This window comes from Zootoca vivipara, chromosome 14, assembly GCF_963506605.1.
Source record: "Zootoca vivipara chromosome 14, rZooViv1.1, whole genome shotgun sequence".
In the NCBI taxonomy this organism is placed as follows: domain Eukaryota; kingdom Metazoa; phylum Chordata; class Lepidosauria; order Squamata; family Lacertidae; genus Zootoca; species Zootoca vivipara.
This window is the reverse complement of record NC_083289.1, coordinates 21714901-21786989: the sequence shown is the minus strand read 5'-3', so window position 1 is coordinate 21786989 and position 72089 is coordinate 21714901. Positions and strand designations below refer to the sequence as shown.

General features: G+C 43.4%; 1 protein-coding gene across 3 annotated transcripts; it reads right to left on the bottom strand.

Annotated features, from left to right (window-relative positions):
* Window positions 1-19955: 19955 nt before the first annotated feature.
* Window positions 19956-71727, bottom strand: FAM169B (Protein). Of its 3 annotated transcripts, XM_035131788.2 has the most exons (9): window positions 71293-71726; window positions 54995-55128; window positions 50798-50897; window positions 45063-45148; window positions 42619-42793; window positions 37931-38113; window positions 34032-34160; window positions 30915-30991; window positions 19957-29079 (listed from the first exon to the last, which is right to left on the bottom strand). In XM_035131788.2, exons 1-9 carry the CDS (start codon window positions 71351-71353, stop codon window positions 28867-28869), a joined length of 1158 nt encoding a protein of 385 aa, XP_034987679.1. In that variant the 5' UTR covers window positions 71354-71726; the 3' UTR covers window positions 19957-28866. The 3 variants fall into 3 exon arrangements, with proteins under 3 accessions (XP_034987680.1, XP_034987683.1, XP_034987679.1); XM_035131789.2 differs by lacking the exon at window positions 37931-38113 and having other exon boundaries at window positions 19956-29079; window positions 71293-71727; XM_035131792.2 differs by lacking the exon at window positions 54995-55128 and having other exon boundaries at window positions 19956-29079; window positions 71293-71362.
* Window positions 71728-72089: the final 362 nt, after the last annotated feature.

Sequence of the window (72089 nt, the reverse complement as noted above, 5' to 3'; positions counted from 1 at the left end):
TGAGAGCTTCCTACAAAAACACATTATTCTAGGGGAAATTGCTTTGCAAAATATAATCAGGATCACACACAAAAATGTGCATTACTGAGAGCAATGTTTTTATTCCAGACAAAAAGGTGCAGGTACTCACCATGAAGTTGTTACAGTAAGTGCCACGTTTTTAACATATCCATTTAAAAGGTGCCGGCTCTGCATACCCCCGGGGGGGGGGACAACACCGACTGGAAGGAATTAGCACTAAAATTCTGGTGGATTTTTTTAAAAAAAAATTAAATCACAAACTGATATTGAAATGCAGAGAAATGAATTTAAGACTGGAGAAATGAGAAAGTGAGGGAAACTGAAGTTGGCAGATTTTCCCATTCACTATCCTTTTCTTTCTGTGACATTAGAAAAAAATATCACAAAGCAGAATTTTGGGAAGCAAATTCATTTCAGCTCATATTTCCAGCACTTACTTTATTTATATTTTTACAGAGTACTTGGAACAATAGCTGCCCAAATGTACAGAAATCTAACTGAGGAAAGCAGCCCTCAAACTAAGGAGAAGGTCACACACCCACATATCCAGGATTAGAATGCCCAGGCAACATCTCAGATTTTGAAAACCAAGCATATTTACATTTGTCCCATTTTCGCTATCCCAAATCTTCTGGTTGTGATGGTGTCATGTAAAAAAAAATGACTGTAAAGCTCTCTTTCCCCAATGTGCCGCAATCATTTGCTTTGCTTACCTCTAGAAGTCTGTTTAAAAGTTTAGTGTGACATTTAGGTTACCATCTTCACAAAAAGTCCAAGGCACATTATATTAGAGTCCTATTACAGCAATAAAACAAAAGACATATTTTAATTTTATCCCTCATGTTCTCCTGAATTCAGCTCTAGAACACAACACAGTCTCCCCAGTGCTCCTCTAATGCATGCCCTTCTGAAAACCTGTGGAAGTACACCAAGTTAGAGAAAAACAAATACATTTCTCTCTCTTGAGTTTGTACTTAATGCATATGTTACTTTAAACAACACAAGGGCATTGTTTGTCTAGTAATCTGGCCAGAACTTGCTTGTAGCCTCTTTGTCTAAGTTAACTCCTTCCCTAAAAGCTGAGATATCTTGTTTGTTGTTCTCTCCAGACAAGCTGTCTGTCTGTCTGTCCATCGCTCCCTCCCTCCCTCTCAGCTTCACTCATCCTGTAAACAGTTCATGCATGAATAAAGCCTTTGAACTCCAGAAACCATAAATGATTATTGCAATCTAATTCACCCAAGCTGCAAGGTCTGCTAACAGGAAAAAAACACAGTTGATTGGTCACTTCAACTAGGAGGGCTGATGTTGTCAACCAGCATCCTTGGGCAGTTCCCCCAGCACCTTGGCAGGGCACACAGTTTCTGACTCTCATGATCTGAGATAATACTCCTCATCTTTTGGGGATGAGGCCGTGGATTCAACATGGGAGGTAGAATTGCATTCAGGATCAGCCTGAATAACATCTACCCTACTGGATGTTCAGGCAGGGGTACTGTGTTTCTATATATGCTGGAAGCCTTCCAGAAGGGCTAGGGCAACCCAGTCAGATGGGTGGGGTACAAATATATTATTATTATTATTATTAAGCCCGACCTGGAAATAACAGGGGTTAAACATGAGACCTTCTGCATCCAAATAATGTGTTCTACCACTGATCTACAAGTTTATCCATTGCTGTTTAGTTGAGAAAGAGGGGATTGGAAAGTTCTTCACCTTGAATTGCATGGTGAAAAGTGCTTTAGTGCATCATAAGGGAGGTGGGTACATAACATCTTTGTTTGTGCTGGTGGCCAGGTGCAAAAATTAATCCCTCGGGCAGCCAGCTACCTATTCCTACCCTAACACAAATATATTAGCGTAGGGGACTGGAAGCCCACCCCCACCCTGATGTTGTTGGACTCCAACTACCACCAGCCCCAGCCAGTATGGCCTATGGTCAGGGATGATGTGAAGTGTAAGAGTCCAGCAGCATCTGAAAAGCCAGAGGTTCCCCACCCTTAAACGAACAGATGGTGTGCATCTTCTTCACACCTTGGAGAGGAGACGAGCTTTCCTCCTCAAAAGAAGCACGATCCTCTGTTAGTAAATGAATCAGATTTATAGATACCTGACAGTTTCCCCATTGCTTTCTTAATCAGATGACACCCAAAGGCGCCAATGTAATTAGGGATGAGATATGGGGTAGAGGAGAGAAAAAGGGAAATGTCACAACCCCTCACTCATCATCATAATGCTTTGCTCCACAGTCACCAGTTAAGCACACTTCTTCCAGTGGCATGACATTTCCCCAAAACAAAACCTTCTCAATAACTCTCTGCAGTTCTATATAGAGTGCCGCCATGATAGCTCAACAAAAGGCCATATTTATCCCCGGGGATGCTGAGCTCTATTAATATGACATTTTGTCACAAATTAATCTCAGGCAGGGGGAACATCTTTGACTCGGGAGAAGAAGCAGGTCCCGAAAGGCGGCTCAGGTGGCTGAGATGCCAATATGGCCAATGCGCATGGCTGCTCGCTCCCCGCCACCTTGTGATAGGTGGCCACTGTTTTTATGCACCAAGGGGAATTTGCCACTTGAAAGCTCCTTCCCTACTGGTCTTGTCACTCAGCTTCTCCAGGGGGTCACTCAAAGTGGGGTAAAGAGGGGAAGGAATGTGTAAAAGGGTGACTATGTGTCTTTTTACAGAGGACAGTCCTCTCTCTGAAGGGTTATTATTATTAGAATTAGTATAGTTAGTTAGTTATTTTTCTCTGCATTTTTCTCTGCTGGGAACTGTAATTTGTTAAGGGTGCTGAGAGTTGTTAGGACACCTTTGGAAATCTCACAAAGCTACAATTCCCAGAGCGGTTTAACAATCAATTCCTCTTCCTAGGGAGCTCTGGAAATTGGAGGTCTGCGAGATGAGCAGGAACCTCCTAACAAATCTCAGCACCTTTAACAAACTACAGTTCCCAGAATTCTTAGTGGGAAGGCATGGCTGCTAAAGTGCTATCATAGTACTTTAAATGCGAAGTGCAGGTGTGGCCCAAGATTCAACCACCATTCCAATCAATTTCTGTCCCCAGGACAGGACGTGGCTGCATCTTGGAGATTGTTAAGATGATTTATGCCATTGTGCTTAATTTGGTTAGATGCTTCTTTCTCACTCTGTGGTTCCAAATAGCAGAATTTAAGGAGACTAAAGTAGTACCAGTATGATGTGCTCTGAGTTATCTTGCTACTTTTGGAAAAGATATTGAACACAGACCCTGGCTGCCGTTAAATTTCTCACAGCATTACTTCTTTTTGCTAGAGGAGTGGGTATTATGAAGTTTGGGATACTGGCTCCATTCCAGGTGGGGTAATTGCTTTCTGCCTCACTAAAAATCCCCCCTGGGAGAACTTGCTTTCTTCACTTCCTCTCCTAACAACCAAAGTGTGTTCTTGAAGTCAAACTGTGAACAAGTTCCACCTGAGAGGGCCACTGTGTTTCAGGGGCAAGTCAACTGACCCCCAAAATGCACATTTATTCCTTAATCTGTGCTTTGAGATCCATTAAACAAGGGTGGGCAACATGTCATAAAACCACTGAGGCTCTGAGAACACATAGCACACCGCAAAATTACTGGCATGCTCTTGTGCATTAAGGGTGCAATTTGAAATAAATGTCTGCTAATCTGTGAAAATGGAATAATTGCGATCTGAGAGTACATTGTACCACCTGTGAATCTGAATGCCACTGAGCACAGCTGAATGCAAACTGAAAAATCGCTCCTTAGCATTTCCAGATGAGATGGATGGTTTCAAGTTACTAGTCCATGTGGAGTGTGCACCAGACTCTTACAGCTGCAAGAGGGCCCAGCCCACTGCTATCCTCTGGTTGGCATCCAGTGCCTTTCTGAGCACCAGAAGATATGCCTAGCTATAATTTATGGTCTGTTATCTCCTATTCATCTGATTAGGTCACTACCAAAGAAGCAAGGAGGCATGATGTGTCAGTGACTTCTGGCAAGTTCTCACTGGAAACTGCCACAGTCCGCTTCCCCTCACTTTTCCTGTGGCAGGAGCACCCACACCCACACACCATGCTCCCATTGCTGCTGGGGAAGCGAGCAGGAGCAGCTGTGGTGGCAGCTTCTGGGTTCTGAGTTCTCTTGAGGCCAGTGGCGTAGAGTGGCATGTGTGTGCATTCGCCCTGGGGTGCTGCATGCGCCCATGCCTACAGCCCTTGGTGGGTGTAACAGGCATGCACCCGAAGGGCGCACTCATGCTGCCCAGCAGCAGGGCTGCGTGAGGAGGAAACAACGGGAAAGCACCCTGGACAGGAAGGGCACATGACTGTTGCGTCCTTCTCGCACAGCCCTGCAGCATCGCAAAGCAGGGCATGGCTGGCAGGCCAGCATGAGTTGTTTCACCCACCAAGGGCTGTGGGCAGGAATTAGTAGTGTAGCTCAGCCACTAAGTGCAGGCCTGTTGTTTTCATAAGCAGCCAGTCAGAGCGGGGATGCATAATCCAGATTAGGTTGCTCATGGGGGGTAGTGGCTTTTACTCAATGTATACATTTATCAAGTTGGATTCTATCTACAGATACTAACTAAATCTACATCTCTAAGCGGATTGTGTTATCACCTATCACTGCTATCGTGACGGGTATTTATTTTTCAGCATGCAAGCTCTAATTGAACTGTCACTATCCTTTTTGAGTCCAATTTCCCCTTGACCTCACAGTTTTCAATCCCCATCCCACACACATACACACACACACACACACACACACACACACACACACACACACACACTTGGAGGAAGGGATGTAGCTCAGGGATAGAGTTTCTGCTTTGCATGCAGAAGTTACCAGGTTCAAGCCCTGGCAACTCCAATAGTTACGGCTGGGAATGCTCCCTGTCTGGAACCCTGGAGATCTGCTGCTAGTCAATGTAGACAATACTGAGCTAGATGGACCAACTGGTCTGACTCAAGATAAAGCAGCTTCATGTATGCAATGAAGCAGACTCTAGCCCGAAAAAACTTGTGCCATAATACATTTCCTTGTTGTTCCTAGTAGGATGTGGCCAAGAACTTAGGAACGTAAGAAACTGCCTTATACTGAGCCAGACCTTGGTACATCTACCCTGGTATTGTCGACACTGACTGGCAGCACCTCCTGTAAGATTTCAGACAGCGTGTCTTCCCATTCCTACGCAGATATGGCAGGGATTGAGCCTGGGGGCTTCTCCATGCAAATCAGCTGCTTCAACTTCTTTGAGCTGCTTCAACTTCTTTGATTGAAGCAGCACAAGTACCAGCCCAACATGATGGTCACAAATTTAGTTCCATTTCTTGTGCCTCGGGCCATTGATTCAAATGCTGACACTGAGTAGCAGAGGACATGCAATATGTGGAGCCCTCAAGATGCTCTATAAGTACCTCTGTTCCCAGTGCTATTTTTCTAGGAAAAAAGAAGTGCTGGACTCACCATGAACACCTCCCTCATTCTCTTGGAATGGCAATGGTGCCCACCTGAGAGGTACCGCAACTGAGTTCTGGAAAGTTCTGGCTGAAAAAACAAGCCCTGACTGCCTCAAAATGTCTATGCTTAACGATTTTAAAACTGAATTCCCTTGTGTGACCTACAATCACCTCATCCTATCTGTGGTATCACATCCTGCAAATACCGCAACCTGTCTGTGGTATCTGTTATGGCTCGGCGATGTCTGGTTTTCAGCATTGCGATATATCCAGCAGATAACATCATGATTTACTGAAATAAGGATGGAGCTATGTAGAGGCACTGGCTGGCTTCGCGGTCCGTCCGTCCCCATCATGATTTTTGCTTAGCTCTCTCTCACACACACCCACACAGACATATCTTGGTTTGTGATATATCGCCAAGCCTAAAATTATGAAACCAGTATCACAATATAGAGTTCAAACCAGTTTTGGCAATATATTGATATACCGTGTTTCCCCCTTTTTAAGCCGTAGTCATGAAGTAAGCCATGGCAGGATTTTTAAGATTTTTAAAATATAAGACATACCCCGAAAATAAGACATAGGTCTACCTGCAGGGTCGGTGCCCAGCAGTGAAGGTGTGAACGGGGCCCGAGGACGCCTCTGGCCAAAGTTTAAGGGGGGGTGTCGGGAAGTTCCATTTGGGTGAGGGAGGGAGACGCCGCTGACCGGGCTTGTTGCCTCTTTTTTCTTTTCACGTTTGTTCCTGTAAAATGGCAACCCCCGGGCCAAAGCAATTGATCCTCGCCTCCGTCGCTTTCCAGGGTGGTGGGAGGGGGGAAAGAAAGAGGGAAAAGGTGTCGGCAGGGAGAGAAAACGGCTGTTCTGTCATTAGAGACGTCGGCTCGATTGCTTCAGCTTGCCTGCAAGCCGGCTAAGCAGGAAAGAAAGGGGAGAGGACTCGCACATTTTCTCTCCCCGCCGACACCTTTTCCCTCTTTCTCCCCCCCCCCAACCCTGGGAAGCTTCCTCGATCTGGTGCTGGGCACCGACCCAGCAGGCTGCTTCCTTGATCTGGCGGCCTGTCGGGTCGGCGCTGATCAGCGCTGCGCGGAGGACCAGATCGAGGAGCCGGTCTGCAGAGTCAGCGCCCAGCAGCGCCATGCTGGATTGAGGAGGCGGTGCTCCGTGCAGCGCTGCTGGACGCTAACTCTGCGGACCGGCTCCTTGATCCGGTGCTCTGTGCGGCGCAGCAGCCGAGCGCAGCGCGCCGAGCCGGCCAGCGCCCTCGCCATGGGCACAGGCACGGGGGCATGTCCCCCGCCGGCGCCAGCCTCAGCAGTAGCAGCAGCAACAACAGCAGCGACGCCCACATGCTGCAGCTCAGCCCCACGGCAGCCCCTGCGCTCCCGCTACAGCCACCTGTGCGAGCCATGCTCTACGGCCTCGGGCCCCCGCTCAGCACCACCAGCAGGTCTACCGCAGCGTCAGGGGAGGAGGGGAGGAGGGACTTTTCTGCCTGTGCCATCCGTTCTCGGCTTGGTTTGCTTAGGGTCACCTTTGTCATATGCCAACATTGACTATGATGTCCTCCGGTTTCACAGAATTGTGGAATTGGAAGGGACCACGAAGGCCCTGCAATGGAGGAAAATTGTGCCTCCAACTCCCCCCCCCCCGCCAAATGAAACTTCCCGACACACACACACCCTTAAACCTTTGGCCAGAGGCGTCCTCCTTGCTGTGCGGCCTGAGCCAGCGGGACCCAACAGCAGCAGTGCTGGCCGCGGTAAGGAGGGGTACTTACAGTAATAATATTTTTTTAAAAAGACACCCCCTGAAAATAAGCCATAGGCTTATTTTTTTGAGTAAAATTAATATAAGACGGTGTCTTAAAATGTGGGAAACACGGTATTGCCCAGCCCTAGTAACTTGAAAGGACATGCAAGGTGTATAAATAGGTTAAAGACACACACACATTTCCCCCATGTCTGCTTAAAAGATTTTTAAGGCTTTTAGGTTATCATTTGTTTTGATTATTTTTGAGTGTTTTAAATAATTATTTTCAACTGCTTTAATTGGTAATTTCATTGTTTCTTTCTTTTTGTACACTTTTAAAAATATAACCAAACGGTATATAAATGTTATTAAAAAAAGTTCTATCCCATTTCAACACCACTTTACTATTCACATGTCTAAGCAGCGTGCATAAAAACAATCCTTAGAAAATGGGGCAATGAAACAATATAGATGTATCATGAAACAGAGCACTACATTAACATGCCTGCTGTAACAAGAAAGTCTTACTCCAGCTGTGCCTGAAGTTCATCAAGGAGGGTGCCTGTCTAATCTCATTTGGGAAGGAGTTTGAGCAAACTGAATGCATAAGCTTCTGGTAGTTAAGAGCTATGCACCTGAGCCACAGGGGACCACAAACAGAGACTCCCCCCCAAAAAAAAGATCTCAGTAATCAGGCCAGGGTATGGGGGATCAGACAGCCCTCAAGATATCCTGGACCCATGTTTTATATGCACACAGAGAGAGAAAGAAACCACAAAGTATCATCACAATGAGAAATTAATTGCCAAGGATGGTTAATATGACAGGAGAGTACATAAAATCCTATTATATTTCTTCCCGATTCTATTCTGTAGTGTATACTACTGCTATACTCAAAGGCCAGGACGATCTCCCAGGGTAAATTGCTACATTAGTTTGACATTTCTAGCTCCAATTAACCTTACATTTGAGCTATTTTCTGAGCTTCCCCCCCACCCCCTCCTGCCTGAATTTGTGAGAAGGTTATGTTCTCCCACCCCTTACGCAGTTTCGATTGCTGATATATACAAGTGCTCATTTGGGCTCTATAGGTATCCCTCCAGGTAGAAGGGTTGCATCTTGTATAAATGGAGGCTGGATCTATAATAACGATAAATTGGCAGCTGTTGCTGACATGGAGGGCCGTCTGTTTTGTCTCACCAACTTCTCTCAGAAACGTCACAAGCAATTTAGTGCTGCAGAACCTATGCTTTGGGACCCCTCTCAGACAAGCATTGGGTGGGTGGGTGGGTGGAATTTGAGTCTCTTTGCTTTTCAAGGCAAGCCCACCTAATTCACTTTCCAAAACAATATGCAAACTCAAACAGCCATCCTTTGAAATTTGCATTTCTGCGAATATTGCAATGCAGCTCTGCAGCCAAGTAATATGTATGTACAAAATGCATACACTAGGTTAAAGTGCACATATTAGTGAAAATGATATTCAAAATTGCATTACATTGCAGGAAACTACTTTGCAAAAATGTATTTATTTGGAGACAATGGCACTAGAATGTTGATGAATTTCCATGAGGGCTTTCAAAAAGGAAAATCTAAAATTGACGTGAAAATGTGGATGACTGAACATAAGATTGGAACAATTAGAAACAGAGAAAAAACCAAAACTGACAGATTCTCTGTAGTTTGTCAAGGCTGCTGGGAATTGTCGCTCTGTGAGAGTCTCCTAATAACTCTCAGCACCCTTAGCAAACTACAGTTCCCAATATTCTTTGGGGGAAGCTGTGACTGTTAAAACAGCATATGCGTGCTTTAATTATACAGTGTAGAATTGTGTTTATTGAGTATTTTAATGGTATGTCGCTCTCTTGAACGCTTTGGAAGGTGCTCTGTGATTCTGACGTGATAAAGAACAGTCCAATACGGAAGTGGTCAGAATGTAAATTGGGATCTACTGGTAGATCTCTGGGTGAGTGTTGGTGCAGTGCGGCTGGAGTGTTGGACTAAAACTTGGGAGACCAGGGTTCAAATCTGCACTCAACCATGGGTGACTTTGAGCCAATGGGTTCACTTCATAGGGCTGTTGTGAGGATAAAATGCAGACCCTCCAAGTGTCCCTATTTTCCAGGAACAGGCCCAGATTTACAGAAGCCATCCCAGTTTCTGATTTGATCCCAGAGCGACCTATTTTTCCTTAGGACGTCCCTATTTTCATCGGAGAAATGTTGGAGGGTATGGAGTTATGCGACACCCCCCCCCCAAGCCATCTGAAGGCAGCTCTAGATAGGGAAGTTTTTTAATGTTTAATAATGTATTATATTTTTATACATGTTGGAAGCTGCCCAGAGTGGCTGGGGCAACCTAGTCAGATGGGTTGGGTATAATTATAATTATTAGTATTATTATTGAATAGGACGTTCCTATATTTATCAGAGAAATGTTGGAGGGTATGAAAATGGGAACGATGTACACTACCTTGAACCCCTTGGAGGAAAGGAGGGGTATAAATGTAAAAAATAACCACCTGTTACACCAGCTGCAGCCAGGACCCTCACCCCCTTATGATCGCATCTGATCATAAGCCAAATCTTCCTTGCACTAACTATTCAGCCAGGACCCCCTTTGTGACACCACCTGGGTCATTTCATTTGTGGCGTTTCAGTTTGGAGAAAAGGCGAGTGAGATTTGAAACGATAGAAATTCGTAAGACTATGCTTGTCATGTTGAAAGTGGATAGATAAAAGTTCTTCTCCCTCTCTCATATCACTAGAACTCATAGGCATTCAATAATGCTGAATGTTGGAAGTTTCAGGGCAAATTAAAGAAAGGACGTCCTCACACAGCACATAGTTAAACTATGGAACTCATCCCCATAGGAGACAGTGGTGGCCTCCAATCCAGATGACTTTAAAAGAGGATTGGACAAATTCATGGAGGGTAATGCTATCAAGGGTTACCAGCCATGGTGGCTATGCCCTGCCTACACAGTGAGAGGCAATAACACTTATGAATACCAGTTGCTAGGAAATGCAGGAGGGGAGGGCGCTCTTGTGACTGAATCCTCCTGCTTGTGGGTTTCTCACATGTATTTGGTTGGCCCCAGTGAGAACAGGGAGCTGGACAAGATGGGCCTTTGGCCTGATCCAGCAGGCTCTTCTTACATTCTTAAAAATATCTTAAATCACCTTTGCACACTAACTCACCAATTAGCACACAGTATCACACCCACTAGGACCCAGGTGGCGCTGTGGTTAAACCACTGAGCCTAGGGCTTGTCGATAAGAAGGTCGGTGGTTCGAATCCCTGCGACGGGGTAAGCTCCCATTGCTCAGTACCAGCTCCTGCCAACCTAGCAGTTCGAAAGCACGTCAAAGTGCAAGTAGATAAATAGGTACCGCTACAGCGGGAAGGTAAACGGCGTTTCCATGTGCTGCTCTGGTTTGCCAGAAGCGGCTTTGTCATGCTGGCCACATGACCTGGAAGCTATACACCGGCTCCCTCGGCCAATAATGCGAGATGAGCGCCGCAACCCCAGAGTCGGTCACGACTGGACCTAATGGTCAGGGGTCCCTTTACCTTTACCTTTATCACACCCACTGAGATATGGATGCGTTTGAAAAGATTAAGGCCCCAGAGTAAATCCATCCTCAATGTTTTTCTTCACCAATCCAAAGCACCCACAAGCAGGCGCTTCCAATCTTTTATGTAATCTTGCAGCACCATATAGTTTCCATAAGTCTCTTTTTCCTCTAGAACGGAGGTTACCACCCGGTGATTTATTTATTGCGCTTTCTAAAAATTACCTTTAAACTACAAATGCTAATCTGACTGTATTTTGAAAAGAAAGAAAGATGCAAAGGTTTGCGGGAACAATCTTGGGGAAAGAGAATTCTATATTCATTAATACGAAATAATGTCTTCTATTTTGCTGCAGTGAAAGATCAAGGATGGCCTTTTACACCATTAAATCTCTGAAATTTTAATCACATCTCTGTGCAAGACTGTTGGAAGCTAAAGCAACAACAACGAGAAAGAGGAGAAAACAGACATCCACAAACATTAATTGCCTGCAAAGATGTGGTGCTTGGTACCTACAAGCTATCAAAACTTTGAGGTGTAAAACTGATTGCCATGATGTTCTTCAGAGATGTTTTGCAGAACTGATATTTATTCCTTGCCTCTCCTTTTCTGCTTAGGTTCATTCAAAGGGCAAAATATCTAAGCATTCAAGCTCTTGACCCCACTAGCAAATATTTAATGTACGAATTAAACTGGACAGGACTTTGCCAGAAGCTCTCTTCATGTTTTATTTCTGAAGCTATTTTTACCAACGTTTAATCGCTTAAATGTAAGGGGATAAAGACATCTCTGACAAACTATGTTTATGGAGCTAAATGCCAGGAAGGGGGAAGCCCTTATTTATGTATGTATGTGCTTAAGAATGGGTTCAGGTCACTTTTAAGTCTCTGGCTTTATGTTGAAGAGAGACTATTTTAAAGCGGAAAGAGTCGAGAGGATGGTGAGGGGCCTAAATGTTAGCACCAAGTAGCAACATACAGTAATAGACACAGAAGGCAAATTGACCTAAGGGAAAGTAAATTAATGTACAAATGTGAAACAGCTAGTTCTTGTACAGGGATGGAAAACCTCAGATTTATAGGGCAAATGCAGCTCTCCAAGCATCTCTGTTTGGAATTCTCCCAAGGCCACACCCCTCACTAGCCTTGCTTTGCAGCCTCCTTGGGTGTTTTTGCATTGTGTCAGGAGAGAGCCAGCAGTAAATCACACTGTGCAAGGTGGAGTTAACTCTTTATTAGCAAGAGCACAACCTGCGCAGATGTGGTGGAGTGTCAGGCCTAATGAGCACTACAGCTCATCCCTGGTAGGCCTTGCCCCATGAATCAGCTGCTGAGACGGAAAGTACCTGCCTCCCCACAGCCATTTAAGTCCCCTCTTCTCCAGGGTTTTTCTCCAAGGAATCGGAGACTGCGCCTGCATTAAGCCAATCTCACTTCAGCCCTTTTCATGCCTCCTCTGGTTCTGGGAGACAAGCAGGGAGGGGAGTTAGTCGCAGCAGGAGGCGGGGACACCCATGACTCTTCACCAGCCTGCCTCTTGGCTTCTCTCTTCCCACTCTCCTGTTTCAGCTTCTGTCTCTGATTCTGGATTGCTCTCTGCCACAGACTCTACCTGCTCACTAAACCCTGTTACATCTTCAGCTTCCGACAGCTTCTCCCAGTCTCCCTCCCTCTTCTCCCTCTGACCTCTCACTGTTGACCCACCACCACTCCAAGGGCTCTGAACCTTCTTCCCTTTGTAGTTCCCCAGCTGGTTCCTCCCACCATTCCTCTGCATCCAACCCGTCCATGACACATGACTGGAATGTGTCCCTGAACTCTGATAATGCTTCTTGCTTGTCTGGGCAGAGGATAGAGGACGGTTTGCAAGTGTGTAGAAATGAACTTACTGAGCAAGGTACAAAACTGACATCCAATGCTCCACCACTTTTCCTTCTAGTCTCAACAGCAACTGCCATGTGGCCCCTGGAAGGCTGCCCAAAAGGGAATGTGGCTCTTGGACTTTAAAAGGTTACCCATCCCTGTACTCATAGGAACATTAGAACAGGATGATATTGGTGTGGCTTCTGAGTCATTTCCGTTTGGCTAGATACAGAAAACTACCACTGCACAAAAAGCCTCTCCTGCATTCCTTCCCATACCCAACCAATTCTCCATCAATTAACAAGAAAATAACTTGCATTCAAAAGTGCAAAAATTGAGAGAAAATTTCAATGAAATTCTCATAGGCGGGGAGGAGAATTTTTCGTATACTTACTTTTGAGGTGCCCAAGGGTTATTTGTTACTGTCCATTCTTACATTCTAGAAATCATCTCACTCTGGAGCCTTTCTGGCTGCCCAAGGAAAGATTTCCCCCTCCCACTTTCATTTCAGGAAGTGTGGACAGTCAGGGAGGCTATATCAAGTGCTGGTGAAATGCTTTTTGGAAAGGAACTTATACTGCCATGAAAACTGAACTGTCACTGACTACACTGTTGGCATTGAAAAGATGTCTGTAAACATGACATGAAGGCTGGCGTTATTAACCCCGCCCTATGGGAATCCCTTGCAGATGATAGCAGGGCCTGGTCAGATCGTGCATTTGTAGCAGTGACCAGAGGAGGAATGACTGCTGGGAGGAGCACAGAGAGAAGAAATGCCATGGTGTACCCGAAGCAGCAAAACCAGATCCCTTCATCTTCCCCACCTAAAATAACCCCCCCCCCCAAAAAAATGCCCCCACTTGCGTTTTCTCTCGAGACAGAGATACTTTTTGTATTTGTCTCTGATCTCAGTGCTTACCATCCGCAATGCTTTGAGGAAGAGGTATAGCTTGGTGGCAGAGCCTCTGCTATGCACGCAGAAGGCCTCGGGTTCAATCTCCGGCATCTCCAGGTAAAGCTGGAGATGTCCTATCTGAAACCCCGGAAAGCTGCCACCAGTATGGATAATACTGAGCTAGATAGAGCAATGGTCTGATTCAATATAAAGCAGCTTCCTCTGTTCCTAAGGCAAGCAATATTATTAAATCAGTTAAAGAAGGGCCAAAGGCTGGCATTAAGGGGAAAAAATTCAAGGGTTAGTTGGAGTTAATTGAGTTTAATTGTATGATGGCTCTACAAATTAGTCATTTTGAAGACTGGGAGTCCAAGATGGAATCATGCTTTTGAAAGGGGGGAGTGCATTTATCATGCTGTTCAGATTGAGCAAGAGCAGGTTGCATTTGCAGGCTAGGGGAGAAAGAGGGGAAGGAAGGAGGAGGAGAGTCAGGAAAGCATGTGTGCAGCACTGAATAAATGCACTAACTGTTTTAGTGCAGTGACCTCTCTCTGCTTGCAGGAGTGTAATGAGCAAGGAGAGCTCTATCTGGGGAACTTTGCCCAGAGAGTCAAGGCATCAGTAAGTTCTTTAACTTGCCGTCCTATGGATGCAGTAGCATTTCTCGTGGCCATGCGATGGATGGATGGGTGGTACCCTGAAGGAAAAGAAAACCGCTGAGCTTCTTCCACATCAGCAAAGCCAGGCTGGTTCTGAAATGGACAAAGATCAAGCTAAATATCTGTGGAGTGGGGAGGAGGGAAAGAGGGGAAACTGCCTTGCAGCAATGTATTTGTGCAAGACAAGGGGCAATCTGTCTACCTGATAAGGCATTAGGCACATTTTCCCCAAGGGGCAGAGAACACAGGATTTGCTTCCATTTTAGCTTCACAAGAACCTTGTGAGGCAGGTTAGGTTGAAGAGACCATGACCTGGCCCAAGGCCACGCAGCAAGCTTAAAGGCCAAGCAAGGTGTTTCAACCCAGATAGCTCAGTCCATATCATGGCCCTGGGCCAAGACTTCTGAGAGACAACCGTGACTCTGAAGAGGAGATTGGTTCTACTCCCCAGTCAATCCCATGGGGGTCTGTGGATAATGGAACTTCTCTTGAGCCCCAGACTGCTGCTAGACTGGCTAGTCTAGAGACGCCTTGGCAAATAATAATAATAATAATAATAATAATAATAATAATAATAATAATAATAATTTTATTAATAAATAAATAAATAAATTATTAAATTAAATATTAAATTTTGAATCCCCGCAATGGGGTGAGCTCCCGTTGCTTGGTCCCAGCTCCTGCCAACCTAGCAGTTCGAAAGCACATCAAAGTGCAAGTAGATACCGTGTTTCTCCTAAAATAAGACGGTCCTCAAAAATAAGCCATGTCAGGCTTTTCATTAGCAGAATAAATATAAGACATCCCCAAAAAGTAAGCCGGGGGTGGGAGCCGCTTCGGGGAGCGCAGCGCGAAGAGCCTGGTGAGAGGCAGCTGCGGCTGCAGGTGAAGCCCGGGATCTGCGTGGGCGACTGGGGGCGAACGCCCTGAGCGCTGCGGCGGTGGCAAAGAGGCGCCCGATCAGCTGAGAAGCGGGCTGATCGGACGCCTCTTCACTACCGCCGCAGCGCTCAGGGCGCTCGTCCCCAGTCGCCCACGCAGATCCCGGGCTTCACCTGCAGCCACAGCTGCCTCTCACCAGGCTCTTCGCGCTGCGCTGTGCTCCCCGAAGTGGCTCCCGTGAAGCCACCTCTTGCCGCGGTGACCGGCTCCCGCTCGAGCCCCGACCCAGTGGCGGCCCGGTGGGGAGGGAGGGAGGCGGCGGCGGCAGAAGAGGACAATGAGCGGTGGTCGGCGGAAGGAGGAGCCGAAGTCGCATCCGCAGCAGCACCTGGTGGCCAGCAGCGGCGGCGCCTTGAAGGGCTCGCTGTGGGGCAAAGCACTGCAGAGGGCAAGGTGAGGCCTAGGCCGGGCCGTGCTACCTTGTTGGCGGGAGCATAGGCCCCGCAGGAGCCCCTTGGCATGGAGGAGCTGCGTTGGCCGGAGCCTCGGCTGCAGCGATTCCAGGGGAACCTGCGACGTCGGCTGCGGCAGCGGCGGGCCGAGCCTCCCAGGGTAGTAGCAGGACCTGCTCTGCTTCCTTCCCGACAGGACTCCCGAGGTCCGCCCATCGGAGCTGGAAATCCTTTCCTGTCAATTTCAGATTGCTTTTACGTTATTCTATAGGACTGAGCGGGACCCGGGAAGAGCGGCAGTGCGCGCCGCGCCGAGCCCCGACCCAGCAAAACTCTCTGAAAGCTTAATACCGGTAAAAAGTAAAGAAGCTTAAAAAAAAAAGACATCCCCGAAAATAAGCCGTTGTGTGTTTTTTTGGCGGAAAAATAAATATAAGACGTGTCTTATTTTAGGAGAAACACGGTGAATAGGAACCGCTACAGCGGGAAGGTAAACTGTGTTTCCATGTGCTGCTCTGGTTTGCCAGAAGCGGCTTTGTCATGTTGGCCACATGACCTGGAAGCTATACGCCGGCTCCCTCAGCCAATAATGCGAGATGAGCGCGCAACCCCAGAGTCGGTCACGACTGGACCTAATGGTCAGGGGTCCCTTTACCTTTACCTTTATTAATTAATTAAGATCAAGAGAGTCCCGAGGAGAGATCCTCAGAGCTGGGAATCCTATTATTCCAGAACGAACCAATGACAGCAGAAGGCAGCACCAACCTTTTAACCAACCAGGAGGTAGCACTTAGTTGGCAGGACCTCTAGTTAGCATCTACCTAGTCCTGCCATAAAACTCAGCCAGTTGCTCCAGGCAGGGCCGTCTTCAGCCTATCCAGCGCCGTGGTTCAAAGATCCCTCTGGCACACACACACACACGGTTTCTCAGAGTTGCTGGCCTTTGTGCTGCGTGAAGAAGCGCCTTTTCCACTTATCTCTGTCTTGAATCTCCCAATATTCAGCTTCGCGGGATGTCCGCGAGTTTGAGTGTTAGGTAAGAGAGGGAGGAAAACACTTTCCTCTACCCACTTTCTCCATGATTGCCATGATCGTATATGGTCCCTATTTCACTTTACTCCTGATGTTTTCTAGGTGTTTTTTTTTCTTCTGAGATCAAATAAATGAGAGTTAAACAAGTGGTATCTGCCCCTTTGTTTTCCAGAATAAACTGCCAAGTGAATGCAGCCACTGAGTCAGACCACTGGATGTAAGATTTCCACTGGCTCCAGCATGCAAGGAGATTTCCACATGGACAATGCGGCGCAAACCTCACAGGCTCAGAAGCTGCACCAAAGCCTCGTGCATGAGAATAATGATGCTGTTTTTAAGGTAGGCATTTATTTCCTCAGCATTAAAACTCAGCGGCCATTTATAGCATTATTTGTCCCATCTGCACACTTGGGAGGAGAAGAAGAAGAAAACCAACTCGTTAGTTAATGGTATGATTTATTTATTCTTTATTCAATGGTATATGTAGAGCCTATAGCTTTAACAACTCTAATGACAACTCTTCCAAAAGCAAAAACAACATGAAAAGGATGCACATGAATAATTAAAATCTCGCCTCGCTCCCTGAAAAGAGAGCTAAAAGTCATGGGCTCCTCTCTCTTTTGCTTTCGTTCCCCTACCAAGAAGAAAGGATAAACTGCCACCAGCTAAATGCTAGCCTAGTGAGAACAGGCATATAAATCACCATCATCATCACCAGAGATGCAGCAACTTTAGCATAAATTTCAGAGAGCATTGCAGCAGCAAGGCAGGGAGGGGGGATGAACCACTCGTAGTTTTACAAAAGGGAGGCAAACTCAGAAGCAACCATGAATGGATTAGGACAGTGATGGGCAACCTTTTGAGCTTGGTGTGTCAAAATTTGCCAAAAAACTGAGCATAACTTGGGTGGTGTGTCACTTCGAGAGAAAAACCCATAATTTCGCGATATTTATAGTTTAAATAACAAAAATGTATAATTGTAATATATAACTATATTTAATAAACCAAAAACTAATTATTTAACCAAACCAAACCAAAAAACCCTTATTTATCACAAAGTGCCCAGAGTTGTTCAGCTTTTTGGGGGGAGCTGCTGACCAAAGTTTTGGAGGTTTTTTTGGGGGGTGCAAAAGTTGCTTTGCTTTGGGGGGGGGTGTCCCAAAGCTCCTGCACTTTTTTTGGGGGGGAAGAGAACAGAAATAAATGACGAATAATACCTTCGCTGGAACTAACACGCAGCACCAACATAGTCTGCCAAAGCACCAGAAAAAAACAGCACAGAAAGGGTTAAAAAACCAATCTCTGGCTACCAGCAACAACAACAAAAGGATCCGGGTTTTAACAGCAGAGACAAGCTGTAGCAGAGACAAGCTCTAGCGGAGGCAAGCTGTAGGAGGAGCGGGAGAACAAGTGGGGGGGGAACCAACAACAACAGCGTGAATGGGCCGATGGGATGCGTGCCAGCAGCGAGGGCTCTGCGTGTCACATCTGACACGCGTGTCATAGGTTCGCCATCACTGGATTAGGATCCCAGGCTATTGGATTTCTCAGATCACATGCAACCAACAGCAGCTGGTGCAACTGAGGAATGGTAGGGTGGAAGGGAGGGAGACCAACAGTAGGTGGAGCCAGGGCCAATGGCAGGCAGAGAGCCAAGTAATTCTAGTTTCGTCTCCATTCTCCTCCCTACTGAGTAAGGGCAACACTGAGAATAAGGAGGAGGAAGCAGACAGGCAGTGCTGCCACCCCCTAGCCTGGTTGCAAGAGGGTAGCTGGCTGAGGTTGGTGGGGCACTGCCCCATTTGCCCCAAGAGACCAACTTCCACTGCAAATTCAAACGTCCAGGTGACACAAAGCCATCAAGGAACTGCGAGCACTTTGAAGGACTGGATTTAGAGAAGAATTCAAAGCTATCTTTGACAATTTGGAAAAGAAGTAAAAAAAACAAGGAATACGGTGGTCAGTGTAACTGAAATCCAATAATACGTATTCCATGTGTTGTTTTTGTTTTTATCTTATGTTCATGGTGTTAACAGTTGAAAACCAATAAAATACATATTTAGTAGGGGGGGGTGAGGAATACCTGATTTAAGTATTAGCTTGCTTGAGTGTAAAGTGGGAGTTGCACTGATCCAAATCTTCACTGGATTCCAAAGTCCTAAATAAGAATATGTCTCCCATCCTTTACTTTTTAAATTTGGATTTCCTTCCTCCAGGTTCCCATCTATTTTAACTGCTGTGTTGTGTTTTGAAGGTGCTAATCAAACAGCCCAGGGCTATAAATGACAGATTTCCTTTAAAAATTAAAAGAAATCTTGGGTCATGCATGCGTTCATTGTGCTTTGCTTCACAGTGCTCGAGAGGAGAGAGAGAGAGAAGCAAATTCCAAAAGCAGACAGTGAAAGATGTTGTTCTTAAGGTGTTTTAGCAAATCCTGCCCATTTTTCTACAGGTTAGTGTTATTGATCACTGACACTGAAGGGTCTGACACATAATCAATAGGCCTTGTGACCCACACCATTTGTGCCATGGTCTGTAGGAGCTCTAGAAACAAGGAATGGGGGGGGAAGGGGGGGAGATAGAGCTCCTCTTATAGCTTTCCATTTCCTCCAGGAAACTACTTCTACTCAAAAAATAGTTTTAAAGGCAGGTTTATGATGACATTAGCCAGAGGCAGGGGACCCTTTTCAGCCCAAGACCATGGCCCAGAAGTGGGCGGGGCCAGAACCCAAAGTGGGTGGAGCAAAGAATGTAAATTTTACCTTTACACCGTAAGCTTGTTTCTACACACTGGCATGCCCTTCTCTATCCTCCATGCAGGGAAGTATCAGAGTTCAAATATATATATACATTTTGGCCAGGCAAAAACACCCAAGGAGGGTGCAAAGCAGGTCGAGAGAGGGGTATGGCTTGGGGGGGGGGAGTCCCAAGGGCCAGATGCAGAAGCTTGGACAGCCAGATTCAGGTCTAAGGTTATCCCCATCCCTGTCCTACTTCCTCAGATGCATCTGCTAAAGCAGGCATCCCCAAACTTCGGCCCTCCAGATGTTTTGGACTACAATTCCCATCTTCCCCAACCACTGGTTCTGATAGCTAGGGATCATGGGAGTTGTAGGCCAAAACATCTGGAGGGCCGCAGTTTGGGGGTGCCTGTGCTAAAGTGAGCTTGAATCCACAAAAGCTTATGCCAGCATAAATCCGTTAGGCCTTAAGTTGCCACACAAAACTCTTGGATTGTGTTTGCTACAAGGCTACATTCACACCATGCATTTCAAGCACTATGACACCATTTTAAACAGTCACGGCTTCCCCCAAAGGATTATGGGAGCTGTGGTGTGTTAAGGGTGTTGGGAGATGTTTGGGCGGTCGCCTACCCCCCTCATAGAGTGACAGTTTCCAAAGTGGTTTAACACTCAATCCAACTTTCACAGGGACCTCTGGGAACTGTAGCTCGGGGGGGGGGGATGGGTCACTTAACAACTCTCAGCCCCCTTTACAAACCACAGCTCCCGGAATTTGCGAGGGGGAAATGGATCTCCTAACAACTCTCTGTCCGCTTAAGAAACTACAACTCCAGGTTTGCATGGGCCCTGTGCAAGGTGACCCCTGTCCCCCACCCCAAAACGAGTTTGCCAGGGGATGGGGGAGCAAATGGGAATGGCTGACAGTATTGAGTGTTGTGAAGAGAAGCAGCTCTGGCCAGCCAACATCTCCATCACTCCAATATGTCTCTCAGAGGCATTCTAGGAAACTGAAGGTGGGGATTATGGTTGCAGCTGCTTTTCCCAAGCTGTTTCTTCACAGTGCCTGGCTGAGCACTGCCATTCTTATTCTTATTCTTATTCTTATTTAGGGGCACAAGCAACCAGAGTCGGCCAGAATGTGCCCTTGGCCATCACATCAGGTAGCAAAAGATCTTGGGCGACTGAAAACTGGCAAGATCTCTGTGACTTCACTTCCGTACACATTCTGCAATGCAGCTGCGGTAGTTCCCAGCACCCAAACAGCACCCTCACATCTCCAGCACCTTGAATACAGAACTCTGCATCTTCTGGGTTGTGATGCTCCCATTTGAACACCAGGCGCATTGTGGCAGTTGTGAAAAAAGCAGCTTTGGGTGGAGACCACAATTTCTATTTATTACACCAAAGAAATTTTGAGCATGCAGCATGCGAGTGAAAAAAACACTCTGGGAAGCGAAGGGGAAAAGTTCATGGCCTCTGTTTAAGGTGAATTTTTGAGGGGGGCCGAATGGTGGATTGAATGTCCAAGGGAAGAGCAACACTGCCACCTTGTGTTCAAACTAAGAATGGCTTCCTTCTTGTCCAACACGTTTAGGGCCATCCGAGATCAATGTTTCAGGACAAGGAATCTTTTTGAGATAATGAATGTGTGATCTTGGCTGATCCAAGGTCACATTAAATTAATGCAGTCTTCAAAGCTTTTTGCAGTGATACAATTAATGATTTGCCGCCATACCGTTCAAAGAACTAATGACCAAAAAACCTTAAGGGCTTTGACCTACTTAGTTATGGTTTTCAAAAATAACCTCAAAGCAAAACTATCCTTTTTCCTCCCTGACCCAACCCTCTTGCTTTTTTGCCACCCCAGCTCAGGATTCTTAGATAGCTTTGTCCACCTCTGGCTTCTTCTGTTTTAATCAATATTGGGATGTACATATTGAGTATATTGCTCATTTGCTGATTAGCAGGCGCTGGTAAGACAGGGCAAGCCCAACCTGTACTTCAGTATAGAGAAAATAACATCATTAATTAGGAAGAGGCCCACTACATTGAACTACAGACATACTTGCATTCATTTTATTTATTTTTTTCAGATTCACAAAAGGTTATGGGAGTGTAAAACTTACTAATCCACTACCCCAATTCCCCCATATCCAAGGCGTTTATCCTTCCCTTCGCCTACAAGGTATTTAAAGGTCGCCTGGATCTTTGCTAACAATCAGGAAGGCTTAAAAGACTAATAAAGTCCAAGACTTGCTTCTGTCTACCATTATCTAATTCTTTCAGCGCAAGTGACCCATCCATTGATCCTAAATTACATTCCTTAATTGGGGAGAGTGGGGCCGGGGGGAGGGGGAGGGGGAGGAGAAAGTTGACGCTACACATTGGTTACAACAGCTTTTCAAAGCCCGCTGACTACAGACAATTACTCCTGTTTTTTTAAAAAGTTGAGATCAGATATTTGGTGGCTCTAGCTCGGAGGCCTGCTGTCTACCTACGATCAAGGCTACACAGGCTTGGGGAAACTGAGTGGTTGAGGAACCACCCAAACCACTCAAATATAAACACTCAAATATAAAAAGGCACTACCAAGACAAACCACACAGAGCTGCGGCAACTATGTGCCTTGATGCAACAATGCTTTGAGGGCGGGAGGGTGAATGCTGCAGATTTTAAGGATGTGCCTTGGCAAGAGGGAAGTGGGAAGAGGAAAGGGATCTGTCCATTACATCATGCTCACGGTGCATGAGATCCTTTGGATGCTACGTCAGAAGCAAGAAATCCAAAACATGAGTTGATTGTGCTCTGCTGGCTCCCCAGAGATCTGGGAAGGGGGGTTCAGATATGGCACACTCATACACTGACTTATCTTGGGAGAGACGAAATATGTGCAACTGTGAAGCCTCCTACGGTGCATCTTGGATGCTGCATGTATGCGGGAACGGTGCCTCTACTGAGGTAGGAAATTTGAAACGCGAGTCCGTTGCACTGTGTCAGCTCCCAGAATCTTGGGGTGGTAGTGGTGCAGAAATACAGTAAGCACCTCCAGAAGAGGTTGAAAATGCAACTGTGAATTTTCTCATGGTGCCATCTTGGATGCTCTGTGCACGTGTGAACAGTGGTGCTGCTGAGGAAGAGGAAGAGTTTGGATTTGATATCCCGCTTTATCACTACCCGAAGGAGTCTCAAAGCGGCTAACATTCTCCTTTCCCTTCCTCCCCCACAACAAACACTCTGTGAGGTGAGGGGGGCTGAGAGACTTCAGAGAAGGGTGACTAGCCCAAGGTCACCCAGCAGCTGCATGTGGAGGAGCGGGGAAGCGAACCCGGTTCCCCAGATTACGAGTCTACCGCTCTTAACCACTACACCACACTGGCTCCACTACACCACACTGCTGAGGTGGCAGGCCCATTGCTATCACCCCTTCCCTCCAGTGCCTAACTTCACCTGTCTTCAGAGGCAGGCCTGCCATTGCACGTTTGCAACTCTGTACCGGAGCAAAACCACAAAACTCCACTGGTAGAGCACATGCCTCACCAGCTCAAGGTCTCAGGCTCAATCCCTGGCATTTCAGGTAGGACTTGACCAAACTCTGGAGAGTGGCAGTTCATCACTGCAGACAATACCAAGCTAGATGGAGCAGTAGTCTGACTCAGTATAAGGCTGAGCGTCTGAATCATCTCTATGACCCCAGAGGGAAAATAATAACAGTGCAATTTAATACTGGCCACATATCAAACAGAACACATTGCTTCTTTGCTTTTGCTTTTTTGTTTTGCTGAGAGCTTGCAAACTTCACAGCCTAACCCTCTCGCCCTTCCACAAAAAGCAGCCCACAAGGCCTCTTGGCCAATCTTCAAAATGTTGCATCTAACTTTCCAGGAAAATCTTGCCTTCCTGAGTAGGTGCTGCTAATGCCTTTGATGCTCGAACCATGAAGGGCAGGCCATGCTAAATACCATCTTAAAGACCCTTCTGATGTCCACGGGGAAAGGGATTCCTTTCTGACCTTTTCTCTTGGAGCTGCCTGGGTGTATTTTGTTCTGCATTTCCCCGATAGCCCCTCCTCTCCATTTCTTGGGCACCCAGGAGGTCGCGGTAACAGAGGTATCTTGTGCCAAAGGGCTCTGGAGCCCTCTGAGCAAAGCATTCAAATAAAGATATTTGTGCTCATGACATAGGTCAGGCCAGGACAATACGCAGCTCTCAGTTCCACTGATTTCCCCCCGCCGCCAGTGACCTCAGCAAAGCTAGAAGAAAAGAAGCATTTCAAGCAGCCTTGCAGCAGATGGGCTAGGAAGGCAGTAAGAGAAAATAAAGAGGTTGGGTGGAAGGAGGAGACTGAACCAGCCCCAGAATTTGGAGGCACTTTGAGATTTCAGAGAATCCCCTCTCTCCTCATATTGTGAAAATCTGGGCAGGGTGGGGGACAGTTGCTTCAGATTCAATCTTGGTTAAGCAATTCAACCGAAAAGTTTCAAAAGCAAAAGGATACAGCATGAAGAATTTCTAAACGGTAAATTAGCCAGTCTAAATAATCCTGTTAGGAGGCTTTATATTTCGGGGGATATGCAGTTCCCCCATCTCTTTGGAGAGGTAGCTTAAAGCTTGGGAGGGGATTATTGTCTCCATACAGGGAGGTTTATGGGCATGTCATGCATCTGTATTTTCCAAAGGCAGCGTGGAACTAATGCTGTTAACAGCAGGTCAGTCTGCCCAAAGAGAGGGCAGGAATACCGGCCAGCTTCTGGTTTCTCGCAGGTCAGAAACCTTTAACACTGGCTGCTCCGACAAGATGGAGCCACTGATCTACCAAATGCACAGGTGTATATTTTACTGCAGTTGAGCATGGGGTAATTATATATATACATACAGATATAGATATATAGATATAGATACACATATCAAGGAAACATTTTCCCCACAGCTATTTTGCTATGCTGTTATCTTAATGTCACAATCAAGGAAAGAACATTTTGTGCCATGATTAGTGACAATAAAAACTCTTTTCATCAAAGGAGGGGAGGGCTTAAGGCTATCATTGGTTACCAACCACAATGGCTGCGTTCTAACACCGTCAGCTGCAGCATGCCTCTGAATACGAATTTCTGTGACTTGCAAGTGGGGAAGTGCACTGTTGCACTCATGCCCTGCTTGAAGGGTTCATACAAACATCTGGGTGGCCACTGCGGATGAGATGGGGCTGTAGGATCTTCTTATGTTCTCAATCCATGTTTACATATTCAGTAACCACACAGCTTGGAGAGCTGGCATTTAAGCAAAGCTAGTGCCAGCAGGCAAGAAGTTGTTTGGCTTAAATGCCCTGGCACAGCCCACTGCTGATGGACCCTCCTGTGAAATACTGCCTTTTATTGTGGGATAATTCTTCAGGCACCAGTCTTCTCCACACTTAATCCAGAGGACCTCCTGATTTCTTTTTAATGAAGCCAGAAATCCCGGCTCATGCCAGGCACCTGCCCCCATCTCTTAATTGCCTAAGGGGTTGGAAACATGGCACCCACAGGCATCAGGTTTTTTAAAAAAAGATTTTTATTGAAGTACGAGAATTTTTACATACATTATATTCTCTCCTTCAAATTTTTAATTTCCTGTACCATTTTTCCTTTGTTTATATAGTTATTTGTTTATATAGTTCCTCTATTGGCTCTTCTAATCTCCTATTTCCTATCTCTTGGGCTTTAAGAATTTTATTATATAACCCTCCAATTTTTAACCAGTATTGGTTACCTATGTTCTCTGTTACTTCCTGCAATGACTTTAAGGACTCTCCTCTATACGTATCTTGGACTATGTGATATCCCTTAGCACTAAGAATTTTCCACCATTTGGGGTCGTATATGCTTTCTAAGGGTGCCCACAGAGAGATCCTTTTTAACCATATAGGTTGCCATCTCCTCCATATGCCTAATGCCAATTTCCTGGGTCCTATTGCAGATTTCAGATCTTCCTTTACATTATTTGTGAAAATTCCAAATCTACCCACAGGCATCAGTGTGCTTGCCACTACTTCCTAGGGCATCTATGGAAGGTCTTGGTCAATATCCCTCCAAATGGCCACTATGCAGAAGAGACTGATCATCCTGCTCAGTTCCTGTTTGCATGGGCTCAAGTTACCTCTCCAATGTCAGGTGCTCCTCCTTGAACATTTCCTTGGATGCCAGGATTGGATGCCCACCTTCCCAGGGCTTCTGAACAGAGGAGTGGTGCAAAGGGCTTGTCCGTGTGAGCAAGGGGGGTGGGGGCGGCTGATACAGGGACCAAAGCAGCAATATCATACGTGTGAACCATACATCTAAGGGGAGGGCATTCCAAAGCCTGAGCGCAACTGCAGAGAACGCCCTATCTAGCATTCTCGCATAACATACCATTCCTGCTGGAATGATGAGAAGGGCTTCCCCGACCACTCCTAACACTCAGGTGGGTCAAGAGGTGCTCCTTGAAGTCCCATTTAAATAAAAGCTAGTTCTTGAATTGGGCTCAGTGGAGTACAAGAAACCAGTGCAGATACTGTAGAATTGGGAGTGATCCTGGTAACGTGACATTCCAGATCCAGATCACCACATTCCGCACAAGCTGTAGATGTCTTCAAGGGCAGCTCCACAAACAGCACATTACAACAATCCAAATGGGGGGTTACTAGATTATGAGTCACTGTGGCCAAGCTATTTTGATCCAGGAACAACCATAACTGGTGAACCAGGTGGAAGTGGAAACAAGCATTCCATACTACTGAAGCGGGAGATTCTAGCAACATACCTGGATCCAAAAGTACCCCTAGCTATGAACGTGTTCATTTAGTGGGAGAGTAGTCAACACCCAAGGTTAGCCTAACCAATTCCCAGACATGAGCCCCTTTCAGCCAGAGTGTCTCCCTCGTCTCTAGATTCAGCCTATTGGCACATATCCAGCGCCAGCATATCCATTGGCACATTTCTTCTTTCTTCCCATTGTTGAAAATGATCCACACACAAAGACATACCTGGAACACACCTTATGCTTCCATGTTAGGAATATCCCAGTAACTTATGATCAGAAGCATCAGGAAAGGCCCTACCCTTTGTCCTTGTTTAGCAAGAGCGTTTTTTGAGCATTTTTAGGAAAGTGTCGGTGTGGAGAAGGGAGAAATCTCATGTTATCCCCACCCCACCCCGTCAAAAAAATCCAAATTGACCTGCGCTGTTGGTTGCACTATATTAGACTGGTGCTCCCCACAATTCCTGGTCCCTAAAATGACAGCTCAAACAAATGCTGAAGGTGCCTGCAGTTGAGGGGAGCACTATTTCCAAACCAGGAAATGCAGAACTCTGTGACACCTTTATTGCTTATATACATATATGTCCCCACTTGCAGCTCCTGGTCCAGAAAGCAGGTTCCAGAGAGCAGGGGGGGCGGAGCTATGGCTTGGTTGCCAAATATCTCCTGCCCCCCAGGCATCTCTAGCTGACTTTTGGGGCTAATACTCCTCAGTGGTCCTACATCATGTCCTCCTCAAGTGCTTTTGCATGGCTGGAATGTGTTCTTGAACTGTGATAATGCCTCTGTCTTGTCTGGATGGGGGTGGTGGTGGAGAGAACGCATGTGTTTATAGAAATCCGTTTCTTGCACGGTTGGAATGCAGTCAACTATACGGCAGAAAGAGTGACATCTATTAATACTCCACAAGCAGACTTGCTATAAATAATCAAAGGGGTATTTCGAGGCTTGGCTGCCTGCTGTCGAGAGACCTCAGAAATCGGTATCAATAGCTCGCATGGAAGCCTCCTTGATTTCCGTAGAACATCATTTGTGCACATTTTGTATGCAGAACGTATCTGTGATTTCACCTTAAGTTCCCAAAGTACAAACACTTTGGCAGCTGGAGCCTTAAACTGAATCTGATTAGCAAATATTAGAGACAAGCTTTCTTTGCCTCCTTGCTTGCATCCCTGCTAAAAAGTTAAGGAAATTACAACAGTGCATGCTTGAACCTTTGGCTCAGACCTCTCCAGGGCAGTGCTGTACTCATGATTAAGCTGTGTAGTTGCACCATCTTGTGGTGACAGCAAAGCATAACATTAGCACATAACACAGTTTTACCTTTTCTTTTAGCCTGCCTCAAATCAATTATGAGTCGTGCTCTGTATTATTGTTTCTTATTGTATTTCTGTATATATGGCTGTTTCACACACACAACTGGGATGTACAGTGGCTTCCTGCTGTGTATGCAACAATCACAGTTGTAAGCAGCAAGATAGATAGATGATAGATAGATAGATAGATAGATAGATAGATAGATAGATAGATAGATAGATAGATAGATAGAATGCACACAGTCTTACAGTGTGTTTGGCCATAAGGCACTTACATGAGTCTGGCAGCAGACCACATAAAGGCTCCTGGGCAGAGGTGGTAGCAATGGAAAAAAAGACAGCAACAGCCGACATCAATCTCAAAGGACAACTGCGTATTTTGGGTGTATGTGGTATTAGGGGAGGGGTAGTACCTCTGGTGGGGGATATGTCATGTTCCTTTTGGGGTAGTTTGGCTCCTAGAAGCTGTCAGCATGCAACAGCGGTCACATCCTGGGAAACAGCTTCAACTAGCCAACTAAACTACCGTAGGTGAAAATAGCCAATGGATCTCAAATCCTTGGTGAGTTAGGGACTTCCCTTGCATGTGAAGACAGGCTCTGGCAGATTGAACGGATGAGGCCAATAGTGGGTCCAACGATGAAGAAAGTGGTTTCTGCATGTGAGCTGTAGAGGAAACTGCGGGGGCTTGTCAACCTGGGAAGATAGTCCATCTAGGAGAAGAAAAGCTCTATTCCAAAACCTTCACTGCCTTGTGGCTATACTCATTCATGAGAAAGGCTTCAGGAATAAACATTGAGGAAAAATCTGTACCCACTGCTTTGTGGGAAATCTTCGGGAGAAGAAAAGGCTAAGGAGTAAACCAGGCATCCCCCAAACTGCGGCCCTCCAGATGTTTTGGCCTACAACTCCCATGATCCCTAGCTAAGAGGACCAGTGGTCAGGGATGATGGGAATTGTAGTCCAAAACATCTGGAGGGCTGAAGTTTGGGGATGCCTGGAGTAAACCTTACACAAATTGGGAGTGGAGTCCCTAGGACGATTGGATGGTGTCATGTATGCCTCCTTCTGGCAACTCCTGAAGCCCAGCTGGTGCCAAATGTATTGCTCTGTTTTCCTTTAAATAACATCAATGAGAACAGGAGAGAAGTCTTGTCATCTGGGCAGCCCAGGACCTCCATGCACACTTGAAGATGTGCAGGTAGAGCCTTCGGCGCCAAGGGACTTCCCCTCTGGTACAACAACCCTGCACAGTAGGCTACTTTTACAATCCTCACACTGCAGATGCATAACTTAGAGAAGGGTAGGGCTGCCTAAACAAGTCCATGGCTATGGGAAGATATGAACCAGGGGCCTTCTGTCTCACTGTTTAGTCTTCAAACTATTCTGCCTCTTTCATTCACACCTTGTCCTTGTATTGCTTACACTATGTGCAAAAGTTAGGACGTCACTCTGAACTGCTTAGAGATTCTATCTTCAGAAGGTTCTCCTGGGCTTGCTCTTTTCTTTGAGTCTTTCCACTGCTGTTTATGAGTTTGATGTTCTTCAGCATATTCTTCACTGTAAGGTTCAGGGTTGAATACCTCTTCCGGGTCATCTTTAAATTCCTCTGCCTCATATGGCAACGCCTTGTTAGGACTGTGAGCAACTTTCTAAAATAAGACAGACATAAATCCCTACATTACAGATGAAATGTAATCCTCCTCATGAAAAATTTCCTTCTGTTTGTGGTCAGTTTACACACACTTTGAACAACAGCTGACTGATATATAACAGAGGCCAAGCTTTTGCCGCTATGTGTCTGAACTCTGGAGCCTGAGTAGGCATCCTCAAACTGATATCAACCATCTCAGGCATTAGGCTCAGCAGCAGAGACCCTATTGCTGGTGCCACCCTCTGGCTGCTGCATGGTTGGCACTGACCCATGGCAGGGCCTTCTCAGTGGTGGCTTCCAGCCTGTGGAATGCCCCCCTGGGTGAGGTGCATCTGTCTCCCTCATCACTGATTTTCAGTAGAAATTTAAAATCATACCTCTTTGCCCAAGTTTTTGATGGCTGAAAGATATTGAGCATGGCAATCATGATCAATAATTGTGAGGGTGTGTGAATGCTTTTAAATATTTTTAGATGCTCTAAAAAATTTAATTTAGATAGAGACAAACTTGAGAAAGATGGGCAAGGAAAAAAAACTGATGCTAACCACTGAATAAAAGTAGCACATAAATCAATAACATAAAATACAAAGCAGAGAAAAAACCTGTACAGCCCCAAATCATAAACATTTCCAAATAAGGTCATATTTTAAAGGGATCTGCTGCCTCACTGTCGCTGATGACAAATAGGAGGGAGGTGAACTTCAAGGTTTATAACTGTCTTTAAGCCTTTAATTTGGTTTAATTTGATTTTAAATCATACTGTTTTAACATTGTGGTATTTGCTGCTCTGGGATCCTTTGGGAAGAAGGGTGGGATATGAATTTAATAAATAAACAATAGTCTGAAATAGCTCGGCTTTCCTGGCCACAGGCCACAAGGTTTTGGAGTCAAAATACAGAGACCGCAAGACTTGGATAACAAGGCTATCAACCTATAGCAAGGCTTCCTTAGTCTGATACATGTGGACTGGCTACCATGATATAGCCTTTAGGTGTTATCACACACAGGCATAATAATAATAATAATAATAATAATAATAATAATAATAATAATAAGGTGGGGGCTAGTGGGAAAGAAACAACACACTTTGAACTAATCACTCATATGTATGCTCTTAGTGAAATGGCAAAAGAGATGCAAACGTGTTTGTAAAAACACAGAACGTTTGGAAAAAGTGGACACACAGACACACGCAAAACAACTCGTCATGCCATCCCCTTCTTGACTGGTTGACTTTAACACTAATAGAGTTAACTCTTAAGTTTCAAACTGAATGATCCCTGCTGTTGCACTTCCAACTCAGAGAACCATGAATAATATTGGCCAATTGTTCATGTGTCTCAATTAAAGAAAAGACAAAAATATATCTTAATTACAATACAGTCATACCTCGGTTTAAGTACGCTTTCAGTTTAAGTACTCCGTGGACCCGTCTGGAATGGATTAATCCACTTTCCATTACTTTCAATGGGAAAGTTCGCTTCAGGTTAAGTACGCTTCAGGTTAAGTACGGACTTCCAGAACCAATTACACTTATACTTCAGGTTAAGTACGCTTCAGGTTGAGTACTCCGCGGACCTGTCTGGAATGGATTAATCCACTTTCCATTACTTTCAGTGGGAAAGTTTGCTTCAGGTTAAGTACAGACTTCCGGAACCAATTGTGTACTTAAACCGAGGTACCACTGTAGTCATATAAATCAGTGGCCTAACACTAAAACCCCAGCCTTGACTGTGGGCGACAAGTTCCCCTATTCAGGCCTCCTGCTAAAATAATCAGGATTTCAGCAGTTATGAAAAACCAGATTATAAAGTAACTAATTCATCAGCGCACCTGATTCATCTGCCCTTCATCTGATTGCCCAGGTTTATCATTTTGAAGCCTCTTCATGTAGCAGCTCACATCCGACTCTAGAGTGGCATAATCCATTTCCCAGGGCAAAATCATAATAGAAGGAGGTTAGTAGCTCTTCCATGGCAACGGGTATTGCATTTTATTTTATAAAAAGGCACACATGCTCTTGAAACCACAACCCATATCCAGGTGTGATGACTTGGCTGGGCCATCTGGGCCTGATAGGAGTTGTAGTCCAAAACATTTGGAGTGAATCAGGTTGGGGAAGGCTGAGTTCGAGACTCTCTGTTGCTTAACTTGCAAGCAATCTGCTTGAGCTTCTAAGCAACATATTGACAAATACACACTGTTCATGGTGTTAGTTTTGACCTTTAAACCTAAATGTCTTAGGGCCAGGTTACTAAGATAAACCTGCCTGATCTTTAAAATCTGCTTCATATAATCTTTCTCTCTGTTCCTTCACCTTTAGATATATGGTGACAACTAGGGAAACGTCTTTTCAGGAGTGGCACCTTATTTATGCAATACCCTCCCTGGCATTAAAGTGTCAACATTGTTCTCCTTTAAATGTTAGGTAGGGTATATGCTCCTCGGTAGTAGAACCATGCTTTGCATGCAAAATGTCCCATGTTCAATCTCTGGCATCGCAGGCTAGGAAAGACTCTGGTTTGAAACCCTGGAAAGTCAGTTACTGAGGAGTTTGCAGATTGTTTTTTTTTTCCTTTTAATTTACAAGCTCGTATATTTCTGCATACCTACAGAGTGCCTGGGTGAATCCCTATCTGATTTGTAGGTGGCGCTGTTTTGCTTCCAAACTGATATGCATTCAACAACTTCGACTCACTGCTTGATTGTAAACAAGCAAACAAACAGAACGCAAAGCAGTTTGTAAAAAGATAAAACAAGAAAATCAAGAAAAAATTACAATACTGTAAAACACACCAAAACCTAAAATATTAAAACAGATTAAAATTCATATCGGCATTTATAAGCACCTGGGTAGGATGGCCTAAACAAGAATGTTTCAAGCAGGTACCAGAAAAGAATAGAGTGAAGATGCATGCTTGTTATCAATAGGTGGGTATCTCAATTGGCTGTATAATGTGACTATGGCTCATTTAGAACTTTGTCTAATAGGATACTCTCACCAGCTGAGATTATGTGGGATTACTGGTGAAGAGAGGGGTTATCAATTTTCCTAAACAGATTGAATTTTGATTTAACATGTTTATTTTACTTATATTTAGTACACAACCCCCCCCCCAATAGTTTTCATGTTAATTTTTCATGGTGTATAAATATTTCAGTGTTTTCACAATAGTTACAAGTATTTCATTTTTAACATATGATTTAATGTGGTTTAAATGTTTTATTCAAAATACAAAGTTTTACCTGGAAATTGTTATTTTTGAAAACTTGTAAATATTGTAAGGAAAGATAACTAAATAGCACACACTTTCCTTGTGCCATTTAGCTTTTAAGGAAAAAAAATGAAGGGACTGAATACTTAACATACGAATATTAGCATGACATATTAGCATAACTCAACATCTGCGAGCATAGAGCATGCTAGAGAAAATCACCTTTAAATTTAATTACAACTTTGATTTTAAGTTGACTGTTATTTTATCCATTCCAGTTACTCAATCTGGCTTGTTTTGTATTCATTCATAGTGTTACTTTTTAATTTTATAAAACCATACATTTCTAAAAATGGGAGATTTTCTACAGAAAAATATAACAGCAGAAAGATTGTGGTGGAAAATGTTTCACTCCACATCACTGAACAACATTAATCCCTTTCATAGGATTACATGAACATTTGGGGGGGATTCTGAAAGCAGAAGGAATTTTAAAACTGAATTAATTTAATTTAATTTAATTAACTGGGCATTATTGTATATGTGATGATTCATAACCTAGGCAAATCCATTTGTATGCATAATTAAAGCTGAAATCCTAAGCACTCTTACCTGGGAACAAGCCTCACTGCATACAGTTGGACTTAATTTTGAATAAACATATCAATGATTTGGTTACAGGTAGGTAGCCGTGTTGGTCTGAGTCGAAACAAAATTAAAAAATTCCTTCAGTAGCACCTTAAAGACCAACTAAGTTATTATTTTGGTATGAGCTAAGAAGTGTGCATGCACACGAAAGCTCATACCAAAATAATAACTTTGTTGGTCTTTAAGGTGCTACTGAAGGAATTATTTACTTTAATTTCATATCAATGATTGATTGCACAGTAAAAACTCTCCACATTCTGTCTAGGGTGCAATTTTACATGTTCACCACTAGATGCAGCTAGTGCTGCAAGATGTAAAACTACATTTTGGTTTGTGGGGTGGAGGTGGGGGCTTTTCAGGAACATATTAGAATTCCTACAACATTACATAAAGAATATCACTTCATGCAATGCAATCAAGGCATGGATTTCTGCTCACAGTAGTAGAAGCTTTGCTCTCATCAGAGTTTAAACTCAGCTGGATCTAAGATTGTGCAGCCACTTAAGAGGTATTAAGTGAAACAGAAATATATACCGGTACGTCCCTAAATAAACCAGCAATGTATTACACACGAGGTATCTCATGCTTGCCTTTGGGACACTGAGCTGTTGTTGTTGGCCTCTGGGGGTGAAGGCAAACTGCTATGTAAGCAGCATCTATGTGACTTCCCTGGGGCACAAGCATGGAGGTCCTAGGCTGCCCAGATTATAAGATCCATCTCGGATGTTTAGAGCAAACAATAGCCAAGGGAGGGCCAATTTTGATTGGGTTCCCAATGCCTGCTACTTATTTAAAACACACAGTCATGCAGCTGCTAATTGCATGAGTGAACCGTGTCTTGTCTAATCTGGTCCTTATTCATACACTTATAGGTCCTGTAGAATTAGTCAATTGACTCTAGCACACAGACTAACCATCACAGGTTCTGTATCATATTTCTGTACCAGTTACAGAAAGCAGCTCTGAATTCCCACTTAACACACCACTTAAACATCACCCAGGAAATCCTCCTCAGTTTTACCTTTGTCCGTTAAGTTTAAAATTAACAGATGTGATGCAGCACGGCCCTCACTGCTCTTTAACTCACTTTTCTGAAGCTTTTGTTCCATCTGAATCTTCAGCCAGATACTAACACGCTGGCTCCAGTCTCCCGGGGCTTCTACTTCCCACAGTCGAGGCTGCTCCTCTGGATGAGTCTCCAGGAATCTCTGACAAACTAAGCAGGAAAGTTGAACTGTTCAAGGTGAAACAAGTAGAAACTCAATGGAAACCTATTACTAAGAATGCCTACTATCTTAACCTGCCCTCCCGTAACTATTTATATTATTACATATTATTTATAAAGCACCAAACACTGTACTAGGCACTGTACTATTAAAAGCAAATATGTAGAAAACACATTTTGAAAAATTTGCAAGGTTCGTTGCATGACTTGAATAGGGTTGCCAGACTCAATAGAGGACAGGACTTCTGTGCCTTTGATTGCCCTGCTCTCTTTTGAGTCTGGAAACCTTAAAGAGAAACCAGCAGACCCTTTGTTTAATTTCCAAGGAAAGGGTCTGCTGGTTTCTCTTTAAGGTTTCCAGACTCAAAAGAGAGCAGGGCAATTAAAGGCACAGAAGTCCTGTCCTCTATTGAGTCTGGCAACCCTAGACTTGAAACACGTTAAATAAGGACTGAATTAAATAAACCACCCATTATATATTGTTGTTGTTGTTTAGTCGTTTAGTCGTGTCCGACTCTTCGTGACCCCATGGACCATAGCACGCCAGGCACTCCTGTCTTGCACTGCCTCCCGCAGTTTGGTCAAACTCATGTTCGTAGCTTCGAGAATACTGTCCAACCATCTTGTCCTCTGTCGTCCCCTTCTCCTTGTGCCCTCCATCTTTCCCAGCATCAAGGTCTTTTCCAAGGATTCTTCTCTTCTCATGAGGTGGCCAAAGTATTGGAGCCTCAGCTTCACGATCTGTCCTTCCAGGGAGCACTCAGGGCTGATTTCCTTAAGAATGGATAGGTTTGATCTTCTAGCAGTCCACGGGACTCTCAAGAGTCTCCTCCAGCACCATAATTCAAAAGCATCAATTCTTCGGCGATCAGCCTTCTTTATGGTCCAGCTCTCACTTCCATATATCACTACTGGGAAAACCATAGCTTTAACTATACGGACCTTTGTCGGCAAGGTGATGTCTCTGCTTTTTAAGATGCTGTCTAGGTTTGTCATTGCTTTTCTCCCAAGAAGCAGGCGTCTTTTAATTTCGTGACTGCTGTCACCATCTGCAGTGATCAAGGAGCCCAAGAAAGTAAAATCTCTCACTGCCTCCATTTCTTCCCCTTCTATTTGCCAGGAGGTGATGGGACCAGTGGCCATGATCTTGGTTTTTTTGATGTTGAGCTTCAGACCATATTTTGCGCTCTCCTCTTTCACCCTCATTAAAAGGTTCTTTAATTCCTCCTCACTTTCTGCCATCAAGGTTGTGTCATCTGCATATCTGAGGTTGTTGATATTTCTTCCGGCAATCTTAATTCCGGCTTGGGATTCATCTAGTCCAGCCTTTCGCATGATGAATTCTGCATATAAGTTAAATAAGCAGGGAGACAATATACAACCTTGTCATACTCCTTTCCCAATTTTGAACCAATCAGTTGTTCCATATCCAGTTCTAACTGTAGCTTCTTGTCCCACATAGAGATTTCTCAGGAGACAGATGAGGTGATCAGGCACTCCCATTTCTTTAAGAACTTGCCATAGTTTGCTGTGGTTGACACAGTCAAAGGCTTTTGCATAGTCAATGAAGCAGAAGTAGACGTTTTTCTGGAACTCTCTAGCTTTCTCCATAATCCAGCGCATGTTTGCTATTTGGTCTCCGGTTCCTCTGCCCTTTCGAAATCCAGCTTGCACTTCTGGGAGTTCTCGGTCCACATACTGCCTAAGCCTGCCTTGTAGAATTTTAAGCATAACCTTGCTAGCGTGTGAAATGAGCGCAATTGTGCGGTAGTTGGAGCATTCTTTGGCACTGCCCTTCTTTGGAATTGGGATGTAGACTGATCTTCTCCAATCCTCTGGCCATTGCTGAGTTTTCCAAACTTGCTGGCATATTGGGTGTAGCACCTTAACAGCATCATCTTTTAAGATTTTAAATAGTTCAGCTGGAATATCATCACTTCCACTGGCCTTGTTATTAGCAGTGCTTTCTAAGGCCCATTTCACTTCACTCTCCAAGATGTCTGGCTCAAGGTCAGCAACCACACTACCTGGGGTGTACGAGACCTCCATTATATATAGGCCTCTTAATTGCTACTGCATCCTAGCCAGCAGTGCAGTTCAGCAAGTTTCAATTCTGGACCTAAGGGTCTTAGATGGCAAACTATATGACTTCATTGACTTCAAAATATAGTAAGCCAGGGTTGCTGTGTTTGAACGGCCTCCTGTTTATTCAGAACGGAAGAAGAACCTTGCTGGATCACACCAGAGGTCCGTTTAGTTCAATATCCTGTTTGCACAGTGGCCAACCAGATGCTTATAGGAAGCCTGTCCCTGAGTTCTATTTTTGTAAGACAGTGAGAAAAACTTTTCTCTATCTACTTTATGACCTCTTTCATGTCTCCTCTTTCCTCAAAATAGCACGTCAAAATTGCATTTAGAATTTTGTATCAAGCAAGTTAAGGAAATTCCATTCTATCTTCCATTCTATCTTGGGACGGACTTGCACTGCTCTACAGATTGCATGAGACAAGGTGGGGAAATCTATCATTTTACATATGTAATGGACCATTACAGAACAACAATTTGAGTATTTTTATGTGTATCTGGGCATTTGGAGCAGTCTGAAAGAATGTAAAGATCAGTCTGGGAATTCTGAAGTTTCTTGTGCAACAATTAGTTCTATAACAATGTCTGGAAACCAGTGAACAGCCTTGTCAAAAAGAGCTTATTTATGTCTTCCCCTCAAACTAAGTTTTTCTTTACAGCAGTGTCCAGGGCCTTTTTTTTTAAAATAAAAAAATTAATTCCTTGCCTCAGTAGATGCTGCACAGCTGTTTATAATGAGAAGTAACTCAATAGACTTGGCCTCACATCATACCATTTTCAATAAGGACAAGTTAAAATAGATTGTATTGGTTTGATGAAAGAATGCACTATTGAGATTAAAGCCTAGGAACCACCAATACCATCTCATTTATGTATTTATTTCACACCTAAATGTATACTACAGACTTCTTGTCTTCCAACTTTTGCAGCCGCACCCTGAAATGAACTGATCTAAACCAAAATGATCCCTGGGGCCTAGCCTTCCCATAAAGTGACGTATCGTTTATGACATTAGATAACACAAAACATGCTAGTTGTTTGTTGAAACCCTGACCGTACATTAATGTTTTCATAGCAGAGTGGATGCATATTCATGTGAGAGATTTCTGCCTGCAAAATAAAAACACTTAAAATATACAAAACATTACAGTGGTGCCTCGACTTACGAATTTAATCCGTTCCAAAGGCACCTTCGTAGGTTGAAAAATTCGTAAGTCGAAAAGCACCATTGGAAACGCGATTTCCCATAGGAAGGCATTGGAAACGGAAAAATTCGTAAGTTGAAGCAACCCCATCTAAAAATTTGTAAGTTGAAGAAACCCTATCTAAAACCGCCGCGGTTTCCGTTCGGATGTCGAGAAATTCGTAAGCGTGCAGCCATTTGCCCCATTCGTAAATCGAAAAATTCGGTTGTTGAGTCGTTCGTAAGTCGAGGTACCACTGTATAGCTGTGTTTCTCAACCTTGGGTCCCCAGCTGTTGTTGGACCTACATCTCCCATCACTCTTGACTACTGGTCTTGCTAGCTAGGGATGATGGGAATTGTAGTCCAGCAACAGCTGGGGACCCAAGGTTGAGAAACACTGCATTATAGATACACAGGCAGAAAGCCTCTTTATGCTTCCTGCAAACCATCATGACCTTTTAAGCCAAACATTTCTAAACCAAGTCATTTACCTTGGTACATGACATCAGAAACAGGACAGCTGAGTCCCAGGGCAACTTCAGCTGCAAAGGTCTGACAAAAATCATGCAGCATTTTCATACCAACTCCACCTCTTCTAAACTTTTTTCGGACAAACATTGTGTCCAAAACTGGGAGCATGTAGCATTGGCTGGAGTGCCCATCACACAGGCTTCCTGGAAGCAGAAAACAACATTGCCTGTAATTAAACTGAATTCCAAACACAGCTCATGAATGAGTTTATTAAAAATCACTATGAAGCTGTAGACAGAAAGCTGGATTTAAAACCATGCAGCTTGCTGGGTGGACTAGTATAAACACCAAGAAACAGCCCTTTAGACTCCAGCTCAAAACACAGCTCTGGTTCCAGGCTGCAGCTCCTGTAATAGATGGGAAGGATCCTGAGTTGGAAAAGCCCCATCCCAGGTCTGGATTCTTTGACCTTGACCTGGCTCTGACATATGGCAAAAGAGCAGTATTTCCATATGAAATATATCACAGCAGCGTTCTCTCTCTGTGTGTGGTTTTTGAAAATCAATGTGTACATTATACACAGTATACTTCTTTCTATTATACAACAGTCTGTTTCTTCTCACTCCTACGGTACTACTTTTTGAAAAACGCTGCTCACACACAACACTGACTGCCAATCAGCTACCGGGCCATGTTCAAGATCTTGTTAACATATAAAACCCTGAAGAACTTGGGACCGGGTTACTTGAAAGACTGCCTGCCTGCCCCAATGTAGACCTGTAAGATCACTTAGTTCACCTGGGGAAACTCTTTATGTGGCACAGCACCCTACAGAGTATTATAGGGTGGTGACCCAGAAGCAGGAATTTTCAGTTGTTGCCCCTGTACTGTGGAATACCTTCCCCTCTGTCATATGTGAAGTAGCAACTATCAGTGGTTTCAGATATCTCGTAAAAAAACATATCTTTTTGCCCAGACTTTTCCTGACATTGCATCCTGTTCTGCATGTCTGAACCTTCTGAATTCCTGTTTTATTTGCTTTATGTTTGCTGTTTTACTGGTTTTAGGCTGTGTTTTTATTTTAGTGTTTAGTTTTTTTGCAAACTATACACCACTTAAGAGATTTCTGAAATATGTAGCAGTATAAAAATGCTTTTTAAAAAGGAATAAACATAGACCCCTTCAGGCCTTTCAACAGCTAAAATCAGACCTAAACAACATGTGACCCCTTTCATGCCCATCAGAGCCACAACTCCCCTCCTGTTTTGCTGCAATCACACACACAGCCGATCACAAAACAAGTATTGTGAACAATGTTGAGATTGGTGGGTGACATGAGAAGCAAGCTCCCATTTCTTCCCTTGATCTCACAGGCAGATTAACTGGCAACCATGTTCTCCTTCAAGACCAGCCATGAATAGCACCATCTTCTCTTTTCTGTTTATGAGGACAGCCCAGTTATTTGAATGTCCAAGAATCCTGCTGCATAAGGCTCCCTTAGGGTGGGACTCATTGCCCTCCAATTACTCATAAGATCAAGCATATGGGCACAGCTAATAAAAGCATTAGGCCCCTGCGTGAGCCAAGAAACCCAGCACATCCTGGACTGGCCAGCAGCCCGGCAGAGATGTCAGATTCTGGCAACATGAGCCCATTCATTTTGGGAAGCTGACAAAGGTTTTGCTACAAGATCTGCAATAACCTTAAAAGGGGACTGTAGAATTGCTAGCAGGCTCACCAATCCTGTTGTCATCCCATAGAGTTTCTTACTATTTCACTTCTTAATTTGATAGAATCTTGCAAACACCTGGAATAAGGTTGGGAAGCTAAAGGACCAGCACAGACAGCCCAAAAAAGAATCAGCTCAATTGAATAGTTGCTCATCCTGCTTTAGAATGGATAAGGAACCGCAGGCCAAGGATGAAATGTGGCCCCTCAGGGTCTCTCTGTTTGGCTCTTGGGACTCTTTCCCTAGGCCACACTCCTCACTGACTTTACTTCACATCCTTTTGAGTGTTTTCTTCTGGCTAAAATGCACCCTTGAGTTCTGATAATCTTCTTGCTTTTCTGGATGGAGATTGGAGGGTGTGTGTGTAGAAAGGAGCAGGGGTGTAGGAAGGGGGTGTGGTCCGCCCCGGGTGTCATTACGGAAGGGGTGACATTCGGCGCGCCACCCGCCAGCAACTCCCAAGCTTACCCCAAGCCGTCGGGGGGAGCGGGGAGCTGAGCCGCTTTGCCGGCAGCATTCCCCCCTTCCCCTTAGTTTTGACAGCTCGGGGAAGGCTTGGGAGTCACGGGCAGGCAGCGCGCCGAATGTCTGCCATGGGCGGCTCACTCTGCCCCCGGCTGCAGGGTGCGCCGTGCATGCCGCTCTGGGCACCCAAGCGGCTAGCTCTGCCGCTGGAAAGGAGGCTACTATACAGAGGTTCTAGATGGAGTTAAATTCCTTCCAAAGGAGTAGGGATATAGCTTGAGGTGCTTCTGGATACAACTTTGTCATTAGAGACCCAAGTGACCTCAGTGGCTGGGAGCACCTTTTATCATCTGTCATATTCACTAGCTACAACTGTATTTGGAAAGTGATAACTTAGACACCATCTTCCATGCACTGGTACCATTAAGACTTGATTACTGCAATTCACTCTGCATGGGGCTGCCTTTGTCCCTGGTCCAGAAGCTCCAGCTGGTGCAGGATGCAGCAGCTAGACTGCTGACTGGCAGACAGCCAAGAGCATGTGACACTTCTGTTAAAACATCTGCAATGGCTGCCCATATACTACTAGTCCAGGTTAAAGGTTATCGGGGTGATATACCAAACACTGAACAACTGGGGTACAAGATGCCCTAAGGCCTGCCTGAGCCCTTACATCCCAACGCAATCACTCTGTACACATTTTAAAGACACTCCCCTCACTAATGGTGAATGTGCAGCTGACAAGGGCACAACACAACATTGGGCATATCAGAATCAGAAGGCATGGCCACTGAGCACATTCATGCTCCCCAACACACAGGAAGGGGAGAGGTGGTATGACGACTTTTCTTACTCTCTGGGTGTACACACTGAGTGTTATGGGCAAGGGAAATGACAAGCAGAGTCAACGGATGCCATCACAGAAGGCAGCCTTTGTGAAGTCTGCTTCTTCAGGGCCTTTAATCTGTTTGGTTAGGTCACGCATGCTAAATGACTAACCTGTGAGCCAGCAGAATGGTAAACAGCAATTACAAGGGCAGAGAAAAGAGACAGCCATTAACGCTCTCAAACATCCAAAAGCTCAGGAAAAGCCCAACCCCATCCTGCCCCACATCTGAAAGACTCAAACCAAACAAAATTGCACATTCCAGTTAGTTCCCTGATTAACAAGCTGGCTTGGCAGACACTTGTCCAGAGAGACCTTCTGCAGACAGAGCCCTTGTGTAACAGGAGAGAATGTTTCTGCTGAATGGTACCCAAAGTCAACCCATTGTGTGATTTGTGTACAGACACACACACGCCTACACAAAACCCAAAAGAGAGAGCAAAATCTCCAGCTTCAAATAAAACTAAGAAGGCATGGCTTGGTGTGTGTGTAGATACACATACACAAACAAAAACACATTGCATATTTGTTTAATTCTTAGTATATTTGAAGCTTTGTATCTAATGCAAAAATAAAAATGCATGCATTAGTAGAAAGAGACAGAAAGAAAAGATGACGCTTGGAATCTGATGGAACCCCTATAGCCATCTAAACCAAGCTCCCTACCCTCTGTCAGCAGGGGAAACAAAAACCCAGAGAGAAGGTAAATGGAATGGAGTATCCTGAAAAGGGTATGGATGACTGACCAGCTAAGCTGCCCATCAACTAATATTCCCAGGGAGGTGTATGAATAAAACAATGTTAAAAATACATCATATACAATGTTCTATGACAAGACTGCTGTTTCTTTATACTGTACACACACATCAGCTCCTCTTGCTGGGGAAGCGGAAGTCAACATCCTCAAGCTCCTATTGCTATCCCAACCAAAGCACTCAAGAGAGATCTCTGTATCAAGAAACCATCTTTTAACAATTAGCTCACACAGTTAGCTAAGGAATGAATGGCTAGCCAGTAGCTGCACTATGAATTATAAAGAAAAGCCAAAGAACCACAACACATGTTCTTAAAACACAAAGCTTTTTTTTAATGCAATATATCCAAGCCTTTAACAATTTTCAAAGACCAGCTACATTAAGATCAGCGGCAGGGATTGTGTGACTATAGCAATGTTGTTGGACTGCAACTCCCATCAGCTCCAGCCAATGGTAAGGGTGATGGGTGTTGGAGTCCCACAAGGGCCACACATTCCCTACCCCTGGTTTAGATAACCCTATTTTGGGCTTATTAAGTCAAGATATGTTTGAGCCTTTTGCCCGAGCAAACAGCCCATTTGCAATCTAACCCAGAAGTCTCCAATTAACCACTTCACCCAAACCTGGAAACTACAGTTACCAGGTTCAGAAAAACCCAGCATTTTCAAACACAGTTTGAAGTTGGTTTGAGATGCTGGCTTGTTACAATGCTTTCTCGGTTTGCATGAAGTGGAAAAGCAGGAGTAATTGGAGACTTCTGGGTCTGGTTGTTGTGCATATTAAGCTGAGATAGGATTCTCCAAACCAAGCCAACCATCTAAAATGGTGCCCTTCATTTTCCTCAGAATGCCTGCATGAATAAAACAAGTGTACCTTTCACTTTTATGGTGTAGAAGGCAGCTGCATCTCCACTCCTCCAAAATATTTTGGCACACTCTTTCTCAGAATGAGGCACAAAGAGCACATCATGAGTCAAACTCCTCTCAAGCATTCCAAAAATAATGACGTTAAGCACAAAAAGGACAACTCTTTCTTCAAATGTCTGGACCTTACAAAACAAATAGGGGCAGGGGAGGGAAGAAAATAAGATAAAACATTCTGGTTTCCAGTAAAAGGGCTTTACATTTGTTGGTGTTGTGTTGGTGATTCGTGTGATGTTAAAATATCTAAGGAGGTAAGGTTCAGCAGGATGACAAAAAAGAACACAAATTTGCCCAAATATATAGGATTTGCACAGGAAATATTCCCAGATTACACATGTAATAAATATGGTTGGAAAACAAGTAAAATTATGACAGAGGGAATCAGGGAAAAAAACTGCTGGAAAGGGTGGTTAGGAAGAATTCTGAATTCTTCTTTTTATCTTTTTTATAATGCTTTTTACTGGCTTTTATGTTATACCACTGTTTTATGAAACCATTTTATTGCCTTTTGATTGTACTTTTGTATGCCACTCAGAGATTTTTAAATATTAAGCATTTTAAGTGCTTTTAAATAAAAAAACAAACTAATTTGCTCTAAAGTTATCAGACATTTGCACATAATAGACTTACTGTATCAAATCAGTTGGGGAATATGTAAAATAAAGAGTTAGTCAGAGAGGTATGTCAACCGGCGTTAAAATTAAGAGGAAAGCACAGGAGGAATTTTAGATGAGAGAAATCTCTTTAAACAAGAACTCCATAAAATAAATGCAATATATGTTTAAATGGTCCAAGACAGAAGGCAATTGTAAATGGTGTGTAAGTAACACACTATGCCAAAGGTTAATAAGGCTGGCTCTTCGCAACAGATGGCCAATCAAGCAGCGCTAATGGTGCTGGGCTATTATTGAAAATGAAATAACTCCGTTATCTGATTGTCTCGCCTAGTACCTGGCCAAAGGAGACAAAGTGGACAGAAATGGAAAAGGACAAACCAGCAGATAAATGGAAATGGGGCTGAGGAAGGTTACTAATTTTTATAATGTGTGGAACATGGCGGCAGGGATGGCATTGGGCAAAGTTGAATTATTCATGGAAAAACAGTTAGAAAGATGCACCCTGAAAGGGTAGAAATGCCTACAGAGTTGTGCGTTTGCATGTATATATGTGTATACATACCGGTATGCACACACCCTAATCTTCCTCCAAGGTAATAGCTGCTTCAGGCCAAAATGCACGTGACATGGAAGATCTATGATCAGATCTCCCAACATCTCTTTCTTAGCCTTAAAATCAGCTGCAAGAATCCCCAATTTGGATTGGCTCAATGGAGCTGCAGGTGGGAGTGAGAAAAGGTGCACAGTGAACTTAAACCTTTCTCTTGTGCCATTTAATGAGGAACTGCAGACCACTGCTCTATGTGGCAAGTGGAAAACATACTGTACCTAGTTTGGCCCATGCATGTAGTTACCATCCTGGCATTGCCTACGGCAAGAACTGCTTAGTTAAACAGCATCATGAGCCTTCAGAGACCATTCTCTAAGCTCTGGAAGAGGATTGGCTTATTCGTTCCTCCATCTGCACTGCTGATCAACCCCCCGAAGCTGGCATTAGTTCTCCCAGGTACTAAAATACAGGCAAAGCACTGTTACCCCAGGAAGACTGCTCCTCCAGCACAAGTGATGGGATTAAACCACTCATGGGAATGGGGTCGAAACTTAACAGAAACAAAAAGAGATTCCCACATTCCATCCTGCCTCTCCTGGAGTAGGGCGGCCAAGGCCAATGAATGGAAATTGCAAATTATAGCTAAATAAACCAAAGCCCTATAACCACTTTCAAAGAATGTATGGGGACTAAAAGTATGGGGTGGCATGTGTGCCAGTTCTGCCCCCGTCTGTCAGCTCCACCCCTAACCTTCCCACACTTAGTCGGAAGGTTGAGGGTGGAGTTGGCAGGGATGGCCACACTAGGGATGGGACTGGCATGCTAAGTCCCACTACATTTTACGCCCTCCCATGTTCTCTGGATGCTTTAATAGGGTCTAATTAATCAGAAATGTGCTTATCAATAAACAATTCCATAAATGGTTGACAGTCCTAGCATCAAGGTACCACCAGCATGTGCTGAAAACTCAAACATGTTATGCCTTCAGGAGAGTTTTCAGAGTCTGTTCCTGTTACTACTCCACACCATTCCAAAGTATTCCGATTTCTCTGAAAAGCTAGATATTAAGGAAATCAAGTCATGTATAGGTGAATGTTTCATATAACCCATTCCATAATGTATGAAGTGGGGGGGGGCACTAAGCATCACTACTCTATTTAAAAAAACCAGCACACAATCAACTGAGACCATCTTGCTGAGAGATAAGGTTTTTAAGTAAATACCTACCTGTTTCAACCCCTCCCGGGAATGATCAGCCGTTTTCATTACATCTTCAATAAGCCACCAGGAACTATGCAAATAAATTGCTAATACTAAAAAAAGAATGAAATGAAGAAGTTTCATTTAAATGGTTGCCACCATGATACCAAGAGCTCATACAGGGTTTCGGTGACATATCTGTGCTATCTTCCTGTTGCTGTTGTCAGTTATTTCTATCTGAAAGATCTACATTGGCTCCCAGTACGTTTCCGAGCACAATTCAAAGTGTTGGTGCTGACATTTAAAGCCCTAAATGGCCTCGGTCCAGTATACCTGAAGGAGCGTCTCCACCTCCATCATTCTGCCCGGACACTGAGGTCCAGCACCGAGGGCCTTCTGGCGGTTCCCTCGTTGCGAGATGCCAAGTTGCAGGGAACTAGGCAGAGGGCCTTCTCGGGGGTGGCGCCTGCCCTGTGGAACGCCCTCCCAACAGATGTCAAAAAGGGAAACAACTACCAGACTTTTAGAAGACATCTGAAGGCAGCCCTGTTCAGGGAGGCTTTTAATGTTTAATATATTATTGTGTTTTATTTTTCTGTTGGAAGCTGCCCAGAGTGGCTGGGGAGACCCGGCCAGATGGGCGGGGTATAAATAATAAATTATTATTATTAGTAGTAGTAGTAGTATTAGTATTATTATTATTATCATCATCATCATCAACTATCCATCAAACCACCCTTTGTACTGTAGGATACCAGGGCAGTATACAGATGAAAGAATTCAAATCAGCATAAATAACAAAAGTAAAGCACAGCAGCAACTATAAAACCAATTCAGCAGCATACATAGAATTAACCATTCCTCCCCCCCCCCCCAATGCCACTGGAAATTGATGTGTTCCTGTTGACAATGGAAAATAATCACCAAGGAAGGCAAAAGAACTTCCAGAAGTATTTATCACCACAGGGAAGACCCTCTTTCAAGTCATTTTACAATGGGTCATAACAGTCATGTAATACAGACATGGGCTTGTTTCTGTTTATTTAAAACATTTTATAACACTCTTTCATCAATAATCCAAGGGCAGCTCACAACAATAAAACACAATTCCAAGAAAATCAATGCATTGCAATACATCATAATCCAATCCAAGCCACACAGATTGGGTATTTACAACCTACAATGCCAGGGTGACCAGGCAGGCCTTTTGCAAGCATCAGCCAAATGTCAACATTCTGTGTTTTTCCTAATTTTGAGATGAAGTTCTCATTCCAAAGCACATACATTTAAAAAATTCATATTCCAGTATAAAAGACACTTAGAAATGTGTAAAATAGGTTACACGTTTAAATACAATATATGTTTCAATGTACAGTTTTGTTCAGATTTTTTAAAACATGCATCTTAACTCAGAAAGAGGACAAATAAACTTATAGCTGAACACATGCAAAATTGTCATAGACCATCCATTACTATTTATAGGTGATCTCCAACACCTTGAAATGAGTACAGAAGACAACAGGGAAACAATGCGAGTAATGTTGTTTTCTTCTTAACTGTCACTTCAATCAAAGAATACTTCCAGGAAGAAAAATACAGTTGTGTGCATCAATGGAAGATCTACATTACTGAGTGAGATAAAACACACCAGGGAACAGAAGCTACACGACATTTAATGGTGGAGGGCAGAATTTATGTACCAGTAAGTGAAATGGAAGAAGTGGTGCATTTCAAACCGCAAAAAGCTTTAACAGGAATGTCATCAATTGCCTATGTTAGCCCCGGGACTGTACAAATGTTCTAATGCACATATATAAGGCTGGTCTCACTGCACTAGCTCCCAAGTGAGCTTGAAGGGTAAGTGCAATCAGTTAGTTAACCTATAATTTGAATAAATTATTAAAGCATGCACCAAAATGTGTTTACATGCAAGCTGTGAAAGAAAGAAAAAAGGGGAAGCTGCAGATGCATAATTGCAGCTAGGCCTATTTCATTACACATTTCACACTCCCTTGCAGAGCATTTTCATGTGTTTTCTTTATGAAGCATGAGCAGCCCACAAAAGGTTGTATCCAATTGTATCTCTACATAACTCGTTCTGTTAGCGCAAGGCTATATGCTTGCTCAACAGAACTTTATCCTCTCCGCTCCCTGTGCATTGCCTAAATGTGTTCTAGGTTCTCCCCCAAGCCTCTGGAGCGGATGCAGAGAAGGCATGAGGTTTGCACAGGGGGTGGGTATGAAAATACCATTGCCCAAGCATTAATACTTGTACTAATAGAATGAATGCACTGGGTACCGCTCCAGAACTCCATCTTCCCACACTAGCCAAGAAATAGACAATTAGCAATGGTGAACAAGCACCAGACAAATGGGACAATAGGAATCCAATGTCCAATGCGCAATGTCGATGATAGCTGTGTCAATTTAAAAGCAAGCAGGGTTTGGCTCTGCCTAAAGAAACTCTATGCAAAATACATGGAACGACTTGACTTTTTATGGCACATTTCCTGTGCTATTCAATAATTTAAAGGAACAGGGGGGAAGTAGTCCAGTAAAGCTGACAAAGCAACTGTCACATCATATTCCTTGGATTACTTTGCCTGTACAGATCTCTTTGCAGAAGGAGAGGGAAAGGCTCCTCCGTATCCCATATGAAGGTATATGCACCATTAATTTAAAGTGGTGGAATGTACCCATTGGGACTGCTGCAGCAGGAGGCAAGGAGGCCAAGGACAGGTGGAGTCGACTAGGTCTGGCTTTATCTCCACCCTCCTCCTCCTCCTGCTACCTGTTGAGGTCCACAAAGGCAACACTGAGAATGCGGAGGAGGAGAAGGAAGAGGATTGCCAATGTCATCCACTAGACTGGCTGCAAGAAGGCAGGCAGGTGGGAGCTGTCTAAGGACTTTAGTTTTTCACAGATCCTAGAAGAGGCAGGAGGCCATAGTTTCCGCTGGTGGAAGTCTTCCCAGCCTTTATTTTCCTATTGCAAACTTAACTGCAGTGCCTTCAAAAACTGAAGTGGAAAACATAAACTTCTTACCTATTGCATGGACTGCAAACTTTTACACCTAGTTTTGTAATTCAATGTGAAGGTATTATGGCACACAGTGTTCCACAGAAGTACAAGGAGAACGTTTTGAGTCCAAAACTCATTTATAAGTTTACTCTTCTCCTTTACTATAGACTGATGTCAGGAAACAGTTTGTTCTTTTGTTCCCATTTATACCTTATCACAAACCATTACCATCCTGAAATCATATTAAAGCAGGCTTAAGGGAGATCTCAATCACAAGGTGTCTAGAAACAGTGATAATAAAGTACTTGGCGGAAGGCTGAAACTTTGGTTCTCAATGTTAGCAAATCTCAAGTAATGGCAAATCAGTAGACAATTGAGAGAAACTGTGGAAGAGTTTAGTAATGAAGTAAGACCGTGTTTTTAAATTGGGTTGTGGATTAAAATTCAAATATATGCATAAAATAAGAAGATAAAACATAGAGAGGGAAATGTTCTCCTGTGATTGGTTTGTGTGTGTTTTTGCGGAACACAAATATTTGCAGACAAAAAGTTATTCAGAGCATTTGTAGTGGGAGGGAAGTTAAAAATGGTATAATGTTTAAGTAAGAATTCTTACAGCAATTCCACAAAGCTCATGAATATTTATGAGAGTGCATACGTTATAAACCCACTGCCAACACCCAAGTTTCAGTTTAAATAGGAAACACATTGTTAAAATGGATTTGCCACGTTTCAATATCTGAAAACTATTGAGAGACATTTGTTTCAGTGCTCATTTAAACAGTAACATAAAGTAATGTTGCTTACCTACCCACTGAAATTGGATCTGCAGTAGCAGCAAGAACCTGGGAAAGACACTACTACCTTTTCTCCCAGTTTCTCCATACTTTTGCATGAAGGTTCCAAATTCCTGAGACTCCTGCCTGAAACCGCGGAGAGTCACTGCCATTCATTGTAGACCAGGCATCCCCAAACTGCGGCCCTCCAGATATTTTGGCCTACAACTCCCATGATCCCTAGCTAACAGGACCAGTGGTCAGAGATGATGGGAATTGTAGTCCAAAACATCTGGAGGGCCGAAGTTTGGGGATGCCTGTTGAAGACAATACTGAGCTAGATGATTCAATGGCCTGATTTCAGGATAAGGCATAAAAATAACCATGTACTGTGCGGTATTTTATTGTTGAAACCTGTCCCAGGACATTATGATCTGGTCTGGGTGAGGAACTATTCACGAGGTCCGCGGTGGGTGGCCGGTGTGATCACCCGGGCTAGTGGACCTGTGTCCTATTATGTGACCTTGGAAAATGGGCAAGTTTGGAAGAGACATATAGATCAGCTGAGGCGCCGGGCGCTCAGCAGGGAGGAGTCAGATAATTCATCCCTGGCTAGTGACGCACAGCTGCGAGACCAGAGTGAAAATGGCCCAGAGGTGCAGTCACCAGGGGCTTCAGCAAATGAACCAGGGTCTGCTAGTCCTCATGATGACGAGGTACAGGTAGGGGACCCTGAGATGTCTGGGACTCCATCTGTTCCTAACGAAACCTCTATAGCAGCCCCTCCACCACAGGTAACACCCAATCCAGAACCTGCAACACCTGTTGTCAGGAGATCAAGTAGAAGTTGTAGGACCCCACAGTACCTGAGGGATTACGTCTGCTGTGCTCACTAGGGGGGGAGGGGTGTTGTGTATTGAGTCAAAGGATTTTATATCTGTATTATTATTGTCTGTATTTGCATTAGGATAAAGTAACTGCCTTTTGGTTCTAGAGGGTACAGCTACTATTGGTTCATTTAAGCTGCTGTATTTGGATCCTCTGTCTTATTGGTTCCCTCCAAAAGGCAGCACTGTGATTGCCTGATATTGCATAGCTGCCAAGTTTTCGCTTTTCTCGCGAGGAAGCCTATTCAGCATAAGGGAAAATCCCTATAAAAAAGGGATAACTTGGCAGCTATGCTGATATTGTTCCCTCCAAAATGTATCCCTTTCTAGCTAGTTCCCTGTCCCTATAAATGTAGCCTTCCTGCCAGGGCCGTCTTAAGCGCCCCTCGCACCATGGTGCGCCGGATCTCTCTGGCGCCCTCCCGCCCCGTTTCCCAGCGCGATGGGTGGGCGGGCAGGCACAGCGCGATCTCTCCGGCGCCCTCCCGCCCCGTTTCCCAGCGCGGCGGGCACAGCTTGCGGCGCTCTCCTGGCAGGCCGGCGCCATGGTGCCCTGCGCCACCCAGCCTATATGTAGGGCCGGCCCTGCTTCCTGCCCTCAGTCTTCAGTCTTGTTCACTTTAATAAAGAACTGTTACTAGAGAACTGTCTCCAGCATGTTATGTCAAGAGAGCTGAAATCACAAACCCCACGTCACAACAATTATGATAAAGGGTTGGTAAGAAATCAAATAAATGAACAAGTTTTTTCATATATTCGTTAGCAGTAGTAGTAGTTACATTTATATTCCACTCTTCATCCAAGAAGGTCAGAGCAGTTTACAAAAAGTTTCACATGGCCTCCCATCCAGACCCTTTTCATGGCTCACTTCAGCAGCTGAATCATATCATATGCCAGGCATCCTCAAACTTCAGCCCTCCAGATGTTTTGGACTACAATTCCCATCTTCCCCGACCACTGGTCCTGTTAACTAGGGATCATAGGAGTTGTAGGCCGCAGTTTGGGGATGCCTGTCATATGCCTTCAGATCATTCTGTGAGCCATGCTGCAAACTGAAGGAATAGGGGAAGCCACTCACCTGTGTTCTTATCTTGTGGATCAATTAAAACCAGAAGCTTATGTTTGCTGTCTTCTTTATACAGAGGAAGGAAGTGCATCAATGGAGCCTCAAGTTTAACCTGTAATCAAAGCAGTTATTTGCATTCATAATCTGCAACAAAAAGTAGGACTGCAATTTTTTTAAAAAAAAATTAATAGCAAAAGTCCAACTGTATAAACTTGGGATCTTTCTATGGGAAATGGCATTGAGGTTCCAAAACTACACAAGCACATAATTGTTATAACAAACCAGGATCAATCCAGTTTCAAATTTTGGTTTGTTAACTATGGTTTAGACAAACCAGTTTCCTGTATTTTTACATAAAAGAGGCTGCAGTTTTCTTTCAAACCACAAACAGAAGCTTTAAACTTCCTTCCCTCATTCTGGAAAGAGGGAGAAGCACATGAACACAAGCCTTGTCACACTGTCACAGTAAATAATTGCTGGCCAGAAAACATTTGTTATTGGTAAACAAATATAGAAAGGTAAATAGTTAAATAAACAAATAGAATCATAGAATCATAGAGTTGGAAGAGACCATGAGGGCCATCCAGTCCAACCGCCTGCCGAGCAGGAAATGGTTTCCTGTTCTATTCTGAATCAAGCCTAAGTGTCTTATCGGCTTAGAACACCTTAGAACACTATAAAATTATTACCACTGCATAATAATAGTATCTATAAATGGATCATAGCATTTATAAAGTAATCAGTAAGATTAGGCTGTCCCACTATGTAACACTCTGTGTCACTTTTTGTGGGGCAGGGAGTGGGGGAGGTAGTAATTCCTAATCATGTATGAAAGAAGTATCCTGTGATTTTAAGGTGGTTGGGCAACCAAATAAAAGTTAGCATTCTGGGTATTGGAACTGACCCTGAGCTCCCCCCCCAAAAAAAAACCACACACACCTCAAGTAATTATATGATCAATTCAGTTCCACTCTCTGAATAATCTAGAATAGACATACCTACTCTCCTTTAGATAAAAGCCATTACAGTACCAATTATTTCACTTTTTTTCAAAGAAATTCTGAAAGTTTAAAACTGCTTAAGATACTTGAGTTTAATTAAAAACAAACAACACCCAAATTCAAAAAAGTGAGGGCAATACCCAGGCCCAAACTGGTGAGGTGGTAGAAATGAGGGGAAAGGGGATGTTTAATTACAAGCATCTCATCTCATGCTTGGAGTGAACATAATCTCAGTGAACATCATCTCATCTATCTCTTCCACCATAACATTAACTTTTCTTTGCCACTGAAATTGGGAACATTTTGATTTTTCATCACAGAACTTGATTAGCAGACTGCCAAATCCAAGTGTTTGTTATAACTGGGATGGGGGACAGGGCTGAAAGAAACAAAGGGATGATGTTCCTTAGAGGTCTGTTTTAACTCTACCCCCAAATGCAGCAGAAAATTAAAATAACATTTAGGTTCTGATTATAAACCACAGAAACCAGCATACTTATAAATCACAGCCAAGACTGCATCCTTAGCTCACCCTATTGTGTCTCACTTTTGTAAGGATGCAACATCACTTAGCGTGCTAAGCTCCTCAGTCCCCCTTCCCCCTCTCCCCAACTGAGCAGCAGATGGGATGCTAACTCTGCATCCAGGCATGACAGGTTGAGCTAAGGACAGAACAACAGCCTGAACCCTTTTGTGTGTGTGTGTGTGTGTGTGTGTGTGTGTGTGTGTGTGTCCCTCCCACCCACCCCGCCTTGTGTTTTATTTAGCTTTGGAAGCAGTTCCGTTCTTGAGACGCTAGAGGGCATTGAAAGAATGTTTTATTATGCCAGGCATCCTTTCCTCTCAGACTACATAAAAACTCACCTTAGGTACACTGGTTTATCCACTCACCCATGGAAATGACTATGAACCATGTTCCAAAACTGCATGAAGCCATGGTTTCAGTTGGCTTTTTCAGTTGCTCCAGCAGCTCAATAAACTAATGCATTTATGGAAGCCTCCCCCATCCACTTCTCTTGCACTGTGAAGCAGTGACACGGTGAAAGGGTGCCAAAAGGATTGAGGGATGGGAGAAAGACTTAAACACCCTGTTTCCTTCTAGCTGGGAACAGCCTGCATTGCAGACTCAATCTCTAAGCATTTTATCTCGTCTGCATCAACCCTTTTTGTTCAAACTTTCCATGACAACCCAATGCACATTAGAAAATGCAATTGTTAGACTCAAAAACAACCTCTGGCACTGAAAGCAAATAAACTGTATCCAAGCAGTTGCAGATCATGCAATAACAACTTTCAATCTACAATGTTAATGTCCTCCCAGATCAGGATTAAGAGGAAATAAAATCTGCAGGGATTTGGGTCCTGAGCTGTTCAAGGCTTAAAACACTAACGTGAGCACCTTGCATTGGGCCTCAAAACGAACAGGCAAGCAGTGCAACTGTTTCACTGCAGGCAGGCAGGTCACTGGAATACCAAGGTGATCTACATGCTCCACAGTGATGGTGAGGGGACTCAGCAGGAGTGAATGTGTCACCAGCTGGATCTCACCATTCCACAGTGAGAAAAAAGCCTCAACAGAACAGGAGCACCAGCCATGTCTAGTGGAAAATCCCCCCGATTCCATCATTCTCCAAGAAAGGAATGACCCAATGGATCCACCCCCATGCAGAAATGGGTAAGTACATCCAGCCCAAAGCTCACCAGGGGATTGTCCATGCTGCTGTTGCTCCCTGCTGCTGCCGCTTTGCAAGACTGCAGCTGAGGCAGGGCAGCAGGGCAGGCTTCAGCTTGAATGAGCCATAGTAACATAAGAAGAGCCTTACAGGATCTGGTCAAAGACTGATCTACTCCAGCATCCGCTTTCACCAAATAGATCTTTAAAGCAGGCTCTTAAGCAGAACATCAATTCAATAGCACTGTCCCCAAATGCAATTCTCAGCAACTGGTATCCAGAGGCATACTGCCTCCCATGCATAGGTAGAGGATAGTCATTGCAGCTAGTAGCCTCTGATGAAGGTGAATTGTGTGAGAAAATTAGTCAAGCATGAGAAAAAGGAAATGTTGCCAAGTAAGAACGCAACCTTGTAAGAAGCTGTGTGTCAATAAGCTTATATCTCTCGCTCCTTCTTGCCAAATGTATCCTGGGACCTGTTTCAGCTGAAATTGCTTATTCAGCTGTACTGAATACTGTAAAAATACTCTTGATTTTAGTAATGGCAGCAACCACGGGCTTGTCCACGCTTGTCCCATGCCTAGAAAGCACAGGTCTGAGAGGTTTTTCATTCACCCTGCTGCTTTCCCACTGAAAACCTGCTCCTTACCACTGAATCAGAGCAAACGTCAAGCTGCAGAAAACCCAACAGATGTTGGTTTCATTTCAGCAGTAAAAAGCAATATTTCCCTGGAGGAAAGGAGTGGGGAAAGCAGAAATATGGACGAGCCCCATGTTTCAGCATTTCTCTCCAGCCAGCTGCTGTACTCTGAAGAAATCAACTGACTCCTGCTCGGTGTAGTCTATTCCCACTACACCGTTGATAAGCTTAATCCTCCATGAATACTCTTTCAAAGCCATCCAAGTTGGTGGCCATTACTACAATTTGTGGGATAAGACTTGACAGGGTGCTGAAGCCCAAGCAACTGCTCCAGGAAACCAGTTGCTGAGGTGGGATTAAGTCAAGTAAGCTATTGTAGGCAAACCAATGGGCTCATGTTTCAAAGCCCTCTTTAAAAGGCGAGGAAAACAGGCATGGGCAACACTAACACCTACAACTGGCAGGCATTTACACAACTCTGGATTGATCTGAACTGATTTACATATTGGAAAACTGAGCTTCTGTCCCTTCCTGATCAACAGGGTAAATAAATTATATCTGCTTCATTTCAAGCTCAAGATTCTCCACTGGAGAAATACTTTACCATAACTCTAAATGGATATGGCCAATAATGGCCTTTGCCCTGCCTAGCAAGTAGTTTTTGCTTGTTTTTAATTTCAGCCCATATGAATTTAAGTTATTTAGTTGCATTTTGCCCACTTCTGCTTTGGAGACTCTTTCACTCTCATAAAAAAAACTAAAAAGTCATAGTTTGGCTTGAAACATGTAGTGATTTTTAAATCCATGGGATTAGCCAAGTCATCATTACAAAGAATTCTGGGCAAGGGTGATTCCATTTTGCTACTATCTAGAAAGAAGAAATAAACTACACTTACTTTTCCTCTTCCTGGAATAGATAAAAACTCAACAGCAGATGATGGCTCTTCTAAAATCTTTGTAAAATATGAATGAGCATCTTCTTCCAGAACCTCGGGTTTTTCACCTTTAATATCCACTGGATAAAGTTGATCTAGGTGAAAGGAGAATGTTAAATATTGACCTGTTTATGTGTGCTGGTCAAACACAACATGAGTGTCAAATTGTGCTGTCGGGTATCATCATTGCCTTGTGAAGAAAATACAATGAAGTTCTTCACACTCTCCTTTATCTATATATCTATATCTATCTGTGTGTGTGTGTGTGTGTGTGTGTGTGTGTGTGTGTGTGTTCACACTGCATGCGCGGATGTAACACCCTTCCTCCATAACCACTGAACAGAATTGCATCAAATTAGGACACAACGTTCCATGCCCATCAGGGAGGGATCTGGCATAATGTTTTTTTTAAAAAACCCAGACCTTCCATACCTAAAATAATGATTAAACGCAAAAAAGTGGCACCCCTATTAGACATCATCAGCAAAAAAACTCTGAAGACTCCAACCTCATCCAATAGAAAGATGTTGTCTTTCTTTGTCTGTCTTTGAGGGCAGGACAACGTCACATACCCCCGACATGCTATAACCGCCAAAACAGCATTACCCCTCAAAGCAAGACAACGGGAGATACGCCGAGTCCAACAAATGCTGCAAACACCCCACTAGCCAACCCACACCCCCATCGCCACACCCACAAACCGGACCTCCGACACAAACACCCCACTAAACAACAACTCCTTGCCACCCCCACAAACCGCAACTCGCTGTCCAAACAAAAATTCCGCAAGGCAGGCCATACCCCACGGCCCCCACTGCCACAGCCAACCCAGCCTGCACCAACCCCAATGCCGCCAAAAAAACGCACCTCGCCACCGCTGAAAAAACAACGTCAGCCAAAGCAGGACCCTCCGCCTCTGCCGCCTCCAAAGCATCAACCCTATGGCAGGCCAGGACCCGTGCCCGCCCCTGCTGCCACCATAAGCCGGACCTCCCCGCCAAACCACCAACCCCGCGACAGGCCAGGACCCGTTCCTGCCGCTGCCCCCGCAAAACCACAAACCACAAAAAAACACCACTGTACACACAAAACCACCCACCAACACCAGCCCCTGCAACCCCCCCCCAAAAAAAATCCACAGAAAAGAATCCAGCTAAAACAAAACATCTAAAAACCTAATTAAAAAACCTCTATGCAACCAAACACAACAACCACATTCAAACCCTTTCCCAACTCCATATAACACTTAGTCATAACAAAAAAACAACAACCCCAAAAACATAAAAAAGCATACAGGAATTCATTCATTCCCCAACACACACACCCAATGGAGTCCCCTGCCTTAAACAGACAATAATATACAATAATAATATACAATAATCTCTCTTAGTCAATTATTTTTTAAAAAAAAAATTAAATTAAAATTCTGCATTTCCCCACAGTGACAACAAACCATAAACACCACAGGGCAGTCCAGTCCCTGTCTCCGCCGCCAACCCCAAAACAAACCAAACCCCACCACCACCGCACTAACCCTGCGAGGCAAAGCACAATTTTAACACACTTACCCACAACAATGCATGCCCAGATACAGAGCATCTTCAACAATATACACAACAGCAACAACAAAAAACATCACAATCGATGAAAAACAAAATATATTATCTACCAACAAGTATTGGAAAAATCTCTACTAACAAGTATTGCCCACGCCAAGATCCACCACCCGCCACCACCGACTGCGGACCGAGGCCAGGCCACGATCCACTACCACCACCACCCTGCCGCTACCTACAAAGCCAACCCTCGCCCCAATCCACCGTCCGCCGCCGCCTACAGAACCAGGAGGGTTGGGAGGGTCAAAGGGATGATCTGAAGGGTGGGAGGAGGAGGGGGTACAGGAAGAGGACTGGGACCACTCACAGGGATGTACCAGGGGGTGGGGGGAGGAAGGGAAATGAAACCTCATAGGTCGGGACAGGGTGGGGACAATCACAGGGATGGATGCACTGCTCTGGTTCGCCAGAAGTGGCTTTGTCCCAGAAGCTGTCTGCGGGCAAACGTTGGCTCCCTTGGCCTAGAGAGCAAGATGAGCACCACAACCCCAGTGTCGTCCGCGACTGGACCTAATGGTCAGGGGTACCTTTGCCATTACCTTTTACAAATAGTTATAAAAATTTCATATGCCATGTGCTATCCTAAAATATATTATTTCATTTTCTTACTCATGGATGGGGAACTGTGGCCACAGATGGACTCCAGCTCCCATCATCCCTGGCCATTCGCTATGCATGCTTGGCCTGATGGGAGCTGGAGTCCAACAACACCTGGAGCAGATGTGGGGAACCTTTGGTTCTGCAGTTGTTTCTGAGCTACAACTCCAATCATCCCAGGGCACTGGACACAGGAGCTGCAATTCAGCAACATCTGGAGGGCCACAGATTGGCCACCCCTGTTCTAAGAGAATGACTGCTATATACATACACATGCTTCATAAAATACGCATTTCACCCAGAGAGCTATATTATAGGATGGTTAATAATTATATTTAAAATAACAAAAGAAATTATATTTTGCTACAGAATGATTTTTTAAAAAATACTGAGTATGATTGACTAAAATTTGTTTAACTGAGTGACAGCCCTACTTCTCTCCAAACTCAAACTTTCACCACAATGGTGTACAATGTTTTGTAGGATCAATCATTCCGTCTCACATAGGAGGGCCTAAAATGAGAATATATACGAGAGTATACAAAGTGGCACCAAAACTATAGGAACAATTTTCCTCCACCACAGTAGCCAGAACCACAAAGTAACTATAACATTTTAAAGGAAAGGTAGAAAAATGTATCTACCTAATTTCTTATGTTATAACAAAACCACAGCAATAACAACTAGCTCAAAATGGTCTCTTCTTAGATTTCTGCATAAGCAAAGAATTGAGAATTTCCAAATTGGCAAAACAAACCTGAGAGCTGTTTCCTTCAAACGTGCCCCACTGATTAAAATCCCTTTGGTTTTCAAAGTTTTCAACCTTGCAACTGAGATACATTGCACATTAAATAATTTGTCCACTATTGATTCAAAGTCTTTGATTATGGACATTTTCTAAACAAAATAAATGTTTTTGCAAGAAATGCAATATATATATTATATCTATTTAACTAATTAAACAGATCTGTTAAAGATTAGTGGGGAAGTCGGGTGGAAGGGAGATTTAGGCAGCGAGAGCAGGGGCAAGTGTTAAAGGCCCCCACCCCGCCCCGAAACTGCTCTGTTCCCAACTGCTCCAAGTGAAAACTTTATCTTAAAGGGTTATTGTGTCACCTTTACACCCATTTTCCTGCCACTACAAAATGCCATTCAGCAGGATAGGCTTCAAAATTACTTCCTGGCCTTCTCAAGCTACCTTCTTAAGGCCCAATATTTCCTAGGAATATTAGCCGGAATGGTGGGTAAAAGGTAAAGGTAAAGGACCCCTGACAGTTAAGTGCAGTCATGAACGACTCTGGGGTTGCAGTGCTCATCTCACTTTACTGGCCGAGGGAGCCGACGTTTGTCCACAGACAGTTTTTCCGGGTCATGTGGCCAGCATGACTAAGCCACTTCTAGTGAAACCAGAGCAGTGCATGGAAACGCCGTTTTCCTTCCCGCCGGAGTGGTACCTATTTAAATACTGTGTTTCTCTCCAAATAAGACACCGTCTTATATTTATTCTTCCTCAAAAAAAAAAACACGGTGGCTTATTTTCAGGGGATGTCTTTTTTTAAAATTAAGTATGGTACTGCCTATCGCTATGGCTTATTTTGGGGGTATGGCTTATTTTCGGGGTATGGCTTTTTTTCGGAGTACTGTATGGCTTATTTTCGGAGAAACGTGGCACTTGCACTTTGATGTGCTTTTGAACTGCTAGGTTGGCAGGAGCTGGATCTGAACAACGGGAGCTTACCCCATCATGGGGATTCAAACCGCCGACCTTCTGATTGGCAAGCCCTAGGCTCAGTGGTTTAGACCACAGCATAAGCTACCCACCTGTGTTCCATAAAATGGTGGGTAGCGAACCTCAAAATACGGCAGGCCATATCAACAACGTCTGTGTTTGAGACTGTGAGTGCAAGCATACTGGAATATAGCATACTAGAGTAATCACAAACTGAGCAATACAACACTGGTTAATTTCCACTGCAAAGCATAAGTCAGCACTTTGTACTAAAGAAACCATGGGGTGGGTGAGGGGATATAAGAGAGGTAAACAGGCCCTCCTAGAAGTATGTCAAACAACCATATTAGGCAAAGGGGATCCACTCCACATTAGGAACAAAATGAGACATCATTATTATTTAATGCGCTAATAAGATATTTTTAAATAGAGGAATGCTTTGCAGGATTAATACCAATCTTATTTTTAAAGTCTTTATGCACAGATTTAAGTTCTGGGTATGTGTTCCATAAACAGCAAGATGTGTGGCATTCCATCTATGAAGCTGAAAAGCACACTGTATTCTATCCCAGTAATGCTTGAATTATCGATACAGCATTTTGTTTGTCCCTACTGTAAAAATGCTGGCAACATAAATCGCTTAACCTTTCAAAATCGCTTAGCAAGTACAGTATTCTTCATAGTGGTTCATTTGAACTTGTGTGATGATGATCAATATATAGATACATAAAAAGCACAGAAAATATCACAGGGCAAAATCTTCAGCTAAATATTCTTCCACCCAACGCACTAGGCAGCATCTTCAAAGTATAGAATTATAGAATTGTAGAGTTGTTAGCGACCCTGAGGATCATCTAGTTCAGGCATCCCCAAACTGCGGCCCTCCAGATGTTTTGGCCTACAACTCCCATGATTCCTAGCTAACAGGACCAGTGGTCGGGGAAGATGGGAATTGTAGTCCAAAACATCTGGAGGGCCGAAGTCTGGGGGGTGCCTGATCTAGTTCAACTCCCTGCAATGAAGGAATATGCAGCTGTCCTATACAGGAATCAAATCTGCAACCTTGGCATTATCAGCAAGAATTTTATTCATGTTCTGTTTAACCCAGCAGAAAATATAGTGCCATAAGTTTATTTACTTTCAAATCTGGGTAGGTAACTTTTCAGTAGGCGAGATGGTGCTTCATTTGCTGTTCAACTTCTTCAGCGTGTCTGTTTCCCCAAATGTAAGATGAGATACAGACACCTGCCACTCTTCTTTCTAAAATATTTTGAACTGCAAAAGCAGATCACATAGATATTCTGTTTCCATAAACCCAAAGTGTTTTCATACATGACAAAACAACTCTTGCTGTTGTCTCACAGAGTGATGAGAGAGAAGTAAAGAAGAAGAAGAAGAAGTTGGGGGCAGGATAAAATTTGCCAATTTCCCTTTTCTACTTAGATACTGTTTTCTGCAAATGCCTGGGTTATGGAGTGTCTCTTTCAACAGCTCTGTAACTGGAGATTCCAAAATTCCAAGGAGAACTTTGTAGCCAATTTAAATTGCTGGATTACATTTAAAACAGCTATTCATCTACAGCTACGTGTTAAGAGAATATTGAGCCAGAAAAGCTACAATAAACCAGTTTGAATCTCTTTAAAACAGAACAAACTTATATGACGGTCATCAACAAAGGGGGGAAATGAGAGTAATAAAATATGAGGGGTTCTCTGCAACCGCAGAAAAGATACGGTGCAACCATCCAGAGAGTATATTTAGAAGAAGAGGCCTCTTGCATTTGAGAGATTCCAGACATTCTAGCCGTTGCATTTCTGCAGAGCTGAAAGGGACTGCCATCTTAAATAACCCAAGCTGGTAAACAAGGTCATGACATCACATTGGCTGATTCTACAGCAACAATGTCAACAGAGGTCTCAAACCAGCAGGTTGCAGCCTCAGGCCTTTTACACGTGGTAATTAGCTACATTTGCACCAAAAGTAAAATATTTCTGTTGAATCTAAAGGAAATAACATACATAGTTTATGTCCCTGTCTAGGATTCTTCTGTTAATCATGAAAAGACCAGTTTCAGAAAGGAAGAGAAAAAGCTCCGTGTCTAAGGCACCCCATAATGCAGGCATCCCCAAACTGCAGCCCTACAGATGTTTTGGCCTACAACTCCCATGATCCCTAGCTAACAGGACCAGTGGTTGGGGAAGATGGGAATTGTAGTCCAAAACATCTGGAGGGCCAAAGTTTGGGGATGCCTGCCATAATGTGTCCTCTCTTTAATTAAAATTAACAGAGAGATCTTAAAAGCAATCACCCAATTTCCTTTCTGAGATGACTTATTTAACTGATTTTAACAACTGCAAACTTGTTTAATACTAAAAGCTTTCAAGGAAAGGCAGGAGGGGTGATCTATAAATAATGCTTTTAGGTATAGGAAATCACATCTTCATGACAGAGATTGGAAGACCGAGATTGGAAGAAAATTCACAAGTTGCTGTTTTTAATATCCTTTATTCTGCAATACAAAACTCTACAATACCTTCCACCTTCCAGTACAAAAGGACATTTTGTACTTATCTATCTACCTGCTGAGCATCCTAAGCCTCTGCAACACATCTGCCTAACTTTGGACAATAAAATTGGTTATCCAGGGAAAAAATTCACTGCCCTAAATTAATTGAGAACTGATACAGCATGCTTGACTTATATTTAGGAAACAAAACTAAGGCTGCAATTCTATACTTGCTTATCTGTAAGTAAGCACCACCAAACTCAATTGAACTTACTTCTGAATAGACATGCATAGGGTTACACTGTTTAAAAGGTATCCCATTTTAATTTGATTGAACTGAATGACACCTCAATAGCATATACAGTATATTCCTGCGTATAAGACTACTTTTTAACCCAGGAAAATCTTCTCAAAAGTCAGGGGTTGTCTTATACTCCGGGTCGTATTTCTTATACGGCGAGTACAGTATATCCCAAACTCTATATTTTAACTGGAAAAGTTGGGGGTCGTCTTATACGCCGGAATATACAGTATTTCACTAACGTTAGATTTTAAAGGAAGACATGATGGCTCAGAAAATTGTTGGAAGGGATGCGCAGTCCAAGGTACATATTTACATATGTGGTGGTGTTTTGACATCATCAAACCCTTCTGGAATGCTGTCTTCAAAGAAATAAGATTGATATACAAAAAAACAATTGAAATGTCCCCTGTACTAGCACCACTTGGGCTTAGGATCCTGTCTGCTCATGATTATCCTAAAGACTGCTGCTCGTATGGAGATAGCCAGATGTTTGAAATAATAATAACAATAATAATAAATTTTTATTTATACTCCACCCTTCCCAGTTCAGAAACCCGGCCAGGTTCAGGGCGGCTAAAAACAAATTTAAAACACTTAATTGTAATACAACATTCAAAGTAGCATAAAATATAGTATAAAAGCATGAATAACAATAAAATTCAAGTTCAAGAACCAATTTTGGGGAAATCCATCCAATAAACATTAGATAGTCACCAGGGCTAGCTGGCTAAATTAGACTTACTTGGGCCAGCGAGGAGGCCAGGGGAGAATTAGCTGTGGGGTCCCAGAGCAGGTAATCTTCATAAAAGGGGGGAGGGGGGAAGAGAGGGGAAATAAAAGATCAGGCTGAGTTCAAATTAAAGGCCAGGCAGAATAGCTCTGTCTTACAGGCCCCGCGGAAGGAGGTTAAATCCTGTAGGGCCCTAGTCTCATGGGACAGAGCATTCCACCAGGTCGGAGCCATCACTGAAAAGGCCCTGGCCGTGGTGGAGGATAGTCTGACTTCCTTAGGGCCCGGGACCTCTAAACTATGGTTATTCATGGACCTTAAGGTCCTCTGCGGGGCATACCAGGAGAGGCGGTTCCGTAAATACGAGGGCCCTAAGCCACAAAGGGAAAACCAGTGATGGGCTGAACAATGATTCTTGGTATAACAGACTATGGTCAATAGCATTGGCTGAGAAACTAAACATGCCAGAGCAGCAAAGGGCAAACACTATCCATATTCCTTTTATAGCATGTAGCAACTCTTTATTGAATGCATACTGTGGTAGGAATCTACCCAGCACTCATGGGAAAATGTGGTGTGATCTCTTAGAGTTATCAAATGAAACTTAACACATGGCATGATAAAAGTCTGCAATTTTATCCTGACAAGTTACTTGTTGTTTACTGTTGTAACAATTGTTTTCTCAATATTTATCTTCTCTAACATGGGAAAAAACAGTATTTTTTTAAAGAAAGGAAAAAAGAAAACTGTTGGCATAACAATGCTTAGCATGCCAGAAAAAACTTTGCAGATAAACATATTTGCTTTCCAAAGATACCTGGGGAAAAAACCAATCACAACTTTGATTTTAGATTCGACTTGTATTCAAACTGCCAATCAAACTACAATGAATTTTGTGAAATAGATAGGACACACACCAAAGTTAATTACAGTGGCCTCCAAACTCACTTTGCTTGAGATTTAAGATGGATGGAAATGGCATATGTTGACATGATTGCTTAATCATGTAAATCCCACTATAAAACCACAGTTCTGATTAACTGTAGAATAGTTATTTACTGTCCTGAACTAAAATTATGGTCATTCAAACCCACAGGCCTAGATCACCTCGTTACTGATTCAGCATGGCCTGAAGCCAGCAGGAAATATTATTATTCCATAACCAAAAGAAATTAGCCTCCCCAGTACAACAGGAAACACACAATGTTTTTATGTAAAATCCTGAAAGTTCAATAAAAAGGCTGTCAAGCTGTCATATATGTATTTTAGCCAATTCAACCCTCTTCTGCTCCAAACCTCGGCAAGCAAGACAGATCTCTTTCAAGAACTGACCATAGGTTATTGCACAAACTTAAGTTTATTTACTTAAAGCTGTTCTTAATGGAATTTCAAGTTGTAGAAGCTACCAACTCTCCAAATGAAAGGGCCTTTAAGAAAACCTTCAAATTCTCCTGGTGTAGCGGCAGATGTGGGAAACAGAGGGCAACTCATCCTTATTGGTAAACTGGTAAGACTACAACCCATCAAACTAAATAGTGACAGGTGCCCTGCCCCCTTTTCACTGTTAAATCCTGCCCCCTTTGGGCAATGACCCAAAAGAGAGGTTTTGGAAAGAATACCAAAGCAATAAAAAAAGAGGCAAGATTTGCGGTGAAAAGGGGACACCTGCCACTTTTTAGTATGATGAATGGTACTCCTACTAATCTTCTGCCAGTTACCCACTTATGACTCACATGGCATTTTAAAGGATTTATTTGTAATAAGAATCCCATGTTCCTTGTGTTGTCATTGAGAGATGAGGTTCCAGCCACTCTAAACTCCCTCCTGACCTTCATAACCTTCAGTTACTATATCAACCTACAGCTGACATCAGTGGTGTTAAAGTGATGAATAATCAAATTATTTCCACACTGGGTACATCAATGATATAATTACCCACTTTCAAATAGAGATCATGCCTGTCCCCGAGTAAAGCCTTTACTGGTTCGATCAAGCATGTTTAGGAAGGCTAAAGGAGTTAAAATGGGTTTGCAGAAGTATAAAAAAACCAGAATGCTAACTATTGGGGGGTGGGCAGCCTGAAGTGGAAAACTGAGTGGAAGGGGAAATGAAAGGCAGTCTTATGTAGTATGCCAATGCTGACTGACTGGAATGGTGAATATTTCAATATTTTGTTGCAGATCCCACTTGTCACATACTACAAAGTATTATCAAAGAGACTCCTCTAATAAAGAACCAATGAAGGAGACTCCTTAACTTTTTAGCAAATTATTGGCCCATGAGATTGTGTTGATATGGTGTGTAAAAAAAACAAGCCACAGAAAGAGGTTTTCTGGATAAACTCCAGAAAACCGCTGTCTGTGGCTTGTTTTTTTACACACCATATTTTTTGCGGTTAACTTGGAATTTATCCAGCATTGTAGATTTTACTAGTATTTGAATAGTTTATAATTCCTTACTTCCAATTCAAACAGTTTTTTGTAGCTATGTTATATTTTAAAACTACACACCTATCTCACACAATGAAATAATTCTATGTGGGAGGAGAATGTTGTATCACATAGAAGAAAATATCTGGATTGGCAAGTTTTATAAATCTGCTTGCTTGCTTGCTAAAGAATTACAAATCTGATGTCATACTAATGTGGTATGTTTTAAAAAACTGGAATTAAAAACAAAAAATGAGATTATATTATGAAGCACCTTGTCTTTGTTGGTTGAAGGAATGGATGACATTGGAGAATTCACATATTTTAGACTTAGAAGGCCATAATAATATTTTAGGTTGGCATGCTTATTTATGGTATGAAAAGGTGAACGTACATAAAGGATTTACAAATCATATAATTAGGAACGATTGTATGGAGTATGTGATAAATAAAAAATCTATTAGAGGCAAAACACCACTTTGGCTCCCACTATTGGAAGCTATAGTGGTAAAGAAAAAGAATATGATAGAAGGGTAGACAACTTATAGAAATTTATTAAAACAAGGAAGGGGAGTATCAACTGAAATAATTATCAGGAAAATTAACAACATGGATACAATACCATCATTTGAATGATGTATTTAAGAAAGATAGGATACAAGGGTTTGGGGAACAAATATCACAACTGGAGAGATCTGTTGGAATGTAATGTAAAAGTGCTACCTAAAATCTATAAGATATTATTGGAATGGGAGACAAAGGATGAGCAAGTAAAATCCTCAATGATACATTGGGTAATAGATGTTGGTCATAATATAGATATGGAAGCATGGGAACAATTATGGAATATGGATATAAAAGTTACAACATGCTATGGTTTAAGAGAAAATTATTTGAAAATGTTGTATCGATGGTACCTACCTAACACCGAGTAAATTGGCAAAAATGTATAAAATGCATAAATCAAAAACAAATAAGTACTGTATTGGAAGTGTAAAGAAAAAGAAGGCTCTTTTTATCATATGTGGTGGTCTTGTAGTAAGGTTAAAGCTTACTGGGAAATGATATATTAAATGAATTGAAAAAGATGTTTAAAATAACGCTTGTTTGTTTTTTAAAAAAAACACCAGAAGCTTTCCTTTGGGGAATTATAGGGATGTAACTACCCAAACTGTATAGAAATTTATTCATGTATGTGACTACAGCAGCAAGAATGTTACTTGCCTAAAAATGGAAAGAAGAAGTCCCAGCGAAAGAAGAATATACAAAAACTTATGGAATATGCAAATAGCAAAAGTTACTGGAAAAATAAGAAATCAAGATAACAAACTTTTTATAAAAGAATGGAAATGGTTTATTGAATATTTACAAATAAACTGCAAACATATAAGAACAATGGCAGGATTATTGTAACAACCTGCAGTTTTATAAGGTAGATGAATAAATGAGTAAATTAAGTTAATTTGGAATATGCAGAAAATATAAAAAATAAATTTAAGGAACCGCAGAATGAGGGGGAAAGGAAGTCGAGTTTTGAAATGTTAAAATGATTGTAAAATTATTGAAATGTATAAAACTGAAAATCATAAATAAAATAATAATTTAAAAATAAAAATCTGCATACAACCAGAGAAGGAATTCAAGCTGTAGCAATATCATAGGAAAAATTACTCCAATCTTTGCTTTCCAAAACTGAAACAGGAATATGAAGCAGAACCATCATTATTTTCATCAAAGAGAGGAAGAAGGTCTGAACAGTCACACCTGATTGGAAATAAATCTGATTTATTTATTAAAGATGGGAAAATAAGGCTGAAATAATGCAGTCCTGAATATCATTTGGCAAAAGGGCAGCTCACAAATGAATGAAAGAAAGAAAGAAAAGAAAAATATACAACCAACAATTCTAAAAAATAGACCAACTAAGGCTTATGGTGGTATAGTGTTATGCAACCAACTTTAATTCTGAGGCATCAATCAGAGACAAGTACTATAAATCAATTTTAATAATAAAGCAGAGACATAAAGTTTCAATTGTGAGGATTTGACATATCTCCAAAATATGACTGTATAGAAAACTGGAGGTGGAGGAAAAAAGGGGGGGTATGGGATTAGCAATTTACCAATAATTTCAAAGCAGAAAATTGACTTAGACTTTGCGTAAACAATGCCATACCTTTAAGCATTCTGACTGACAGTCAGGGTTGAAAAACAACCATTCAGTCTGAAAGCAGAGCCTATTAAAAAGCATGATGTTTCTAAACAGCATCTGTTATGTACTAATAAGCATTATTTAAAGGACACAGACCTTTAATTGCTTCCAAACATGCACTTATTCAAAATTGCCACAAGGCAATCTTTACCAAAAGTATCACATGAGCCCACAGGAATCCCAACAATACAAAATGTTTTTTAGTTTTAATTTGGCTTGAAGTCTCAGAGCACAACAAATGTAGAGGGAGGCACTTTTTGCGAATTGGATGAAAATGTTTGTGAAGCTTCACAAGAATGAATTGCAAATAAGAATTACATCAGAGCTATTTGCCATCTGTTGTTAGCAATGCTGTCTTGCTAAAACTGGTCACCAGACTGCAGTTTTGTAAGTTTAAAAGGCAACCTTTTAAATGTGTAACTAAGCAGAAGGCTGTGTGTGTGCCGGACCTAAAACCCGGAAGTCACTTGGCAAATTCACCACAAAGCATTATAAGGATTTTCCGCAAGTGGTGGTTTTTTTATTTAGAATACATGCTGCTCATGTACTATAAAAGCACAATGTTTTAAAATAGATTGTGTTCATGAAGTTTTTTCATACAAATTCTACAAAACGAAAAGATCAAAATACCCTCAATTATATGTGAATTACATTTGAAAATGTATGTTGTAGATGCTGAAAATAAATAGGAATAATCTCAATCCAGGTCTAAATATTTAGGGTGGCATTCAACTAAGTTTCACTTGACATACTGTAATGCATAGACCTAACTTACTCATGCTCATTTATTTTAATGTCTACTCTGAGTAATACAGTATTTAGTTGAATACCACCCTTACAATTCACTTGCTATGCTGCACATTTTGGGGATTACAGGTTGCGGGGGAGAGAAAGGCAATCACACAGAAAGGTCCCAAGAAGACCGAAGAAGACAGAAATACAGTAAGCAAAAGAAAGTCAAGAAATTAAAAGTAGGACCCATGTTAAAGTAGTTAACTGGTAGATTCTACTGGCCAGTTGCCAATCTCCCCTTCTTGGGCAAGGTTCTTAAGCTGGTAGTCATGGACCAAGTCCAGAAACTTTTGGAGGAAAATGATTTTCTAGATCCATTTCAATTGGGCCCAGTTTTGGCACAGAAACTGTTTTGCTCGCCCTGTATTATTAGGTACCTTTGTTGGGAGAGGGACAACAGAAATGTGTCACTGTTAATTCTCATCGACCTCTCAGCAGTTTTACAAACCACCAACCATAGTATCCTTCTGGAGCCCTTCTGGAGCAGCTGTCCAAGTTAAGTGTGGGTAGCACGCTTTAGAGTAGTTCTGGTCCTACTTGGATGGTCGCTTCCAGAGGGTGATGCTTGGGGAGTGCTCTTTAGCCCCATGGAGCTTTCAATGTGGGGTTACTTAGCATTCAATTTTATCCCCTACGCCAGTGGTTGTCAACCAGTGTGCTGTGGCACCCTGGGGTGACTTGAGGAACGTTCAGGGGAGCCCTGGGTGCCGTTCTTTCATTAACTTGCAGCCCCCTTCAAAAAAAAAACCACACCAAAAATCCTCCCCAGCTTCTGTAATTAACAGTTCCTTAGTTTTACACAGAAAGCTTGAGAAATGCAAGAAAGTAGCTTGGTGGAGTGTCTGCCTGGATGTGTGTATGTTCTTAAAAATAATCCTGAAAGTGGGGAGTCTTCCATGTTTCTCTCTCCTTCTACCCCCCTCCTTCTCTACCTCTCCCCCCAGGCAACCCCCTCTTCCTTAACAGGGAGATTATTATGATTATTACTAATTACCCACTCTTCACCTTAAGATCTTAGAGCAGGTTATAACATTAAAACATATTATAACAGTTTAAAACAAATTACAATCACAAAAAATAAGGCAGGATACCTCAGTCAGTACAGCATGAGACTCTTATAATCTTAGGGTTGTAGGTTCAAGCCCCACTTTGGGCAGAAGATCCATGCACTGCAGGTGGTTAGATGAATGGCCCTCCCCTCATGGTCCCTTAAAGGTAAAGGTACCCCTGACCATTAGGTCTAGTCGCGGACGACTCTGAGGTTGCGGCGCTCATCTCGCTCTATAGGCCGAGGGAGCCGACGTTTGTCTGCAGACAGCTTCTGGGTCATGTGGCCAGCATGACTAAGCCACTTCTGGCAACCAGAGCAGTGCATGGAAACGCTGGAGCGGTACTTATTTATTTATTTACTTGCACTTGACGTGATTTCGAACTGCTAGGTGGGCAGGAGCTGGGACCAAGCAACGGGAGCTCACCCCGTTGCAGGGATTCGAACCGCCAATCTTCTGATCAGCAAGCCCTAGGCTCAGTGGTTTAACCCACAGCACCACCTGCGTCCCCATGGTACCTTACAACTCTACTATGATTCTACAATATACACCTCAAGTGCCAAAAGCCAGGGTAAAGAGGTGCACCATCACCAGCATTCACCAAGAGTTGTATAGGTGCCAGGCATCTGTGGGGATGCTGCCACAACTTAGGGGCTGCCACAGAGAATGCCCTGTTCCAGACAACCACCAACCGAGTCTCTGAGGGCACCCAAGAGGCTCTGTAGGAAAGGAAGGAGACAATCTTTCAAATATGTGGGGTGTTAAGCAGCAATGTGAGCACTTTCAGTTGAGCCAAGAAATGAACTGGCAACCAGAATACATAATGTGGCTGTTTACTGAGGATTCAATCCAATTTGTTTCCAGGGAGGTTATATGAAGCAACTATTAGCTCACTCTTTCTACTGCACCCCCCAAAAAAACACCTTCCTAATCCCACAAAGTCCAGGAAGGGTACCGAATTCACTCTGATTGCAAAACCTGAATTTGTGGTTAAGAGAACTGAATCCCATCCACAAAATACAGTTTGGAAGTAGCCCTAATGCTAATGGGTCAAAACTTAAAATGGGATTCAGTGGTATATGAAAGACATTTTGTATATATGGGGTCAAAAACTACTGGGAGGAGGATACAGAAGATTCCTACCACAATAGGAGAACATCCAGAGCATTAATACTTCTGTGGGTCACAAACCCTTAGAGAGAAAAGGACTAAGGCCTGGGAGGCCAGGGTTCAAAGACTAACTCAGCTATGATGCCTACTTTTGCCAGTTGCTGCATCTCAGTCTAACCTGCACCACAGGACTGTGAAGATAAAATGAAGAGGTGAACCACGTACTGTACTGTACATCACACCTTGGAGAAAAAACTGTTGTAACAATAAACTATTGCATACTGTATATTGACTGAAAACGAGGGAGGGACTACCTACCTGTAAAGAGACCCCTGACCATTAGGTCCAGTCGTGACTGACTCTGGGGTTGTGCGCTCATCTCGCATTATTGGCCGAGGGAGCCAGCGTACATCTTCCAGGTCATGTGGCCAGCATGACAAAGCCGCTTTTGGCAAACCAGAGCAGCACATGGAAACACCATTTACCTTCCCACTGTAGCGGTTCCTATTTATCTACTTGCATTTTGACGTGCTTTCGAACTGCTAGGTTGGCAGGAGCTGGGACCAAGCAACGGGGGCTCACCCCGTCACAGGGATTCGAACCGCCGACCTTCTGATCAGCAAGCCCTAGGCTCAGTGGTTTAACCCACAGCACCACCTGGGTCCCTTGTTTTACCCTTGTTGAGGGTAAAGATTCTCAAATCATAAAATGCTACACTTTGGTGAAGGGAGGCAAGAAATTAGGGGGTTTCAGCATTTACAAGCCGAGAAGCTGGTGCGGGGGGGAAGGGGGCGCAAGATTTCTGTGCGTGAAACACAAACCTATATTTTCACGCAGAGAACCCTGGGAATTGTAGTTTGTTAAGGGCGCTAGGCACTATTCCCGGTGTGGATAAACTACAGAACCCATGGTTCTTTGCGGGGGAGCGATTATATGTTTTCAGCGTACGGTTGGGCATGCAGTTGCGGTCTTGATTCCTCAAGCGCAGAAGGAGAGGGAAGTGCGCTGAGCTTTTAGTCGCTGCCCTTGCTGTAAACGGATTAAAATATGCACACAACGAAACACACACACCTCAAGAAAAAAATCAAAACACGAAAACAAAAACACCCCTTTCCCGAAGCTGAAAGCCGTATGAGAATGAAGCCCCGAGAGAAGCGAAAGCCAGCGCTTCGCAGTCCCTCTTACCCGCACGGGCTGAGGCGGCGCTTCCCGCCCGCTTCTGAGGGGCCACCGCAGCCGCCATCATCACTTCCTGCGGGGCGGCTCTAAAGCCTTCCTTCTGCTCCTCCTCTGCCGGCCCTCAGAGCCGCCCATCGCCTGCCTCTCTCCCTCATGGCTTCTGCCGTTCACACCCACTTCGACCGTCGAAATCTCAGACAGCGCACGGAGTGCATGTATTTTATCTTAGCGTTTTCTGCGGGAAGCGGGGTAAATAGCCTCCCGTGAGGCAATTGCTATTCTCCATAAATCCTCTCAAAAACAGTTGCGACAAATCTACCGGCTCTTGGATGGGAAGCCGTGTATATTCCCCACAAAATGCCCTCCTGCGAAACAAATCTATTGGTACTGTATTTGACTCTTAATTCAAAACCACCACCACCACCCCCCAAAAAACGCTTAAAAATAAATATATACATGTGCAGATACATACAGGTTTGCATGTATTCACCACAAAATAGGCTCCGGTGAGACAAAACTAGGAGGGAATTTTTGTGTGTGTGTGTGTGTGTGTGTGTGTGTGTGTATGGGGGGGTGTATTCTTATATTGTGGCAAAGAAACACAAACCACAGAGTAAAAGCTTACAGCTAAAACAGATTTAAAAGCTCTTCTTATGCTCTTAAAAAATACAGTGGTACCTCTACTTACGAATTTAATGCGCACATTTGTAAGTCGAAAAAAATTGTAAGTCGAATCCCATAGGAATGCTTTGGGAGAAAAAAATCGTAAGTAGAAGCAACCCTATCTAAAAATTCGTAAGTAG

What these genes read in the sequence shown, in the direction of transcription:
- FAM169B (XM_035131788.2), bottom strand. Translation starts at nt 71,353, where the DNA reads ATGATGGCGGCTGCGGTGGCCCCTCAGAAGCGGGCGGGAAGCGCCGCC. An exon ending in CGCCGCCTCAGCCCGTGCGG is followed by an intron (nt 55,129 to 71,292) that starts GTAAGAGGGACT and finishes CCTTTCACCTAG; the next exon opens with ATCAACTTTATCCAGTGGAT. An exon ending in CTACACCATAAAAGTGAAAG is followed by an intron (nt 38,114 to 42,618) that starts GTACACTTGTTT and finishes TTCTGCTTCCAG; the next exon opens with GAAGCCTGTGTGATGGGCAC.